This window comes from Scyliorhinus canicula, unplaced genomic scaffold, assembly GCF_902713615.1.
Source record: "Scyliorhinus canicula unplaced genomic scaffold, sScyCan1.1, whole genome shotgun sequence".
Lineage (NCBI taxonomy): Eukaryota > Metazoa > Chordata > Chondrichthyes > Carcharhiniformes > Scyliorhinidae > Scyliorhinus > Scyliorhinus canicula.
This window is the reverse complement of record NW_024056020.1, coordinates 74,526-138,061: the sequence shown is the minus strand read 5'-3', so window position 1 is coordinate 138,061 and position 63,536 is coordinate 74,526. Positions and strand designations below refer to the sequence as shown.

At 52.8% G+C, this 63,536-nt stretch overlaps 1 long non-coding RNA gene across 3 annotated transcripts; it reads right to left on the bottom strand.

The window, feature by feature from the left end:
- Window positions 1-3,482: 3,482 nt before the first annotated feature.
- Window positions 3,483-43,387, bottom strand: LOC119961637. 3 transcript variants are annotated; one of them, XR_005459696.1, is made up of 5 exons: window positions 43,321-43,387; window positions 33,786-34,028; window positions 21,203-21,299; window positions 17,663-17,749; window positions 3,483-3,737 (listed from the first exon to the last, which is right to left on the bottom strand). It is a non-coding gene; the product is annotated as an uncharacterized LOC119961637 (long non-coding RNA). The 3 variants fall into 3 exon arrangements; XR_005459695.1 differs by lacking the exon at window positions 43,321-43,387 and having other exon boundaries at window positions 33,786-34,366; XR_005459694.1 differs by lacking the exons at window positions 33,786-34,028; window positions 43,321-43,387 and adding an exon at window positions 25,595-25,672.
- Between the last annotated feature and the right edge of the window lie 20,149 nt (window positions 43,388-63,536).

Here is a 63,536-nt window from a genome sequence, read left to right as displayed (position 1 = left end):
TCGTCGGGGGCAAGCCTCACCCCCAAAGACCCCCCCCCCCCCCTTGCCTCGTTAAAGGTCCTAACCAACAGGGGGCCCAACCGGCCCAGGCGCCTTCCCCGACTGCATGTTCCCTATCCCTTTAACCAGCTCCTCCAGCTCAACTGGCGCCCCCAGCCCCACCACTTGTCGCTCCTCCACTCTCGGGAATCTCAGCCGATCCAAAAAGCGCCCCACCCCACCCTCCTCCACCGGGGGTTTGGATCGATACAGTTTCTCATAGAAGTCCCTGAAGACCCCCCCCGACCCCGACCCCCCCCCCCCCCCCCCCCCCCCCCCCGACCTGACCCCCCGGCCCGACCACGCCCCCCCCCCGACCCGCCCCGACCCCCCCGCACCCCGCCTCGACCCCCCCCCCGCACCCGCCCCGACCCCCCCAACCCAAACCCAACCCCCCGACCTGATCCGACCCCCTCGACCCCGACCCCCACCCCCTCGACCCCCTCGACCCCGACCCCCTCGACCCCGACCCCCACCCCCTCGACCCCCTCGACCCCAACCCCCTCGACCCCGACCCCCTCGACCCCGACCCCCTCGACCTCGACCCGACCCCGACCCGACCCCCCACCCGACCCCATTCCGCCCCCACCCCGCCCCGCCCCCCCCGAACCCCCCCCCGACCCGACCCACCCCGACCCCTAGGGCCAGCGCTGCCCGTTCCCCACAGTGGCAAATCCCCATCCCGACCCCCTCTACCTGCTCCATCTCCTTTGCCACTTCAGCAGCAACCCGGTACCCCCCCTTTCCCCCCCCCCAAACTTCCCACCACCCCCCCCCCCCCAAGCTAGGGCCCCCCTACCTGCGTAACTCCTTCTATTGTACTTCCGTAAGCCAGCCGACTTCCTGCTGACCCCGGCTGCTCCCGCCACCCCAAAGACCCTCCCCATTGCAACACAACCACCTCCCCCAGTGACGGTCCCGCCCACTATTCCTCGAGCGCGGCGAACAAAGCCCGCGCTTCCCTCCCAACCCACCCCCCCCACCCCCCGACCCAAAACGCGGGAAAAGGCATGTGACCCAACAGGACCGCGATCCCCACCCAACCTCCCAACCGGTGAAGGAAATAAAAATCCAAAGAAAACAAACGCCCAACTAAACGGATAACAGTCCCTAAAGGCAAAAAAAAAGCAGAAGGCAAAAAAACCAACATCATCCAACAGAACCGATAAAACAAAAGGATACCAAGGAGGACAAAACCTCCGGGCTGTGTACACCGTTCCCCAGCCCCCAGTCTTCAGTTCAAGTCCAGCTTCTCTGCCTGGACAAAAGACCAGACCTCCTCCGGGGAGTCAAGGTAGAGCAGGCAGTCTTTATAAGTGACCCACAGGCGTGCCGGCTGCAACAGGCCAAACTTGACCCCTTTCTTGTGGAGCACTGCCTTCGCCCAGTTAAAACCAGCCCTTCTCTTCGCCACCTCCGCACTCCAGTCCTGGTAGATCCAGATCACCGTATTCTTCCACTTGCTACTCCTCTCCTTCGCCCAACGCAGCACATACTCGGGGTCGACGAAGTGGTGAAAACGGACCAGCACCGCCCGAGGCGGCTCATTTGGCCTGGGTTTCCTCAGCAGCACCCGATGGGCATCCTCCAGCTCGAAGGGTCCCTGGAACGACCTCGCACCCATTAGCGTGTTTAGCATTATGGCCACATAGGCCCCCAGATCCGAACCTTCCAGCCCCTCTGGGAGGCCCAGAATCCGCAGGTTCTTCCGACGGGCCCGGTTCTCCATCTCCTCCAGCCTCGCTGACCACTTCTTATGGAGCGCCTCGTGCTACCCCACCTTCACTGCCAGGCCCAGAAGTTCATCCTCGCTCTCCGAGGCCTTTTGTCGAAGCTCTCGCATCTCCGCACCCTGAGCTGTCTGGGTCGCCATGACCTTGTCCAGGGAGGCCTTAAACGGCTCCAGAATCTCTGCCCTCAGCTCCTTAAAAGGGCGCTTAAGCAGCTCCTGCTGCTCCCGCACTCACTGCTGCCACGCTGCTGCTTCCCTGCCCGCCGCCATCTTGCTTCTTCTGCCTCGCACCTTTCTCTGCTCCAAAGCCGATTTTCTGACTGCTCCACTCCTAGTCCAGGCCATCCACCGGTGGAGAATCTGAGGAGTGTTCCCACACGGGGAAAAGTCCAAACAGCACCACTACGGCCCCTTAAAAGAGCCCCGGAAGTCCGTCCCAGCTTCTTCAATGGCCTTGGTGAGATCTTTTCACAGTTCTTCCCTCTGCTGCTAGAATTCGGTTTTCATAAAGGCCGTCAAGTCAGCTTGAGGGCTTTAAGCTGGCCCGTCCCCCGCCTGCATGCTTGCAGAGGCTTTTGTCTGCTGCTGCTTCAGCCAAATCTTTCACTGTTTCTGAGGGTCTGATAACCAAGAAACATACCATTCCTGGGGGAAAGTACTCCTCCAACATTCACCTACGCCTTTTCATCGAAATTCCAACTCGTGTTGCTTAAAAAAGAGCTCTTTTCTGTAACCTTGGGCAGGAGCTGCCTCTGTGTGACACTCACTCCATGGTGCACACCGGAAGGCTGGCTTGATAGATTCTTGATAAGGGAAGGGGGTGAACTATCGGGAGGTGAGGCGGGAATGTGAAGTGGAGGTCCAATCAGCTGAGCCATGATCTTACTGAATGGCGTAGCTGGCTCGAGGGGCCGAGTGGCTTTCTTAATTGGTATGAACTCTGGCATGGTGAAGACGGGCTGAATGGCCTCCACGTGGGCTGTCTGCGCGGCGCATTTCAATGTTTACCTTTGCTGACGTGACAGAGACGTGTCTGACGTCCGATCCAGGGGCCACCCTGAGGTGGTGGGCGGTATTCCACGGTCTCCGATCGCCCACCCCCAAATACATGAAGTTTCACGGGACGTGCCGGCTGCAGAGTGGGCAGGGGGAGAAAGGCGAGGAGAGGATTTCTGTCCCCAGTGAAATTTATTTTCATGGGCCAAGTAACAATCTGCAGACCCAACGCTGCTGAAACCAAACGGCGGCTGAATCCGGGTGTGCGATTCCGCAGAGCCCCTGCGCGAATGGGGCGGCCGAATTCGCCCTGCCGACTAGCGCCAATCAGCCACTGAACCGGTGGTCAATCGGGAGTCACTCCGATGAGAGGGGCCTCGGCTGATTGGAAGGACCGTTGTGTTGGATCACCATGGACCTGTCACGCCCAGGGCATAAATCCCTCCGCTGTTTAAATGCAGTTTTCGGCCATGTCCGGAATAAGAAGCGGGGCCAACCAAAAATGAGCTGGCAGCTGTCAGGTAGCCATTCGAGTGCCCCCCATAACCCCTCATCCGGGCCCCACCTGTGACACCCAATGCGGACGTGACCGAGGAAGACAGCAGTCGTCTTAAACTGCGACAGCGACTAAATATATTGAAAGAGCGCCCACAATGGAGGGGAGGGGGGACCCACCGAGCGTTGGACGATAAATCCCACCCCCCCCCCCCCCCACCCCCTCCTCCTCGGGACACAACAAAGGTTTAGACTTTGTTCTCCCGTCTTTGCAGGAGCCAGTTTAACCACAGAGGATGTCACTGCGCTCGCTCAGACAGCGGTGGGAACACGAGCGGCCGGTCCACGGCCGCCCTCCCCGTCTTTTTTTGTCAGTCAATCCTCGCCCCCTCCTCCTTTCTTCAGTTTGTATTTCTCCACAAACTCGGCGTGCTTCTGCCGAAGGATTTCCTGCTGTTTCTTCAAGCCATTTGCCCTGTGGAAAAAGAGAGATTGTGAAGGCAGTTTTGTGTGTCTGGGTATATGTGTGAATATATGTGTATGTGTGTGTGTAGGTGTACACGTGTGAATATATGTATGTGTGTGGGTGTAGATGTGTGTATGCGTGTGTATATGTGTGTGTGTATATATGTGTGTGTGTATATCTATCTGTGTATATGTGTGTGTATGTGTGAATGTGCGTGTATATTTATGTGTATGTCTGTGTGTTTGTGCATGTGTGTCAATGTGTTTGAATGTGTGTGTGTATGTGTGTATGTGTATCTGTGTGTATGTCTATGTGTTTGTGGGGTTAGATACAGAGTAAAGCTCCCTCTACACTGTCCCCATCAAACACTCCCAGGACAGGTACAGCATGGGGTTAGATACAGAGTAAAGCTCCCTCTACACTGTCCCCATCAAACACTCCCAGGACAGGTACAACATGGGGTTAGATACAGAGTAAAGCTCCCTCTACACCAGGGGTGGGCAAACTACGGCCCGCCAAAGGTCTTTATGCGGCCCACCAAGATCAACTCATTAAAAAAAATGGGGGGGGTGGGGCTGTTGGGTTACTGGTATAGGGTGGATACGTTGACTTGAGTAGGGTGATCATTGCTCGGCACAACATGTGTTTCATGTGAAGTATCTACTTTAAAATATGAATTCATAAAAATTAATTGCTTTTTTTTCTTTAAACGGAGTTACTTTGTTTTTCAAATAAATGTGTTTCGTATAAAGTTACTACTTTAAAATATTAATTAATAAAAATTAATTGCTTTTTCCCCCTGAAAAAACCTTTTATTCTGGCTATTTTAAATATTAATTATTTTACTTAATATACTATCTGGCCCTTTAAAATTGTGAATTTCTGAATGTGGCCCTTGCACGGAAAAGTTTGCCCACCCCTGCTCTACACTGTCCCTATCAAACATTCCCAGGACAGGTACAGCACGGGGTTAGATACAGAGTAAAGCTCCTTCTACACTGTCCTCATCAAACACTCCCAGGATAGATACAGCACGGGGTTAGATATAGAGTAAAGCTCCTTCTACACTGTCCTCATCAAACACTCCCAGGACAGGTACAGCACGGGGTTAGATACAGAGTAAAGCTCCTTCTGCAATGTCCTCATCAAACACTCCCAGGACAGGTACAGCACGGGGTTAGATATAGAGTAAAGCTCCTTCTACACTGTCCCCATCAAACACTCCCAGGACAGGTACAGCACGGGGTTAGATATAGAGTAAAGCTCCTTCTACACTGTCCCCATCAAACACTCCTAGGACAGGTACAGCGCGGGGTTAGATACAGAGTAAAGCTCCCTCTACACTGTCCCCATCAAGCACTCCCAGGACAGGTACTGAGTGGGGTTAGATACAGAGTGAAGCTCCTTCTACACTGACCCCATCAAACACTCCCAGGACAGATTCACACACACACACACACACAGAAATACACACACACACACATACAGAAATACACACACACACAGAAATATACACACAGAAATACGCGCACACACAGAAATACGCACACAGAAATACACATACACACAGAAATACACACACACAGAAATACACACACACACAGAAATACACACACACAGAAATACACACACACAGAAATACACACACGCAGAAATACACACACACACAGAAATACACACACACACACAGTGCTGGACACTGCGGCTATTCCAGTGCTGGACACTGCGCCTACCCCAGTGCGGGACACTGCGACACCCCCAGTGCGGGACACTGCGACTCCCCCAGCGCTGGACACTGCGGCTCCCCGAGTGCTGGACACTGTGACTCCCCCAGTGCTGGACACTGCGACTCCCCCAGTGCTGGACACTGTGACTCCCCCAGTGCCGGACACTGCGACCCCCCCGGTGCCGGACACTGCGACTCCCCCAGTGCCGGACACTGCGACTCCCCCAGTGCCGGACACTGTGACTTCCCCCAGTGCTGGACACTGCGACTCCCCCAGTGCTGGACACTGCGACTCCCCCAGTGCTGGACACTGCGACTCCCCCAGTGCTGGACACTGCGACTCCCCCAGTGCCGGACACTGCGACCCCCCCGGTGCCGGACACTGCGACTCCCCCGGTGCTGGACACTGCGACTCTCCCCGTGCTGGACACTGCGACTCCCCCAGTGCTGGACACTGCGACTCCCCCAGTGCTGGACACTGCGACTCCCCCAGTGCCGGACACTGCGACTCCCCCAGTGCTGGACACTGCGACTCCTCCAGTGCTGGATACTGCGACTCCTCCAGTGCTGGACACTGCGACTCCCCCAGTGCTGGACACTGCGACTCCCCCAGCGCTGGACACTGCGACTCCCCCAGTGTCCAGCACTGGGGAGTCGCAGTGTCCAGCATTGGGGGAGTCGCAGTGTCCGGCACTGGGGGAGTCGCAGTGTCCAGCACTTGGGGAGTCGCAGTGTCCAGCACTGGGGGAGTCGCAGTGTCCAGCACTGGGGGAGTCGCAGTGTCCAGCACTGGGGGAGTCGCAGTGTCCAGCACTGGGAGAGTCGCAGTGTCCAGCACTAGGGGAGTTGCAGTGTCCAGCACTAGGGGAGTTGCAGTGTCCAGCACTGGGTAAGTCGCAGTGTCCAGCACTGGGTAAGTCACAGTGTCCAGCACTGGGTAAGTCGCAGTGTCCAGCACTGGGTAAGTTGCAGTGTCCAGCACTGGGTAAGTTGCAGTGTCCAGCACTGGGTAAGTTGCAGTGTCCAGCACTGGGTAAGTTGCAGTGTCCAGCACTGGGTAAGTTGCAGTGTCCAGCACTGGGTAAGTTGCAGTGTCCAGCACTGGGTAAGTTGCAGTGTCCAGCACTGGGTAAGTTGCAGTGTCCAGCACTGGGTAATTTGCAGTGTCCAGCACTGGGTAAGTTGCAGTGTCCAGCACTGGGTAAGTTGCAGTGTCCAGCACTGGGTAAGTTGCAGTGTCCAGCACTGGGGGAGTCACAGTGTCCAGCACCGGGGGAGTCGCAGTGTCCGGCACTGGGGGAGTCGCAGTGTCCAGCACTGGGTAAGTCGCAGTGTCCAGCACTGGGGAGTCGCAGTGTCCAGCACTGGGGAGTCGCAGTGTCCAGCACTGGGGGAGTCGCAGTGTCCAGCACTGGGGGAGTCGCAGTGTCCAGCACTGGGGGAGTCGCAGTGTCCAGCACTGGGGGAGTCGCAGTGTCCAGCACTGGGGGAGTCGCAGTGTCCAGCACTGGGGGAGTCGCAGTGTCCAGCACTGGGGGAGTCGCAGTGTCCAGCGCTGGGGGAGTCGCAGTGTCCAGCATTGGGGGAATCACAGTATCCAGCACTGGGTGTGTCGCAGTGTCCAGCACTGGGGGAGTCACAGTCATTCAGCACTGGGGGAATCGCAGTGTCCAATGCTGGGGGAATCTCAGTTTTCAGCGCTGGGGGAATCTCAGTGTCCAGCGCTGGGGGAGTCGCAGTGTCCAGCGCTGGGGGAGTCGCAGTGTCCAGCACTGGGGGAGTCGCAGTGTCCAGCACTGGGGGAGTCGCAGTGTCCAGCACTGGGGGAGTCGCAGTGTCCAGCACTGGGGGAGTCGCAGTGTCCAGCGCTGGGGGAGTGGCAGTGTCCAGCGCTGGGTGAGTCGCAGTGTCCAGCACTGGGTGAGTGGCAGTGTCCAGCGCTGGGGGAGTCACAGTGTCCAGCACTGGGAGAGTCGCAGTGTCCAGCACTGGGAGAGTCGCAGTGTCCAGCACTGGGGGAATCGCAGTGTCCAGCGCTAGGGGAATCTCAGTTTTCAGTGCTGGGGGAATCTCAGTTTTCAGTGCTGGGGGAATCTCAGAGTCCAGCACTGGGGGAATCTCAGTTTCCAGAGCTGTGGGAGTCACAGTGTTCAGCACTGGGGTAGTCGCAGTGTCCAGCGCTGGGGGAGTCGCAGTGTCCAGCACTGGGGGAGTCGTAGTGTTCAGCACTGGGGGAGTCGCAGTCATTCAGCACTGGGGGAGTCACAGTCTTCAGCACTGGGGGAGTCGCAGTGTCCAGCACTGGGGGAGTCGCAGTGTCCAGCACTGGGGGAGTCACAGTGTCCAGCACTGGGAGAGTCGCAGTGTCCAGCACTGGGGGAGTCGCATTGTCCAGCACTGGGTGAGTGGCAGTGTCCAGCGCTGGAGGAGTCACAGTGTCCAGCACTGGGAGAGTCGCAGTGTCCAGCACTGGGGGAATCGCAGTGTCCAGCGCTGGGGGAATCTCAGTTTTCAGCGCTGGGGGAATCGCAGTGTCCAATGCTGGGGGAATCTCAGTTTTCAGCGCTGGGGGAGTCGCAATGTCCAGCACTGGGTGTGTCGCAGTTTCCAGAGCTGTGGGAGTCACAGTGTTCAGCACTGGGGTAGTCGCAGTGTCCGGCACTGGGGAGTCGTAGTGTTCGGCACTGGGGGAGTCGCAGTGTCTAGCACTGGGGGAGTCACAGTCTTCAGCACTGGGGGAGTCGCAGTCTTCAGCACTGGGGGAGTCGCAGTGTCCAGCACTGGGGGAGTCGCAGTGTCCAGCATTGGGGGAGTCGCAGTGTCCAGCACTGGGTAAGTCGCAGTGTCCAGCACTGGGGGAGTCGCAGTCTTCAGCACTGGGAGAGTCGCAGTGTCCAGCACTGGGGGAGTCGCAGTGTCCAGCACTGGGGGACTCGCAGTGTCCAGCACTGGGGGACTCGCAGTGTCCAGCACTGGGGGACTCGCAGTGTCCAGCACTGGGGGACTCGCAGTGTCCAGCACTGGGTGAGTCGCAGTGTGCAGTACTGGGGGAATCGCAGTGTCCAGCGCTCACTGGGGGACTCGCAGTGTCCAGCACTGGAGGAATCGCAGTGTCCAGCGGTGGGGGAATCGTAGTGTCCAGCGCTGGGGGAATCGCAGTGTCCAGCGCTGGGGGAATCGCAGTGTCCAATGCTGGGGGAATCTCAGTTTTCAGCGCTGGGGGAATCTCAGTGTCCAGCGCTGGGGGAGTCGCAGTGTCCAGCGCTGGGGGAGTCGTAGTGTCCAGCGCTGAGGGAGTCACAGTGTCCGGCACTGGGGGAGTCGCAGTGTCCAGCACTGGGGGAGTCGCAGTGTCCAGCGCTGGGGGAGTCGCAGTGTCCAGCGCTGGGTGAGTGGCAGTGTCCAGCGCTGGGTGAGTCGCATTGTCCAGAACTGGGGGAATCTCAGTTTTCAGCGCTGGGGGAGTCGCAGTGTCCAGCACTGGGGGAGTCGCAGTGTCCAGCGCTGGGGGAATCTCAGTTTTCAGCGCTGGGGGAGTCGCAGTGTCCAATGCTGGGGGAATCTCAGTTTTCAGCGCTGGGGGAGTCGCAGTGTCCAATGCTGGGGGAGTCGCAGTGTCCAGCACTGGGGGAATCTCAGTTTTCAGCGCTGGGGGAATCTCAGTTTTCAGCGCTGGGGGAATCTCAGTTTTTAGCGCTGGGGGAATCTCAGTATCCAGCGCTGGGGATGTCGCAGTTTCCAGCACTGGGTGTGTCGCAGTGTCCAGCACTGGGGGAGTCGCAGTTTCCAGAGCTGGGGGAGTCACAGTGTTCAGCACTGGGGTAGTCGCAGTGTCCGGCACTGGGGGAGTCGTAGTGTTCGGCACTGGGGGAGTCGCAGTGTCCAGCACTGGGGGAGTCGCAGTCTTCAGCACTGGGGGAGTCGCAGTCTTCAGCACTGGGAGAGTCGCAGTGTCCAGCACTGGGGGAGTCGCAGTGTCCAGCACTGGGTAAGTCGCAGTGTCCAGCACTGGGTAACTCGCAGTGTCCAGCACTGGGGAGTCGCAGTGTCCAGCACTGGGGGAGTCGCAGTGTCCAGCACTGGGGGAGTCGCAGTGTCCAGCACTGGGGGAGTCGCAGTGTCCAGCACTGGGGGAGTCGCAGTGTCCAGCACTGGGGGAGTCGCAGTGTCGAGCACTGGGGGAGTCGCAGTGTCCAGCACTGGGGGAGTCGCAGTGTCCAGCGCTGGGGGAGTCGCAGTGTCCAGCGCTGGGGGAGTCACAGTGTCCAATGCTGGGGATGTCGCAGTATCCAGCACTGGGTGTGTCGCAGTGTCCAGCACTGGGGGAGTCGCAGTCATTCAGCACTGGGGGAATCGCAGTGTCCAGCGCTGGGGGAATCGCAGTGTCCAGCGCTGGAGGAATTGCAGTGTCCAGCGCTGGGGGAATTACAGTGTCCAGCGCTGGGGGAATCGCAGTGTCCAATGCTCGGGGAATCTGAGTTTTCAGCGCTGGGGGAATCTCAGTGTCCAGCGCTGGGGGAGTCGCAGTGTCCAGTGCTGGGGGAGTCGCAGTGTCCAGCACTGGGGGAGTCGCAGTGACCAGCACTGGAGGAGTCGCAGTGCCCAGCACTGGGTGAGTGGCAGTGTCCAGCGCTGGGTGAGTCGCAGTGTCCAGCACTGTGTGAGTGGCAGTGTCCAGCGCTGGGGGAGTCACAGTGTCCAGCACTGGGAGAGTCGCAGTGTCCAGCACTAGGGGAATCGCAGTGTCCAGAGCTGGGGGAATCTCAGTTTTCAGTGCTGGGGGAATCTCAGTGTCCAGCGCTGGGGGAATCTCAGTTTCCAGAGCTGTGGGAGTCACAGTGTTCAGCACTGGGGTAGTCGCAGTGTCCAGCGCTGGGGGAGTCGCAGTGTCCAGCACTGGGTGTGTCGCAGTGTCCCGCACTGGGGGAGTCGTAGTGTTCAGCACTGGGGGAGTCGCAGTCATTCAGCACTGGGGGAGTCGCCGTCTTCAGCACTGGGGGAGTCGCAGTCTTCAGCACTGGGGGAGTCGCAGTCTTCGGCACTGGGAGAGTCGCAGTGTCCAGCGCTGGGGGAGTCGTAGTGTCCAGCGCTGAGGGAGTCACAGTGTCCGGCACTGGGGGAGTCGCAGTGTCCAGCACTGGGGGAGTCGCAGTGTCCAGCGCTGGGGGAGTCGCAGTGTCCAGCGCTGGGTGAGTGGCAGTGTCCAGCGCTGGGTGAGTCGCATTGTCCAGAACTGGGGGAATCTCAGTTTTCAGCGCTGGGGGAGTCACAGTGTCCAGCACTGGGGGAGTCGCAGTGTCCAGCGCTGGGGGAATCTCAGTTTTCAGCGCTGGGGGAGTCGCAGTGTCCAATGCTGGGGGAATCTCAGTTTTCAGCGCTGGGGGAGTCGCAGTGTCCAATGCTGGGGGAGTCGCAGTGTCCAGCACTGGGGGAATCTCAGTTTTCAGCGCTGGGGGAATCTCAGTTTTCAGCGCTGGGGGAATCTCAGTTTTTAGCGCTGGGGGAATCTCAGTATCCAGCGCTGGGGGAGTTGCAGTGTCCAATGCTGGGGATGTCGCAGTTTCCAGCACTGGGTGTGTCGCAGTGTCCAGCACTGGGGGAGTCGCAGTTTCCAGAGCTGTGGGAGTCACAGTGTTCAGCACTGGGGTAGTCGCAGTGTCCGGCACTGGGGGAGTCGTAGTGTTCGGCACTGGGGGAGTCGCAGTGTCCAGCACTGGGGGAGTCGCAGTCTTCAGCACTGGGGGAGTCGCAGTCTTCAGCACTGGGAGAGTCGCAGTGTCCAGCACTGGGGGAGTCGCAGTGTCCAGCACTGGGTAAGTCGCAGTGTCCAGCACTGGGTAACTCGCAGTGTCCAGCACTGGGGAGTCGCAGTGTCCAGCACTGGGGGAGTCGCAGTGTCCAGCACTGGGGGAGTCGCAGTGTCCAGCACTGGGGGAGTCGCAGTGTCCAGCACTGGGGGAGTCGCAGTGTCCAGCACTGGGGGAGTCGCAGTGTCGAGCACTGGGGGAGTCGCAGTGTCCAGCACTGGGGGAGTCGCAGTGTCCAGCGCTGGGGGAGTCGCAGTGTCCAGCGCTGGGGGAGTCACAGTGTCCAATGCTGGGGATGTCGCAGTATCCAGCACTGGGTGTGTCGCAGTGTCCAGCACTGGGGGAGTCGCAGTCATTCAGCACTGGGGGAATCGCAGTGTCCAATGCTCGGGGAATCTGAGTTTTCAGCGCTGGGGGAATCTCAGTGTCCAGCGCTGGGGGAGTCGCAGTGTCCAGTGCTGGGGGAGTCGCAGTGTCCAGCACTGGGGGAGTCGCAGTGACCAGCACTGGAGGAGTCGCAGTGCCCAGCACTGGGTGAGTGGCAGTGTCCAGCACTGTGTGAGTGGCAGTGTCCAGCGCTGGGTGAGTCGCAGTGTCCAGCACTGTGTGAGTGGCAGTGTCCAGCGCTGGGGGAGTCACAGTGTCCAGCACTGGGAGAGTCGCAGTGTCCAGCACTAGGGGAATCGCAGTGTCCAGAGCTGGGGGAATCTCAGTTTTCAGTGCTGGGGGAATCTCAGTGTCCAGCGCTGGGGGAATCTCAGTTTCCAGAGCTGTGGGAGTCACAGTGTTCAGCACTGGGGTAGTCGCAGTGTCCAGCGCTGGGGGAGTCGCAGTGTCCAGCACTGGGTGTGTCGCAGTGTCCCGCACTGGGGGAGTCGTAGTGTTCAGCACTGGGGGAGTCGCAGTCATTCAGCACTGGGGGAGTCGCCGTCTTCAGCACTGGGGGAGTCGCAGTCTTCAGCACTGGGGGAGTCGCAGTCTTCGGCACTGGGAGAGTCGCAGTGTCCGGCACTGGGGGAGTCGCAGTGTCCCGCACTGGGGGACTCGAAGTGTCCAGCACTGGGGGACTCGAAGTGTCCAGCACTGGGGGACTCGAAGTGTCCAGCACTGGGGGAATCGCAGTGTCCAGCGCTGGAGGAATTGCAGTGTCCAGCGCTGGAGGAATCGCAGTGTCCAGCGCTGGGGGAATCGCAGTGTCCAGCGCTGGGGGAATCGCAGTGTCCAGCGCTGGGGGAATCGCAGTGTCCAACGCTCGGGGAATCTCAGTTTTCAGCGCTGGGGGAATCTCAGTGTCCAGCACTGGGGGAGTCGCAGTGTCCAGCTCTGGGGGAGTCGTAGTGTCCAGCGCTGGGGGAGTCGTAGTGTCCAGCGCTGGGGGAGTCGCAGTGTCCAGCACTGGTGGAGTCGGAGTGTCCAGCACTGGGGGAGTCGCAGTGTCCAGCGCTGGGGGAGTCGCAGTGTCCAGCACTGGGTGAGTGGCAGTGTCCAGCGCTGGGTGAGTCGCATTGTCCAGCACTGGGTGAGTGGCAGTGTCCAGCGCTGGGGGAGTCACAGTGTCCAGCACTGGGAGAGTCACAGTGTCCAGCGCTGGGAGAGTCGCAGCGTCCAGCGCTGGGGGAATCTCAGTTTTCAGCACTGGGGGAATCGCAGTGTCCAGCGCTGGGGGAATCTCAGTTTTCAGCGCTGGGGGAGTCGCAGTGTCCAGCGCTGGGGGAATCTCAGTTTTTAGCGCTGGGGGAGTCGTAGTGTTCAGCACTGGGGGAGTCGCAGTGTCCGGCACTGGGGAGTCGTAGTGTTCAGCACTGGGGGAGTCACAGTCTTCAGCACTGGGAGAGTCGCAGTGTCCAGCGCTGGGGTAATCGCAGTGTCCAATGCTGGGGGAATCTCAGTTTTTAGCGCTGGGGGAGCCGTAGTGTTCAGCACTGGGGGAGTCGCAGTGTCCGGCACTGGGGAGTCGTAGTGTTCAGCACTGGGGGAGTCGCAGTGTCCGGCACTGGGGAGGCGTAGTGTTCAGCACTGGGGGAGTCACAGTCTTCAGCACTGGGAGAGTCGCAGTGTCCAGCGCTGGGGTAATCGCAGTGTCCAATGCTGGGGGAATCTCAGTTTTCAGCGCTGGGGGAATCTCAGTGTCCAGCGCTGGGGGAGTCGCAGTATCCAGTGCTGAGGGAGACGCAGTGTCCAGCACTGGGAGAGTCACAGTTTCCAGAGCTGGGGGAGTCGCAGTTTCCAGAGCTGGGGTAGTCACAGTGTTCAGCACTGGGGGAATCGCAGTGTCCCGCACTGGGGGAGTCGCAGTGTCCAGCACTGGGGGAGTCGCAGTGTCCGGCACTGGGGTAGTCGCAGTGTCCAGCACTGGGGGAGTCGCAGTGTCCCGCACTGGGGGAGTCGCAGTGTCCAGCACTGGGGGAGTCGCAGCGTCCCGCACTGGGGGAGTCGCAGTGTTCCGCACTGGGGGAGTCGCAGTGTCCAGCGCTGGGTGAGTGGCAGTGTCCAGCGCTGGGGGAATCGCAGTGTCCAGCGCTGGGGGAATCGCAGTGTCCAATGCTGGGGGAATCTCAGTTTTCAGCGCTGGGGGAATCTCAGTGTCCAGCGCTGGGGGAGTCGCAGTGTCCAGCGCTGGGGGAGTCGTAGTGTCCAGCGCTGAGGGAGTCACAGTGTCCGGCACTGGGGGAGTCGCAGTGTCCAGCACTGGGGGAGTCGCAGTGTCCAGCGCTGGGGGAGTCGCAGTGTCCAGCGCTGGGTGAGTGGCAGTGTCCAGCGCTGGGTGAGTCGCATTGTCCAGAACTGGGGGAATCTCAGTTTTCAGCGCTGGGGGAGTCGCAGTGTCCAGCACTGGGGGAGTCGCAGTGTCCAGCGCTGGGGGAATCTCAGTTTTCAGCGCTGGGGGAATCTCAGTTTTCAGCGCTGGGGGAGTCGCAGTGTCCAATGCTGGGGGAATCTCAGTTTTCAGCGCTGGGGGAGTCGCAGTGTCCAATGCTGGGGGAGTCGCAGTGTCCAGCACTGGGGGAATCTCAGTTTTCAGCGCTGGGGGAATCTCAGTTTTCAGCGCTGGGGGAATCTCAGTTTTTAGCGCTGGGGGAATCTCAGTATCCAGCGCTGGGGGAGTTGCAGTGTCCAATGCTGGGGATGTCGCAGTTTCCAGCACTGGGTGTGTCGCAGTGTCCAGCACTGGGGGAGTCGCAGTTTCCAGAGCTGTGGGAGTCACAGTGTTCAGCACTGGGGTAGTCGCAGTGTCCGGCACTGGGGGAGTCGCAGTGTCCAGCACTGGGGGAGTCGCAGTCTTCAGCACTGGGGGAGTCGCAGTCTTCAGCACTGGGAGAGTCGCAGTGTCCAGCACTGGGGGAGTCGCAGTGTCCAGCACTGGGTAAGTCGCAGTGTCCAGCACTGGGTAACTCGCAGTGTCCAGCACTGGGGAGTCGCAGTGTCCAGCACTGGGGGAGTAGTCGCAGTGTCCAGCACTGGGGGAGTCGCAGTGTCCAGCACTGGGGGAGTCGCAGTGTCCAGCACTGGGGGAGTCGCAGTGTCCAGCACTGGGGGAGTCGCAGTGTCCAGCACTGGGGGAGTCGCAGTGTCCAGCACTGGGGGAGTCGCAGTGTCCAGCGCTGGGGGAGTCGCAGTGTCCAGCGCTGGGGGAGTCACAGTGTCCAATGCTGGGGATGTCGCAGTATCCAGCACTGGGTGTGTCGCAGTGTCCAGCACTGGGGGAGTCGCAGTCATTCAGCACTGGGGGAATCGCAGTGTCCAATGCTCGGGGAATCTGAGTTTTCAGCGCTGGGGGAATCTCAGTGTCCAGCGCTGGGGGAGTCGCAGTGTCCAGTGCTGGGGGAGTCGCAGTGTCCAGCACTGGGGGAGTCGCAGTGACCAGCACTGGAGGAGTCGCAGTGCCCAGCACTGGGTGAGTGGCAGTGTCCAGCGCTGGGTGAGTCGCAGTGTCCAGCACTGTGTGAGTGGCAGTGTCCAGCGCTGGGGGAGTCACAGTGTCCAGCACTGGGAGAGTCGCAGTGTCCAGCACTAGGGGAATCGCAGTGTCCAGAGCTGGGGGAATCTCAGTTTTCAGTGCTGGGGGAATCTCAGTGTCCAGCGCTGGGGGAATCTCAGTTTCCAGAGCTGTGGGAGTCACAGTGTTCAGCACTGGGGTAGTCGCAGTGTCCAGCGCTGGGGGAGTCGCAGTGTCCAGCACTGGGTGTGTCGCAGTGTCCCGCACTGGGGGAGTCATAGTGTTCAGCACTGGGGGAGTCGCAGTCATTCAGCACTGGGGGAGTCGCCGTCTTCAGCACTGGGGGAGTCGCAGTCTTCAGCACTGGGGGAGTCGCAGTCTTCGGCACTGGGAGAGTCGCAGTGTCCGGCACTGGGGGAGTCGCAGTGTCCAGCACTGGGGGACTCGAAGTGTCCAGCACTGGGGGACTCGAAGTGTCCAGCACTGGGGGACTCGAAGTGTCCAGCACTGGGGGACTCGAAGTGTCCAGCACTGGGGGAATCGCAGTGTCCAGCGCTGGAGGAATTGCAGTGTCCAGCGCTGGAGGAATCGCAGTGTCCAGCGCTGGGGGAATCGCAGTGTCCAGCGCTGGGGGAATCGCAGTGTCCAGCGCTGGGGGAATCGCAGTGTCCAACGCTCGGGGAATCTCAGTTTTCAGCGCTGGGGGAATCTCAGTGTCCAGCACTGGGGGAGTCGCAGTGTCCAGCTCTGGGGGAGTCGTAGTGTCCAGCGCTGGGGGAGTCGTAGTGTCCAGCGCTGGGGGAGTCGCAGTGTCCAGCACTGGTGGAGTCGGAGTGTCCAGCACTGGGGGAGTCGCAGTGTCCAGCGCTGGGGGAGTCGCAGTGTCCAGCACTGGGTGAGTGGCAGTGTCCAGCGCTGGGGGAGTCACAGTGTCCAGCACTGGGAGAGTCGCAGGGTCCAGCGCTGGGGGAGTCACAGTGTCCAGCGCTGGGAGAGTCGCAGCGTCCAGCGCTGGGGGAATCTCAGTTTTCAGCACTGGGGGAATCGCAGTGTCCAGCGCTGGGGGAATCTCAGTTTTCAGCGCTGGGGGAGTCGCAGTGTTCAGCGCTGGGGGAGTCGCAGTGTCCCGCACTGGGGCAATCTCAGTTTTCAGCGCTGGGGGAATCTCAGTTTTTAGCGCTGGGGGAGTCGTAGTGTTCAGCACTGGGGGAGTCGCAGTGTCCGGCACTGGGGAGTCGTAGTGTTCAGCACTGGGGGAGTCGCAGTGTCCGGCACTGGGGAGGCGTAGTGTTCAGCACTGGGGGAGTCACAGTCTTCAGCACTGGGAGAGTCGCAGTGTCCAGCGCTGGGGGAATCGCAGTGTCCAATGCTGGGGGAATCTCAGTTTTCAGCGCTGGGGGAATCTCAGTGTCCAGCGCTGGGGGAGTCGCAGTATCCAGCGCTGAGGGAGACGCAGTGTCCAGCACTGGGGGAGTCGCAGTTTCCAGAGCTGGGGGAGTCGCAGTGTCCAGCACTGGGGTAGTCACAGTGTCCAGCACTGGGGGAGTCGCAGTGTCCCGCACTGGGGGAGTCGCAGTGTCCAGCACTGGGGGAGTCGCAGTGTCCCGCACTGGGGGAGTCGCAGTGTCCAGCACTGGGGTAGTCACAGTGTCCAGCACTGGGGGAGTCGCAGTGTCCCGCACTGGGGGAGTCGCAGTGTCCAGCACTGGGGGAGTCGCAGTGTGCAGCACTGGGGGAATCGCAGTGTCCAGCAGTGGAGGAATCGCAGTGTCCAGCGCTGGGGGAATCGCAGTGTCCAATGCTGGGGGAATCTCAGTTTTCAGCGCTGGGGGAGTCGCAGTGTCCGGCACTGGGGGAGTCGCAGTGTCCAGCGCTGGGGGAGTCGCAGTGTCCGGCACTGGGGGAGTCGCAGTGTCCAACGCTGGGGGAGTCGCAGTGTCCAACGCTGGGGGAGTCGCAGTGTCCAGCGCTGGGGAAGTCGCAGTTTCCAGCGCTGGGGGAGTCGCAGTGTCCAGCGCTGGGGGAGTCGCAGTGTCCAGCGCTGGGGGAGTCGCAGTGTCCAGCACTGAGGGAGTCACAGTGTCCAGCGCTGGGGGAGTCGCAGTGTCCAGCGCTGGGAGAGTCGCAGCGTCCAGGACTGCAGGAAAACCCGGTCTCCGTGCGCCGGGGGGGGGGGGGGAGTTCCTGTCTGTGTGGGAGTCTGCACATTCTCCCCGTGTCTGCGTGGGTTTCATCCGGGTGCTCCGGTTTCCTTCCACAGTCCAACTTTGTGCAGCTTAGGTGGATTGGCCGCCCTAAAATTGCCCCTTAGCGTCCACAATGTGCGGGTTAGGCAGGAGTGGGCCGAGTTAGGGAGCTCTTTCAAAGGGTCGGTGCAAACGCGATGGGCCGAATGGCCTCCTTCTGCACTGTAGGGATCCTATGGGTGTTCAAAATAACGCGGGGTCAATAGGGAGTCAGTTACCTTGCTCGCTCCTTGGTCTCATTGTAGATCTTTGTTATGACCTGGTCCTTGTTGTCCATGAAGCTCTTGTGAAATTCTTCAAGTTTCCTGAAAGGCAATCAGCTCCAATTTACAAATGTGGAAGATTCCGGTTCACAATCGCAACCTCCGCGTCCCTCATCCAGCCCTTTGCTCTCTGGGGTGTGTCCGGGGGGCAGGGGGGGTGTAACCTCTGTGAGATAAAGCATGACTGAGATTCGAGGCGGACAGGTCGCCTGGCGTCGACATGGGCACCGGATCAGACACCCGTCCAATTCTGGGGCCTTGGCCGTCCCCGATTCCCATCGCTTCACCTTGTCTGGGGGCGGACGGGCGGCCTGGGGCCCCATGCTCTGGATTTCCCTCTGTAAACCTCTATCTCCCCTCCTCTCAGATCTTCATTAAAACCAACCTCTTTGTTGGAGGCCATTCGGCCTATCGAGTCTGTACCGACCCTCTGAAAGAGCGTCTTACGTAGGTCCACTCCCCAGCACTATCCCTGTAACCCCACCCAACCTGCACATCTTTGGACAGTAAGGGACAATTCAGCACGGCCAATCCACCTAACCTGCACATCTTTGGACTGTGGGCAGGGCAGCACGTCGGCACAGTGGTTAGCATTGTTGCCTACGGCGCTGAGGACCTGGGTTCGAACCCCGGCCCTGGGTCACTGTCCGTGTGAAGTTTATACATTCTTCCCGTGTCTGCGTGGGTCTCACCCCCACAACCCAAAGATGTGCAGGATAGGTGAATTGGTCACACTAAATTGCCCCTTAATTGGAAAAATATAATTGAATAATTAAAAAAAAAGAAAAATGAAATGAAAATCGTTTATTGTCACAAGTCAGCTTCAAATGAAGTTACTGTGAAAAGCCCCTAGTTGCCACATTCTGGCGCCTGTTCGGGGAGGCTGGTACGGGAATTGAACCGTGATGCTGGCCTGCCTTGGTCTGCTTTAAAAGCCAGCTCTTTAGCCCTGTGCTAAACCAGCCCCTAATAACCTTTAGACTGTGGGAGGAAACCGGAGCACCTGGAGGAACCCACGCAGACGCGGGGGGAGGGGGGGAGAACGTGCAAACTCCACACAGTCACCCTAGGCCGGAATCGAACCGGGATCACTGGCGCCGTGAGGCAGCAGTGCTAACCTGAAGATCACCACACCTCAGGCGAAGGGCAAGATTCAGACTGGGGCCTTCATGAATTTTTTTTTAAAATTTAGAGTACCCAATTCATTTTTTTTTACCAATTAAGGGGCACTTGAGCATGGCCAATCCACCTACTCTGCACATAGAACATAGTACAGTACAGCACAGAACAGGCCCTTCGGCCCTCGATGTTGTGCCGAGCCATGATCACCCTACTCAAACCCACGTATCCACCCTATACCCGTAACCCAATAACCCCCCCCCCCTTAATCTTACTTTATTAAGACACTACGGGCAATTTAGCATGGCCAATCCACCTAACCCGCACATCTTTGGGTTGTGGGGGCGAAACCCACGCAGACACGGGGAGAATGTGCAAACTCCACACGGACAGTGACCCAGGGCCGGGATCGAACCTGGGACCTCGGCGCCGTGAGGCTGCAGAGGCTAACCCACTGCGCCACCGTGCCGCCCTTGGGGCCTTCATGAATAACGTCAGCCTGCCACCATCCTGATCGAGGCTGTGGTCTCTGTCTCGATATCTCCTCATGTGGCTCTGTGTGTTCGATAAAACTCCTGTCAAGCACCTCGGGGACGTCTTACTTAACCGAAGGATGAGTAACGAAGAGGCCCAGGGTGATGTTCCGAGGGCCCTCGGTTCGAACCTCGCCACAAATAAAAAAACGTGGAATCGAAAGCTCACATCCCCTGCATTAAAAATAAAAAATCTTCATCCTTGGAAAGTGGAGTGTTGATTGGACGCGAGTGCTGGCTGTGTGTCTGACTCTACTCCCAGCTGCTTGGCAGTGGGAACCATCAGGGTTTAGTTCGGTATACGCGGGAGAACATACGGAGGACAGAACTAAACTCTGGAAATTACTGCGTCTATATATGTATATAACATACCGTCCTAATGTAAGCAAATATTCATTAAATTTCAGACTTTCTGGGAGTTCAAATACTTGCTGATAAACGGCATATGTTAACGCAGAGCCAGTCTAGTTTGTGCAGGCTGAGAAATATAATACCAGTGTTCTTCAGGGCCAGTCCACAAAGCTTCATATCCAAATATACTAGACCTCCATACTGTTTCAAACGGGCAGTTAGTTTTCGAGGCAAATATATGAATAGGGTGGGAACGGAAGGCTACGGATTCAGTTAGTGCAGACATAGAACTGTACAGCACAGTGCAGGCCCTTCGGCCCACAATGTTGTGCCGAACTGGGCTGAAACTAAGATCGAATCAACCTATTCTTGACGGCTTTAGTTCAGGCAGCTACCATGGACAGTACAGGCTTGGAGGGCCGAAGGGCCTGTTCCTGTATAGTATTGTTCTTTATTTTGAGGAAAGGGAGAATGGTCAGGGCTTTGGGGAGAAGGCCAGGGAGAGTGACACGGAGGCTCAGTCGGAACACGTACGCACACACGACAGGACAAACGGCCTCCTTCTGTCCTCTCACCCGTTCTATGACTCGGTTACAGATCGCTCACAATTCAATGTTTCGTACGGAGGTCCGGGCTGGGCCGGCCGCACACATCCTCAGGACGGACCCAAGACGCTTTACAGCCAGTGAGGGAGTACATCCTCGTTGAGGCGCCGGAATGTTGATCGACCCTGTTGATCGAAACCCTGTCTGCATCAGCCTGGAAAATATTCAACGACCCCGCAGCCTCCACCGCCCTCAGGGGTGAGAATTCCAGAGATGCCGGACAAAATTCCTCCTCATCTCTGTCTGAAATGGGAGACCCCTTATTCGAGAATGGAGGCTCAGCTTTATAATTCCAGCTGCCGGGGTTGGATTTGAACCCGTGTTCCCCCCCCCGCCCGGAACATTTACCCAGGGGCCTCCCCGGATTGCTAGCTCAGTGACATTCCCACTACACAACTGCCTCAACCTCAATCGACATCATTAAAAAAAAACAAGGTGCCACAATGCTGTCTGTGGGAGCTGGCTGTGAACAAAATGGCTGCTGCATTTCCTACATGGGGGCAGCATGGTAGCACAGTGGTTAGCGCAGTTGCTTCACAGCTCCAGGGTCCCAGGTTTGGGTTACTGTCTGTGTGGACTCTGCATGTTCTTCACCGTGTGTGCGTGGGTTTCCTCCGGGCGCTCCGGTTTCCTCCCACAGTCCAAAGATGTGCAGGTTGGGTGGATTGGCCATGATAAATTGCCCCTTAGTGCCCAAAAATGGTTAGGAGGGGTTACTGGGTTACGGGGATAGGGTGGAAGTGAGGGCTTAAGTGGGGTGCTCTTTCCAAGGGTCGGTGCCGACTCGATGGGCCGAATGGCCTCCTCCTGCACTGTAAATTCTATGATTACTAATCGCGCGACATTACCACGACGCCATCGTTTCCGCACGTCTGCGTTTTGCCTACCTTCCTGGGCTTGTCGAGGAAAGCCTGCTTGATCAGCTTAAGCGTCGCGTCCGATTTGATTCCCAGGATGGCGTAGTAATCGGCGGCGGCTCCAGACCTAGTCGTGACGGGAGACAGGAGAAGGCAGGGTTTATTGCTCTGGGCTGCTGCTGTGTGACCCCCTACCAGGGGTGAGGGGGCTGTGCCAGTCCAAACGCGCTGTGCAGCGGAGGGGAGGAGTGGTGCGGGTGGCCTTGGACCCCGAGGGCACAGTCCTCTGTCCAAGCCCCCTGATATACACTGCTTATGGGCAGGGAGAACAGCCAGGAACTTCCTTTCCCTCACCTCTTGGACATCGTTAATTGGTGCTCAATAGCCAATGGGCCGGCAATGAGAGTGTAAGCAAGTACAACAACAACTTGCATCTAGATGGTGCCTTTACGTAATGAAACATCCCGAGGTGCTTTGCCGGCGTGTTGTGGGGGGGAGGGGGGGCAGGCAGCTGAAGGCCTGCCCGCCGATGGTGGGAAAATCACCAATGGCACGAGAGGTGAGAATTGGAGGAGCGCAGAGACCTCAGGGGGCTGTGGATTCAGAGGGGGGGGGGGGGGGAGATTACAAATACGGGGGAGGGGGCGAGGCCATCAACGGATTTGAAAACCAGGAGGAGAGTTTTCAAATCGAGACGTCGCTTCAGCGGGAGCCAGTGTGCGCCAGCGAGCGCTGAGGGCGGGAGGGGGGGAGAGGCGATCAAGGAACCCAACGTGGGGTCGGCTTTGGAACTCGAGTGGACGGAGCATAGAACGTGGGATGAGGCAGACTAATCGCACGGTAGCTACAGCGGTTAGCACAGTTGCTGCACAGCGCCAGGGTCCCAGGTTCGATTCCCGGCTTGGGTCACTGTCTGTGCGGAGTCTGCACCCTCTCCCCTGGTGTCTGCGTGGGTTCCCTCTGGGCGCCCCGGTTTCCTCCCACAAGTCCCGAAAGACGTGCTTGTTAAGGTGAATTGGACATTCTGAATTCTCCCTCTGTGTACCCGAACAGGTGCCGGAATGTGGCGACTAGGGGCTTTTCACAGTAACTTCATTGCGGTGTTAATGTGAGCCTACTTGTGACACTAATAAAGATTATTAGATCATTATTAGATAATGAAGGCAGAGATGAAGGCTTCAGCAGCAGATCAGCTGAGATAGGGACCAGGCCGGCGGCCGTTATGAGAGATGGGCTGAGCGAACGTTATGGCAGGAGCTGGGGGAATTATTCTTTTCTGCAAAGATTCAGTTTGAAGCTCTGAGCTATCGTTGTGCGGCCGTTCAATTTGACCTGTATCGGTGAGCACGCACGCGCTCGACCCTTGCGACTGCCCAGAGGACAGGGGGGGGGGGGGGGGGGGGGGGGGTGAAATTTACCAAGAAGGTGCCCGGACTGGAAGAGTTTCAGCCGTGGGGAAAGGGTGGAGAGGCTGCGGGGAATGTTTTCTTTGGAAGAGAAGAGGCCCGAGGGGTGATTTAATTGAAGTTTATAAAATGATGAGGGGTAGAGATAGGGTGGATAGGCAGCTTCTATTCCTGTTGGTCAAGGGGGTCCATTATGGCGCTCCCCCCCTCCACACACCGTTACTTAAAACCCAGGACCAACAAAGAACCGATTGTCAGGGTAGCCTTGAAGAGGAGTTCGTTGAATGTATCCGGCATAGTTTTCTGGAACAATATGTCATGGAACCGACGAGAGAGCAAGCTATCCTAGATCTAGTCCTGTGTAATGAGGCAGGAATAATTAATGACCTCATCGTTAGGGATCCTCTTGGGAGGAGTGATCACAGCATGGTTGAATTTAGTATACAGATGGAGAGTGCGATGATAGAATCCAATACCAGAGTCCTATGCTTGAACAAAGGGGACTACGATAGAATGAGGAAGGACCTCGCTAAAGTAGACTGGAAACAAAAATTTTATGGTAGGACAGTTGAGGAGCAGTGGAGTACTTTCAAATAAATCTTTCATAGTGCTCAACAAAAGTATATTCCACTGAGAAGGAAGAATTGTAAGAAAAGAGGTAATCGACCATAGGTGTCTAAGGAGATAGATGAGGCTGTCAAATTGAAAGAGAAGGCTCACAAAGTAGCCAAGATCAGCGGGAAACTAGAAGATTGGGAAAACTTTAAAGGTCAGCAGAAATCCACGAAAAAAGCCATAAAGAAAAGTAAGATAGAACACGAAAAAAAACTGGCACAGAATATAAGGATAGATAGCAAAAGTTTTTATAATTAAATAAAACTAAAACGAGTGGCTAAAGTAAACGTTGGTCCATTAGAGGATGAGAGTGGTCATTTAGTTATGGGATATGATGAAATGGCGGAGGTATTGAACAAATATTTTGTAGCGGTCTTCACAGTGGAGGACACTAATAACATGCCAGCAATTGACCGAGAGAAGAAGGTAGGTGAGGACCTGGAAACCATTACTATCACAAAAGAGCAAGTGTTGGGCAAGCTAATGGAGCTCAGGATAGATAAGTCTCCTGGCCCTGATTGGATGCATCCCAGGGTACTGAAAGAGATGGCTGAAGTTATAGCAGATGCACTGGCAGTAATTTTCCAAAATTCGCTGAACACTGGGGCAGTCCCAGAGGAGTGGAAAACAGCAAATGTGACACCACTGTTTAAAAAGGGAAGTAGACAAAAGATGGGGAATTATAGACCGGTTAGCTGAACCTCTGTCGTGGGGCAGATGCTTGAGTCTATTATCAAGAAAGAGATAGGAGGGCACCTCGATAGAAATTGTCCCATTGGACGGATGCAGCATGGATTCATGAAGGGCAGATCATGCTTGACGAATCTCTTGGAATTCTATGAAGACATTTCGAGCAAGGTAGACAAAGGGGACCCAGTGGATGTGGTGAAGCTAGATTTCCAAAAGGCCTTTGACAAGGTACCGCACAAGAGGCTGCTGCATAAGTTAAGGATGCATGGTGTTAAGGGTAGAGTACTAGCATGGATAGAGGATTGGCTGTCTAACAGGAAACAAAGAGTGGGAATAAATGAGTGCTATTCTGGCTGGCAATCAGTGACGAGTGGTGTGCCTCAGGGATCGGTGTTGGGACCACAATTATTTACAATTTATATAGACGATTTGGAGTTGGGAACTACGTGCAAGGTATCCACATTTGCAGATGACACGAAGGTGTGTGGCAGAGCAAAGTGTACTGAGGACTGTAAAACCTTACAGAGGAACATTGACAAATTGAGTGAGTGGGCAAAGGTCTGGCAGATGGAGTATAATATCAATAAGTGTGAAGTCATGCATTTTGGTAGGAGTAACAATAGAACGGATTATTACTTAAATGGTAAAAAGTTGCAGCTGCTATGCAGAGGGACCTGGGTGTACTTGTGCATGAGTCAGAGAAGGTTGGTCTGCAGGTGCAACAAGTATTAGGAAGGCAAATGGAATTTTGTCCTTCATTGCGAAGGGGATTGAGTTTAAAAGCAGAGAGGTAATGTTGCAGTTGTACAAGGTGCTGGTGAGGCCACACCTGGAGTACTGTGTGCAGTTTTGGTCTCCACACTTGAGAAAGGATGTGCTAGCACTAGAGGGGGTGCAGAGGAGGTTCACTAGGCTGATTCCGGAGTTGACGGGGTTATCGTATGAGGAGAAGTTGAGTAGGTTGGGATTATATTCACTGGAATTCAGAAGGTTGAGGGGGGATCTAATAGAAACATATAAAACTTTGAAGGGAATGGATAAGATAGAAGTAGAAAGGATGTTTCCACTGGTAGGTGAAAGTAGGACAAGACGGCATAACCTCAAGATTAGGGGGAGCAGATTTAGGACTGAATCAAGGAGGAACTTCTTCACTCAGAGGGTGGTTAAAGTATGGAATTCCCTACCGAAAGGAATAGTAGCCGCTACTTCATTGAATATATTAAAGATAGGGTAGATGTTTTTTTGAAAAATAAAGGAATTACGGGATATGGCGAGAATGCGGGTAAGTGGTTCTGAGACCAGGAAAAGATCAGCCGTGATCTTATAGAATGGCGGAGCTCGAAGGGCCGGACGGTCTACTTCTGCTCCTAGTTCTTATGTAGGGAGCTCTTTCCAAGAGCCGGTGCAGACTCGATGGGCCGAATGGCCTCCTGCACTGTAAATTCTATAATCAGACCTGCCTGTTGTATATTTATATATATCCTCACTGTGTAGGTGTGTTTGGGGGGGGGGGGGGAGAGAATAAATGCTGTGGCCAAAAGGAAAACAAAATGGCCGACAGTTGGCGAACCTCCCCTTTAAGGCGGCGGGGCCAGAGGAACCTCCCCTTTAAATGGGAGAGATGGTCCCGTGACGGGGAATCAAAGAGCTTTGCGAGTCAGTGACAAGAGGAGGGAATTCACGAGTGGGCGGGGCCCCACAACCTTTCTACCTTTTTGATCTCTGAACGGCGGCGACGGAGCGCCTCCCCCTCGCCGACCGGCGCCGCCTTACTGGGGCCGCTACCATGTCCGCGCATGCGTCCGAGGGGGCGCGGCTGAGGGCGGGGCCTCCACCTATTATGACATCGCCCGGACCCGACCCCTTGCCACGCCACCGGGCCCAGCTGTTGACTTTTAAAAAGGACGCGAGCGTCCCCCACCAACCGCCCACACGAACACGCGCACCGAGCATGCGCCGAACCCGGTGGTGCCGGCCAGCGCGCACCACCGAGCATACGCCGGTCCCGGCCAGCGCGCACAGAGCATGCGCCTATCCCACCGGACCCGGGCGGGTGCCGGTACTCGCGCATGCTCCCTTCATGCCGGCGATGCCCCGCTCAGTCGAACAGCCCATCCGCACAAACAGACACTTTTGATGGAAATTCGACACTCGAGGAAACAGAGAGGAAAAGGGGTGGGGATGATTCTGGATACACGGCCAAAGGGAGGGGGGGGGGGGGAATGGGGAGCGATTTTAACCCAGTCAGGCGGGTTTCCCGCTGGGGACGGGTTTCCCGCCCCGCCTGATTTACTGTGCTGCTATAATATTCACGTTAGGCCTCAAAGTGGGTCAACCTGCTGCTGCTGGGTGAGCAGGAGCGTCACGGCGGCGACGGGAGGCCAGTCAGCCCCTCGCGCCCGTGCCGGCCCTTTGACGAATCGATTTGGATTTGTCGGCGGTACCGAGGTGCGGTGAAAAGTATCGTTCCACGTGCAGTCCGGGCAGATCGTTCCGGACGTGGGAATCAATGGAGGAATACAGATTCCCGTCTCTGCCCCCTGCCCCTCTGACTTCGCCTAACTTACAAGCAAGGAGCGTCTCACGCATGCGCAGATCGGTGACCTCCCCGAAGGCAACTGCGTCCTCCCCGGAGAAGATCAAGCGGCGACACGGGTTTTCGATGACACGACGAGGGGAGGGGGTGAGGTTGGTGGTGGTGTCGCTGGATGGCGGACGGGAGCCCCCCCCCCCCCCCGGTTTGAAGTCCCACACCCCACTCCAGGCACGTTCTTCGAGTTCAATCTAGAATGAAAAGACCACGGAGCCGTCGCCGACTGTCGTTGAATAAAGGGTGGCACGGTAGCACAGTGGGCTAGCATTGTTGCTTCATAGCTCCAGGGTCCCAGGTTGGGTTTCCCGCTGGGTTACTGTCTGTGCGGAGTCTGCACGTTCTCCCAGTGTCAGCGTGGTTATCCTCCGGGTGCTCCAGTTTCCTCCCACAGTCCAAAGATGTGCAGGTTAGGTGGATTGGCCGTGCTAAATGGCCCTCAGTGTCCAAAAGATTAGATGGGGTTATTGGGTTACGGGGATAGGGTGGGAGTGAGGTCTTTAAGTGGGTTGGTACAGACTCAATGGGCCGAATGGCCTCCTTCTACACTGTATGTTCTATGTTCTAGAAGGTTTTCTAAACCCACCTGGTTCACCGACATCCCTTTTGGGGGGAAGCAGATATCTTGCCGTCCTTACTCGTGTCTGGGCCACATGTCCATAAGACCATAAGACATAGGAGCGGAAGTAAGGCCATTCGGCCCATCGAGTCCACTCCATCATTCAATCATGGTTGATTTCAACTCCATTTACCCGCTCTCTCCCCATCGCCCTTAATTCCTCGAGAAATCAAGAATTTATCAATTTCTGTCTTAAAGACACTCAATGTCCCGGCCTCCACCGCCCTCTGTGGCAATGAATTCCACAGACCTACTACTCTCTGGCTGAAGAAATTTCTCCTCATCTCTGTTCTAAAGTGACTCCCTTTTATTCTAAGGCTGTGCCCCCGCGTCCTAGTCTCCCCTGCTAATGGAAACAACTTCCCTACGTCCATCCTATCCAAGCCATTCATTATCTTGTAAGTTTCTATTAGATCTCCCCTCAACCTCCTAAACTCCAATGAATATAATCCCACGATCCTCAGACGTTCATCGTATGTTAGGCCTACCATTCCTGGGATCATCCGTGTGAATCTCCGCTGGACCCGCTCCAGTGCCAGTATGTCCTTCCTGAGGTATGGGGCCCAAAATTGCTCACAGTATTCTAAATGGGGCCTAACTAGTGCTTTATAAAGCCTCGGAAGTACATCCCTGCTTTTATATTCCAAGCCTCTTGAGATAAATGACAACATTACATTTGCTTTCTTAATTACGGACTCAACCTGCAAGTTTACCTTTAGAGAATCCTGGACTAGGACTCCCAAGTCCCTTTGCACTTTAGCATTATGAATTTTGTCACCGTTTAGAAAATAGTCCATGCCTCTATTCTTTTTTCCAAAGTGCAAGACCTCGCACTTGCCCACGTTGAATTTCATCAGCCACTTCTTGGACCATTCTCCTAAACTGTCTAAATCTTTCTGCAGCCTCCCCACCTCCTCAATACTACCTGCCCCTCCACCTATCTTTGTATCATCGGCAAACTTGGCCAGAATGCCCCCAGTCCCGTCATCTAGATCGTTAATATATAAAGAGAACAGCTGTGGCCCCAACACTGAACCCTGCGGGACACCACTTGTCACCGGTTGCCATTCCGAAAAAGAACCTTTTATCCCAACTCTCTGCCTTCTGTCCCTCCAGATTCGCTCTCAAATGGCCCAGCAAGCCACTCAAGTCGGTGATTACGGGTGCACAGTGAACACAGACCTTGCCAGCGACGAATAAAACCAAAATCGTAGAACGGTACAGCACAGGTAGGCCACTCGGCCCATCAAATCTGTGCCAGTTCTTTCGGTGGGTGATCCGCGTGGCCCCACGCTGCCCACTCTTTCCTCGGAACGCCCGATTTTTTTTTTCCTCTTCTTCTTTAAGCATTTACCCAACTTCCTTTGGTTTGTTTCTCGATTTTTTAAGGGGTAGTTCTGCTCCCTAAATGAGGGAAGGGGCCGGCGAGGGACCCGGCTGCTTTTGAAGTAATGGCCAGGATACGCCGTTGACAGGGTCTCTCATCTCTCCCCACCCCCAATTTGGGCGGGGAACACGGCCCCCGCGACTCCTGAGCCCTCCCTCCCCGCAGCCAGTTCACCCTCGAATCAACTTTATGTGGCTGCTGATGGTATCTCCACCCAACCCTGGCTAGTCCATCTTGTGTCTCCCCTCCCCCTCAACCCCCTTCCCCATGTATCGTCCGAGATCTAAGTCTGTTACTATCCAGGCTTCCTCCAGACAAGGCCTACCCTTCCGATGACTTCAAAATGGAGGCTGGGCGAGAAACTGGCCAATGTTTACTGGGGCAAGGGCCCCGGGGCCTTTGAACAGGGGTGCAGGTGGCAGGGTCTCACTGGAACCTCTGCAGGGAGTGGGGGTGGGGGGGGGGGGGGGGAGGGGGGGGGGGGGGGGTGGATCAGGCGATTTTGTGGCCACAGAAAGGGCAGCTGGATGAGTGGCACAGGGAACAGCACTGCTGCCTCACGGCACCAGGGACCCGGGTCCCATTACCGTTGCAGGTCACTGTCTGTGGCGGAGTCTGCACGTTCTCCCCCTGTATCTGCGTTGGTTTCCCCCGGGTGCTCCAGTTTCCACCCACCGTCCAACGATGTGCAGATTAATAATAATAATCGCTTATCGTCACAAGCCGGCTTCAAATGAAGTTACTGTGAAAAGCCCCTAGTCGCCACATTCCGGAGCCTGTTTGGGGAGGCCGGTAAGGGAATTGAACCCGCGCCGCTGGCCTTGTTCTGTATTGCAAGCCAGCTGTTTTGCCCACTGTGCTAAACCAGCCCCTGATGTTAGGTGGATCGGCCGTGATAAATTGCTCCTTTAAGTGTCCAAAAGATTAGGTTGGGTTACGGGAATAGGGCGGGGGGAGTGGGCCAAGACAGGGGCGCTCTTTCAGAGGGTGGGTGCAGACTGATGGGCCCAACGGCTGCGCTGCGGGATTCCGTGATTCGATGCACCCACCGGGGAAGAAGGATATGCTGATTGGGCGGGGGGGGAGGGGGGGGGGGGGGGGCGGTGTGAGTGGGCGGGGTGGGGGAGGGCGGTGTGAGAGGAGGCCCGTGTGGGGTAGAAGACGCCGGCACAGCGGATGGGCTGTGTCTGGGCTGTCACGATCGCCGTAACCCCAGCTGAAATCCTCCGCAACAATCCCCTCCCGCCTCACCGCCCACACCCAGTTCCAGCAGGCACTCAATTCCGGTGCACAGAGGCGACATTGTCCCTGACGTTGGTGGGGATCTTGTCTCCATGGAAAAGCATTCCTCTGGCGTCACGCAAATCGCAGGGATCTGTGCTGGGGCCTCTATTGTTGTGTCATTTTCTAAACGGCATAGGTGACTGTGCGGGGGGGGGGGGGGGGGGTAAGATCAGTAAGTTTGCAGATGGCACAAAGATTGGCCGGGTGGTTAACAGTGAGGTTGAGGGTCTTGGGTGGCAGGAGGATGGAGACGGGATGGTCAACTGGGCAGATAATGGAATTTAACCCTGAAAAGTGCGAGGCGATGCACTTTGGAAGGAGTAATGTGACCGGGAAGTGTTCAACGAATGGCCTGATACTGGGAATGTCCGAGGAGGAAAGTGACCTCGGGCGTGTTTGTCCAAAGATATCTGAAGGCAGGAGGGCAGGTTAATAGGCTGGTGAAAAAGGCACATGGGACACTCGCCTTTATCAATCGAGACATCGATTACAAAAGCAGGGAGGCCATGTTGGAGTTGTATCGAACTTTGGTGAGGCCACAGCTGGAATACTGTGTGCAGTTTTGGTCTCCACACTTGAGAAAGGATGTGCTAGCACTAGAGGGGGTGCAGAGGAGGTTCACTAGGCTGATTCCGGAGTTATCGTATGAGGAGAGGTTGAGTAGGTTGGGATTATATTCACTGGAATTCAGAAGGTTGAGGGGGGATCTAATAGAAACATATAAAACTTTGAAGGGAATGGATAAGATAGAAGTAGAAAGGATGTTTCCACTGGTAGGTGAAAGTAGGACAAGCCGGCATAGCCTCAAGATTAGGGGCAGCAGATTTAGGACTGAATCAAGGAGGAACTTCTTCACTCAGAGGGTGGTTAAAGTATGGAATTCCCTACCGAAAGGAGTAGTAGCCGCTACTTCATTGAATATATTTAAAGATACGGTAGATTTGTTTTTGAAAAATAAAGGAATTACGGGATATGGCGAGAATGCGGGTAAGTGGTTCTGAGACCAGGAAAAGATCAGCCGTGATCTTATAGAATGGTGGAGCTCGAAGGGCCGGATGGTCTACTTCTGCTCCTAGTTCTTATGTAGGGAGCTCTTTCCAAGAGCCGGTGCAGACTCGATGGGCCGAATGGCCTCCTGCGCTGTAAATTCTATAATCAGACCTGCCTGTTGTATATTTATATATATCCTCACTGTGTAGGTGTGTTTGGGGGGGGGGGGGGGGGGAGAATAAATGCTGTGGCCAAAAGGAAAACAAAATGGCCGACAGTTGGCGAACCTCCCCTTTAAGGCGGCGGGGGCCAGAGGAACCTCCCCTTTAAATGGGAGAGATGGTCCCGTGACGGGCAATCAAAGAGCTTTGCGAGTCAGTGACAAGAGGAGGGAATTCACGAGTGGGCGGGGCCCCACAACCTTTCTACCTTTTTGATCTCTGAACGGCGGCGACGGAGCGCCTCCCCCTCGCCGGCCGGCGCCGCCTTCCTCGGGCCACTGCCATGACCGCGCATGCGTCCGAGGGCGCGGGACTGAGGGAGGGGACTCCGCCGATTGTGACATCGCCCGGACCCGCCCCCTTCTTGCGACGCCACCGGGCCCAGCCGTTGACTTTTAAAAGGGACGCGAGCGTCCCCCACCAACCCTCCACACGAACGCGCGCACCGAGCATGCGCCGGTCCCGGTGGTGCCGGCAAGCGCGCGCCGAGCATGCGCCTCTCCCACCGGACCCGGGCGGGTGCCGGTACTTGCGCATGCGCCCTCCATGCCGGCGATGCCCCGCTCAGTCGAACAGCCCATCCGCACAAACAGACACTTTTGATGGAAATTCGACACTCGAGGAAACAGAGAGGGAAAGGGAAAAGGGGTGGGGATGATTCTGGATACACGGCCAAAGGGGGGGGGGGGGGGGGGGGGGGGGAATGGGGCGTGATTTTAACCCAGTCAGGCGGGTTTCCCGCTGGGGACGGGTTTCCCGCCCCGCCTGATTTACTGTGCTGCTTTAATATTGACGTTAGGCCTCAAAGTGGGTCAACCTGCTGCTGGGTGAGCCGGAGCGTCACGGCGGCGACGGGAGGCCAGTCGGCCCCTTGCGCCCGTGCCGGCCCTTTGACGGATCGATTTGAATTTATTGTCGCCGGTACCGAGGTGCGGTGAAAAGTATTGTTCCACGTGCAGTCCGGGCAGATCGTTCCGAGCGTGAGAATCAGACGAGGAATACAGATTCCCGTCTCCACCCCCTGCCCCAAAGTTGAAATGCTGGCAGCTCATTCTGTAGGATCACAAGCGGATCACTGTGCGGAGTCTGCATGTTCGCCTCGTGTCAGCGTGGGTTTCCTCCTGGTGCTCCTGTTTCCTCCCACAGTCCGAAGGTGTGCAGGTTAGGTGGATTGGCCATGATAAATTCCCCTTAGTGACCAAAAAGGTTAGGAGAGGTTATTGGGTTCCGGGAATAGGATGTAATTGAGGGCTTAAGCGGGTTGGTGCAGACTCGATGGGCCGAATAGCCTCCTTCTGCACTGTATGTTCTATGTTCAATGTTCATTTGAAAATGTACTATTTCTTTATTGCAATTTACTATCCCCCTATTTTAGCACCATCTGCAAATTTGGCTCTTGTACCTTCTATCCCGAAATCCAAGTTATTGATGTAGATTGAAAATAGTTGGGGCCCGAGAACTCAATCCTGTGGCACCCTGCTAGTTACATCCAGGGCCGGCTCAAGGCACCGGCAACTCGGGCAGTCGCCCGGGACGCCATGTGCTAGGGGGCGCCAGACTCGGGTCCCGCGCATGCGCAGTTGGGCCGGTGCCAACCAGCGCATGCGCGGTGGCCGCCCTCCCCCGCTGTGGCCGCCCTCCCCCAGGGCGGTCCCCCCCCCCCGGTCCGCTCCCCCCTCGGTCTCGGTCCGCTCCCCCCCCCCCCCCCGCGGGTCCGCCCCCCCCCTCGGGTCCGCCCCCCCCCCTCGGGTCTGCCCTCCCCGCGGGTCCGCCCCCCCCGCGGGTCCACCCCCGCCCCCCCCAGGCCCCGACCCCCCCCAGGGCCCCACAGGCCCTGCCCCACCAGGCCCCCCCCCCCCCCCACCAAGGGCGCTGAAGTTCAGCTTGCCCGGGGCGCCAGCAACCCTAGGGCCGGCGCTGGTTACATCTTGCCAACCAGAAAATGACCTATTTATCCCAACTGCCTGCCTTCTGCTGGTTAGCCAGTACACTATCCAGGCTAATAAATTACCCTTAATCCCGAGTGATCCTACCGTGTATATTTTATGCTGCACCTTATCAAATGCTCTCTGGAAGTCCAGATATACAACATCCACAAGATCATTATTACCCACATGGCTTGCAACATCTTCAAAGAACTCTAGCAAATTAGTCAAACACGATTTACCCTTCATTAAACCATGCTGACTCACTTGGTCCATCTCTGACACTTCCACTTCTCTTGCTTGACTTCTCTGAATTTGTTTCCACTGATACTCTGACCACCAATATTCATTACAGGCCCACTGACTCCCACAGCTATCTCGGCTACAGCTCCTCATACCATTCTTCCTGTAAGGACTCTTTCCCATTCTCCCAGAATTTCCAACCCTGCTGCATCTGTTCTGATGATGCCTCTTTTGAAAATGGTGCTGCTGACATGTCTGCATTGTCCTTAGCTAAGATGTTCCCCCAAACCCATCTACTATGGTTGACAGGATACTCAACTTTGTCTGACCCATCTACCAGATCTGTGCCCTCATCCCTTCCCTCCCCTCCCATAAACATGACAGTGTCCCTCTTGTCCTCAATTTCCACCCCACCAGCCTCCACCTTCAAAGGATCATCCTCCACCACTTTCACCATTGCAGCACCATGCTAACACTAAACACATCTTCTCCTCACCCCTGTCAGCATTCCACAGGCACCGCTCCATCTGTGACATCAGGTCCACTCCTCCCATTAGGCCAACTCCCCATCTCCTTCCCATGTCACCTTCCTTTACAATCGCACAGGGAGTAACTTCTGCCCCTTTACATCCTCCTTCCTCACCTTTCAAGACCCCAAACACTTGCACTTCCTTCACTTGGGTTTATTGTATTTGCTGCTCCAGATGCATTTCGTTTCAAGCTTGACCGAAGTTGCTGTCGTCAGTCGTACCAGGAAAGGTCCACTCCAGCGTTGTCCTAGATTCTTTCTGTCCCAATTTTTCACCAATACGTAATCTCCGGGTTTGATTACTGGATATCGAAGGACGGCTGTCCCTGTTGTCCCTGGGAGATGCGCCTGTTTCACCTGTGAGTGGAGAAACCTCAGAGAAAGTGTTAATTGCTTTAAATAGTTCTGCATTTGTTCACCCATCACATGGAGGTCGACGCCCTCCAAGGGTTTTTCGTTGGCATCCCAGGGAGTCCTCATTGGCCGACCATAGACTATCTCTGCAGCCGACGGTCCGGTCCGCGAATGTGGAATCACCCCCATGTGAAACAGCGCCAAGGGTAATACCTTTAGCTAATTTAACCCAATTTCTTCAGTCAATTTAGATAATTTTTCTTTTAAAGTCCCGTTGGCTCTTTCCATCATTCCTGCTGCCTGCGGGTGATCCATGCAGTGCAATTGCTGTTTGATTGCGAGTGCTTCGCACAGTTCAGTATTGATTCGAGCCACAAAATGTGGTCCGTTGTCTGAGCTCACCATTTGGGTACCCCAAAGCGAGGAATAACTTCTGTTAACAACAACTTCACCACTGTATGTGCAGTACAATTTGTGGTGGGAAAGGCTTCAATTCATTTACTAAACACATTGATTAATACTAAACAATATTTGTAGCACTGTACTGTAATTTAATAAAATCAAGCTGTATACAAGCAAAAGGGCCATCTGGCAAGGGAGTGGTTCCTGGCGAGCATTTAATACCTTTACCCTTAGGGGCAGCAGGGTAGCATGGTGGTTAGCATAAATGCTTCACAGCTCCAGGGTCCCAGGTTTGATTCCCGGCTGGGTCACTGTCTGTGTGGAGTCTGCACGTCCTCCCCCTGTGTGCGTGGGTTTCCTCCGGGTGCTCCGGTTTCCTCCCACAGTCCAAAGATGTGCGGGTTAGGTGGATTGGCCATGCTAAATTGCCCGTAGTGTCCTAATTAGTAAGGTTAAGGGGGGGGGGGGGTTGTTGGGTTATGGGTATAGGGCGGATATGTGGGTTTGAGTGGGGTGATCATGGCTCGGCACAACATTGAGGGCCGAAGGGCCTGTTCTGTGCTGTACTGTTCTATGTTCTATGTTTCATGAAAATGAGGCATCGATCCAGCCACGTTTGCGCTGCTGTATTCAAATCTGGGTGCCACCATGTTTTCAGGAGCAGCTGTACCATTCCCTCCTTGCCGTTGGGGAAGGTTTGCTTTGCTGTAAGGATCAGCATGTCGGCGTATTGCGGCTGCCAGAAATCCCAAGGATTTGGCACTGTAGCCTTCATTGACAGTAAGGGTCACGTGGGGTGATACGAGTCCGGACTGATGCCACAGGCCATGGGGTACCTCAACAAGAAAGGCAGAACTTTCCTTTCCCTCAGCCATGCCGACAAAGGAAACGGATTGTAGAGACCCCGGGGCTTCTTGGTAAATGCTCTCCAATTTAGTTGAGCATCCCGTATGATCGTAGCATAGAGTCGTAGCATGTGGATGAGGAATATTTAAGGGAGGTGAAAAGTGGGAGGGATCAAAATCAATCGACCACCACTGTGGGGCAGTGAAAAGTGGTAAGTTCCAAAGTTGGGCTTGTGGGATAGGTGAGATGGCTGTGCCATTATCGAGGCAAACTATCTCCACCTGTAAGGGACACAGCAAGTCACGCCCTGCGAGGTTAACGCCAAGGACCCGGGTAACCGTGAAAGGAATGCAACATTCCCGGCCCTCGGCTTCGTAAGTGGGTAAATAGCACTTTCCCCCATAAAACCAGCAAATTCCACATGGTTATCAGAAAGGGGAAATCTATGCTTCAGAACTAATGTCCAATCCAATGTAGAATAAATAGCACCCGTGTCAATCAAAAAGGAGATGGGCACGCCTTCTATGTAAATCGTAGCTGTGGACTCGTCAGAGTGGTCCGCTGAAAGGACCGGAAAGTTCGGTCGGGCTAGTCAATAGGGGTTAGAGGCAGTGAAGGGTGTCTGCCGACAGGGTGAAATCTACCTTGTCGTCGGGGTGATGGGCAATCCCTAGCGTAGTGGCCTGGCCGTGGGCAGTTGAAGCAAGTGACATTGTATTTTGCTGAAGGACGGCGCGGAGGAGCACTGTCGAAATCCTCCGTGTGTGCAGTAGGAGCCTGCGGACGGTAACCAAATTCAGGAGGATCAGCGCAGTCTGGACGATAGTAACGCAAATCTGTCTGAGAGTTTTGACCTTTAGGATGTCTTCTTTGAGAGGGACGTTGGACAAATTCGGATTTAATTCTCGGCATATTGTCTTAATAACGGGTCTCCTGGTTGCGGCCGTTGCTCCAGTAATAAGAAACAGCTCGTTTCATTTGAGATTTTGAATTATTAGACCAGTCCATATTATTAATTTTAATACTGGATGCTACCCGGTCAGGCAATACCTGCATTAGTAGAGCGTTAAATTGGGGAGACTGATTTCCTGCATTGAAAGCAAGGTCACCAGAGTAAAAAGAGTGTACACGCTGCAGAAGCAGTCAAAAAAGTCTGGACCATCTTCCTTAGTCGTAGGGGTACACTCCAGAAGTTTGGCGATATCAACGGGTTTACGGAGAGCCCGTTTTGGAGCCGGGAACATTAAGGTACGATGATCGTCCTCAGTTTGGTCTGCGGCGCTGAAGGCAGTCCACGTGTCGCCATGAAGTCCTAATTCATTTTTCCACTTCTCCCCTATTTCAGGGGGGAAGTGATGAATGAATCAGTGAATGTTGATCACGTGCGGTAGCACCGTACATGGTAGCACCGTCGTCTCAAAAATTCAATGAACCCTTCTGGGTCAGTTTTGCAGGAGGGACACTGGGACATGATTAAACAAAGCTCCTGAGGTTTAAAAGCCTGCCAAACCTCTATGAATGGCTCGTCATTGTCACCCACATGTGGGTTGATGACGCTCCTAATGGGATAATTTGTGGGAGGAGGTGGTGGCAGGAAAGGCTCCTCCTCCGTAGGTTGAAGTGACAAATCACGAAGAGCCTGATTAACAGAGGTGAAAGGCTGTTCCATATTTAGGAGTTGAGTTTGCGAACGAGTGGGTGATGCGACGGGAGATGTTGCAGCGGAAATTTAATTGGCGGAGGGTCCGTAAGGGGGAGGCTGGACATAGGGGAGGTCTATGGGTCAACTCCTCCTCTTCCCCAGTGTCGCCTGAAAAGGGAAACATTGGGATGCCAGAGCAACTGGAAGGATCCTCCGTTCGTTTAACCCGTGGGCTAGCCCAACTTGCCTCGTGGTAGGAGGTCTCTTATTGCCGAATTGCTGTTAGTGTTTTCATGTTTTCTATCCCAAAGCTCACATTCCAATTTTAAAGTTTCCCAATTTTTTACTTTACCGTGCACACACTCATCAATCCCTTTTCTGCGGGCGTTATCCCTCCAACTCATCAAGAGTGATTGCTCGTGGCGTTTAGTGGACTGTTTCTTTCATTCTGAAATTAAAGCTTTCCATTTGAAGGCTGTGTTTTTTTCCCAAATCGCTTTTTCTGCAGCAATGCAGTTGTCAAAGTTCTAAGTGCCACCTAGTGGCCAGATATCATTACCTAATTTATTGTTCAGAGCTGATAATCTACGGAAATTACGTTCTTGAGAAGGGGTTTCTGAACACATAAAGAACAGAGGAGAATTGCCCCAAGTGTTGTCTAAAGTTTGTCCCATAACGTCAGTGTATTATGCCCCTGGCAAAAAATGTTTCAAATAATTCCTTTTTGCAAAATCACAAGGTCCCTGTAAATGGGCTGGAATTGTTATCAGGATAAAGAGACCCAAATGAACATGGTTCAATCCTGAATGCGAGGAACAGTAAAATCCAATCACTGTGGTTACTTGTGGCCTCGTTCGTGTTTCCGCAGGGAGGATGACTGAGTGAATCCCTTCCCACACTCGGAGCAGGTGAATGGTCTCTCTGTCGTGTGAACTCGCTGGTGTGTCTGCAGGTTGGATGACTGAGTGAATCTCTTCCCACACTTGTCGCAGGTGAATGGCCTCTCCCCATTGTGAATTTGCTGATGTACAGTGAGATTCGATGAGTGTCTGAACCCAGTCCCACAGTGAGAGCACATGAACGGTCTCTCGTCAGTGTGAACACGTTGATGGCGAATCAGATCCCCAGAACGTTTATAGGACTTCCAACAGTCAGGACATTGGAACGGTCTCTCATCAGTGTGAACTCGCTGGTGACTCAGCAGTTGGGATGACTGAGTGAATCCCTTCCCACACACGGAGCAGGTGAATGGTCTCTCCCCAGTGTGAACTCACTGGTGTGTGGACAGAGCAGATGGCCAAGTGAATCCCTTCCCACACTCTGAGCAGGTGAACGGTCTCTCCCCAGTGTGATTTCGCTGATGTGTCAGCAAGTTGGTTGACTGAATGAATCCCTTCCCACACTCGGAGCAGGTAAATGGTCTCTCTCTAGTGTGAATTCGCTGATGTACAGTGAGTTCAGATGATCTTCTGAACCCAGTCCCGCAGTGAGAGCACCTAAACGGTCTCTCGTCAGTGTGAACACGTTGATGGCACATCAGTTCCCCAGAACTTTTATAGCACTTCCCGCAGTCTGGACATTGAAACGGTCTCTCATCAGTGTGAACTCGCTGGTGACTCAGCAGGTGGGATGAATGAATAAATCCCTTCCCACACTTGGAGCAGATGAACGGTCTCTCCCCAGTGTGACTGCGTCGATGTGTTTCCAGCTTGGATGGGACAGTGAATCCTTTCCCACAGTCCGCACACTTCCAAGGTTTCTCCTCAGTGTGACTGCATTTGTGGCTTGTGAGGCCTGATGATCGAGTGAATCCTCGTCCACACTCACAACACGTGTACGGTTTCTCCCCACTGTGAACGATGCTTTTTGCTTCCATGCTCAATGATATTCCGATGATATTCAGGATATGATAAATTGAGGGCTCTGTCAGATCCTGATGTGATGCTTGGTCTGGGTTTCCGGACTTTGGGGCCTCCGCTTCGAACACCCTGTGAAACTGATTGAAAACAGAAAATAGGGAGTGAGAGAGAACCCACAAAAACACAAAGGCAGGTTGTGAAATTGAGCTGAATGAATCTGGTCATTTGTGGGACCGGCACTGGGAAAAAGTGACCATTTAAACTTCTGGATTGTCAGAAAAACCCAACTGGCCTCTTTGGGAGGCGAGAGAAAGTGGTGAAGAGGGATTTTGTTTATCTACAAGACTTAGAGAGTAGTTGGCAAAGCAAATTTGATCTTGAGCTTCATAAACAGTAATATTGATACCAAAACTATGCTCCTGGTGGCACAGTGATTAGCACTGCTGCCTCACAGCGCTAGGGACCCGGGTTCAATTCCAGCCTTGGTGACTGTGGAGTTTTCACTTTCTCCCTGTGTCTGTGTGGGTGTCCACCCGGTGCTCAGGTTTCCTCCAACAGTCCAAAGAAGGGAAAGTTAGGTGGATTGGCCTTGATAAATTACCCCTTAGTGTCCAGGGATGAGCAGGTTAGGTGGGGCTATGGGGTTACAGGGACAGGGTAGGGGTGTGGGCCTAGACAGGGTGCCCTTTCAGAGTTGGTGCAGACTCGATGGGCTGAATGGCCTCCTTCTGCACTGTCGGAATGTTATGGTTCTAATTCTATTCTATGAATCTTTATAAAGCTCTGGTCACCACTCTTCAGGAGGATGTGAAGGTTCTTGGAGAAGGTGCAGAGATTTACCAGAATGGTTCCAGCAAAGGAGGTTGAGGGGAGATTTGATTCAGGGACACAAGATTATGTCAGATTTCCATCGGGTGAACAAAGAAACTCTGTTTCCATTCACTGATTGTACAAGCAGCCGAGACACAGATTTAAAGTTTTGTGTAAAACCTGGATTGAACTATATAAGATCCTCAGGGGTCTTGACAGGGTGGATGTGGAGAGGATGTTCCCTCGTGTGGAAGAATCTGGAACAAGGAGGTCACTGTTGCAAAGTGAGGGGTCACCCATTTCAGATGGGAATAAGGATTTTTTTTTCCTCTTGAGGGTTGAAAGACAGGGGGTGGCATAGTGCTTAGCACTGCTGCCTCACAGCACCAGGGACCCAGGTTCACGTCCGACCCTGGGTGACTGTGTGGAGTTTGCACATTCTCCTCGTGTCTGTGTGGGTTTCCTCCGGGTGCTCCGGTTTCCTCCTACAGTTCAAAGATTTGCAAGTTAGGTGCTAAATTGCCCCTTCATCTCCAAGGATGTGCAAATTGGGTGGGATATGTGGATGGGGGAGGGTGGGATGGGGAGGGGTGTTTTTTGGAAGGTTGGTGCTAACTTGGGCTCCTTCTGCACCGTCGGGATTCTATGACTTAGAACTTGCATCCTTAAAATGCAGTGGAAGTCAAGCCTTTGAAACTTTTTAAGGCAGAGATGGATAGATTCTCGATAAGCAAGGGGGTGAAAGGTTATCGGGGTCGGCAGGAATGTGGAGTTGAGGTTAAAATTATTGTATGATGGAGCAGGCTCGAGGGGCCGACTCCTAGTTTGTGTGTAAGGGGCAGGCTCGAGTGGCCGACTCCTAGTTTGTGTGTAAGGAGCAGGCTCGAGGGGCCGACTCCTAGTTTGTGTGTAAGGCGCAGGCTCGAGGGACCGACTCCTAGTTTGTATGTAAGGAGCAGGCTCGAGGGGCCGACTCCTAGTTTGTATGTAAGGAGCAGGCTCGAGGGACCGACTCCTAGTTTGTATGTAAGGAGCAGGCTCGAGAGGCCGACTCCTAGTTTGTATGTAAGGAGCAGGCTCGAGAGGCCGACTCCTAGTTTGTATGTAAGGAGCAGGCTCGAGGGACTGACTCCTAGTTTGTGTGTAAGGAGCAGGCTCGAGGGGCCGACTCATAGTTTGTGTGTAAGGAGCAGGCTCGAGGGGCCGGCTCCAAGTTTGTGTGTAAGGAGCAGGCTCGAGGGACCGACTCCTAGTTTGTGTGTAAGGAGCAGGCTCGAGGGGACGACTCCTAGTTTGTGTGTAAGGAGCAGACTCGAGGGGCCGACTCCTAGTCTGTATGTAAGGAGCAGGCTCGAGGGGCCGACTCCTAGTTTGTGTGTAAGGAGCAGGCTCGAGGGGCCGACTCCTAGTTTGTGTGTTAGGAGGAGGCTCGAGGGGCCGGCTCCTAGTTTGTGTGTAAGGAGCAGGCTTGAGGGGCCGACTCCTAGTTAGTATGTAAGGAGCAGGCTCAAGGGGCCGAGTGGCCTGCTCCTAGTTTGTATGTGAGCATGCAGGTACAGCAGGCGGTAAAGAAGGCAAATGGTTTGCTGGCCTTCATAGCAAGAGGATTTGAGTCGAGGAGCAGGGATGTCTTGCAATTATACAGGGCCTTGTGGAGGCCACAGCTGGAATATTGTGTGCCGTATTAGTCTCCTTATCTGAGGAAAGATGATCCAGCTAAAGAGGAATTGCAGCAAAGGTTTACCAGACTGATTCCTGGGATAGGAGGGTCTGATGTATGAGAGATTGAATCGGTCAGGATTGTATTTACTGGAGTTCAGAAGAATGAGGGGGGATCTCGTAGAAACCTATAAAATGTGGGCTGCACGATGGTGCAGTGGTTAGCACGGTTGCCTCATGTCGCCAATGACCTAGGTTCGATCCCGGCCCTGGGTCACTGTCCGTGCGGAGTTTGCACTTTCTCCCTGTGTCTGTTTGGGTCTCACCCCCACAACCCAAAGATGTGCAGGGCAGGTAGATTTGCCATGTGAAAATTACCCCTTAATTGGGGAAAAACAGAATTGGGCGCTTTAAATTTATATTTAAAAAAATAAACCTATAAAATTCTAACAGTGCTAGACAGAGTAGATTCAGCAAGGATGTTCCCAATGGTGGGTGTGTCCAGAACCCAGGGTCACAGTCTGAAGATACGGGATAGCACGAGCAGCACAAGTGGTTAGCTGTGGCTTCACAGCGCCAGGGTCGCAGGTTCGATTCCCCGCTGAGTCACTGTCTGTGCGGAGTCTGCACGTTCTCCCTGTGTCTGCATGGGTTTCCTCCGGATGCTCCGACTTCCTCCCACAGTCCAAAGATGTGCATGTTAGGTGGATTGGCCATGCTAAATTGCCCTTAGTGTAAAAAGGTTAGATGGGGTTATTGGGTTACTGGGATAGGGTGGAAGTGAGGACTTAAGTGGGTCGGTGCAGACTCGATGGGCCGAATTGCTTCCTTCTGCACTGTATGTTCTGTGTTCTATGACAGACCATTTAGGACAGAGGTAAGGAGAAATTTCTTCACCCAGGGAGTGGTGAACCTGTGGAACTCGTCGCCACAGGAAGAACTGAGACCAAAACATTTCATGTTTTCAAGAAGTAGTTAGATACAGCACTTAGGGTGAAGGGGATCAAAGAATATGGGGAAAGCGGGATTAGGGTATTGAGCCTAATCAGCTCCGATCGTAATGAATGGTGGAGCAGGCTCCAAGGGCCAAATGGCCTCCAGCTTCTATTTTCTACGTTGCTCGGTATTGATACATGTAAATGGTCCAGGAGGTATGAGGAAGAATATTTTTACACAGCCAGTGGCAATGACCTGAACCTTGCTGCCTCTGACGGAGTTTAGAAATAGACACCAGCAAATAATTTTTTTTAATTGGATAGAAATCTGAGAGAAATAAAGCTGTTAGGATGCAGAGATAGAGGAGAATTAGACTGACTGGATTGCTCCAGATAATAATAGTAATCTTTATTAGTCTCAGAAGTAGGCTTACGTTAACTCTGCAATGAAATTCCTGTGAAAAGCCACTAGTCGCCACATTCCGGCGCCTGTTTGTGTACACTGAGGGAGAATTCAGCATGTCCAATTCACCTAGCAAGCACATCTTCTGGGACTTAGATATATTTACAAGGAACATACAGTGCAGAAGGAGGCCATTCGGCCCATCGAGTCTGCACCGATCCACTTAAGCCCTTACTTCCCCCCCATCCCCATAACCCAGTAACCCCTCCAAACTTTTTTTCATCACTAAGGGCAATTTATCATGGCCAATCCACCTAACCCGCACATCTTTGGACTGTGGGAGGAAACCAGAGCACCCGGAGGAAACCCGGGTGACCCAAGCAGGGAATCGAACACGGGTCCATGACGCTGTGAAGCAGCAGTGCTAACCACTATGCTACCATGCCGATTAGAGAGCTAGCATGGACTCAATGGACCAAATGCTTTTCTCTGTCCCATAATGACAGATTTTTTCGTGCAATCTAGTTTCGTAATTTAACCCCGGGGGGTTCAGATATCACTCAGGTAAATCTGTGCTACACTCCCTCGGAGGCCATTCTATCCTTCCTCAGGTTTGTTGCCCAGAACTGAACACAGTTCTCCAGGTTTGGTCTAACCAGGGTTTGTGAATCTCGGGGCTTTTCCAGTCACACTGAGACCCGAAATCTTCCCTCACAGACAGAACAGACAAACCTTTTACCTTCCACACCCAGATGCTGCAGATATTCAGGTTCTGATTAATTGAGTGACTCTGTCAGATCGCGATGTGACGTTTGGTTTGCGTTTCCCGTCTGTTAAACCTTCACTTCCAGTATCCTGTAAATTTACAGAAACCTCACTGTCAGTTTAAGATAGAAATTCACAACATTTTTCTCCTCATCAACTTTGATTAAATGTATTCCTGGAGGTTTGATCACATTACCTGCCCCCATCCTCCAGCCATTAATCGGTCAACACGTCCATCCTTGTGACACACTGCCTTCCTCGGCCAATTGGGAAGCAAAAGGACTCATTACCTTACAGGAGAGTGTCTGACTGTCAGCCAAACAACCTTTATCCCATTTTCAATATTTTTATATCCGCTGAAGAGAAATGTTCAAAAAAACATTTTTTACCGTCCTAATCATTTTCCAAAGATGCAAAAATATTTTCCACTGTCCTAATGATTTCCTAGTTATCTATCTCACCAAGGCAGAAGGTAAAATTTGAATTCATTGCAAGTCTACTGATGAGCATGAAACCATTGTCAATTATTGCAAAGACCCATCTGGTTCACTCCTGAACCTTCAGTGAAGGAAATCTTCTATCCTTACCTGGTCTGGCCTACATGTGACTCCAGATCCAGTCAGCTGGTTGACTCTTAAAATGCTCTCTGAGATGCACTCAGTTCAGGGGCAATTAGGGCTGGGCAGTGAATGCTGGCCCAGCCAGCGACACCCACATCCCGTGAATGAAGAGAAAAGAAAATCTGCCATCCTTACCTGGTCTGGCCGACACGATTCCAAACCACAGCAATGTGGTTGACTCTTTAAATGCCCTCCGAGATGGCCAAGCAAGCCACTCGGTTCAAGGAAAATTAGGGATGGGCAATAAATGTTGGACCAGCCAGTGACTCCCACAAATGATTAAAATAAAATCCGGGGGCAGCACAGTGGGCTATCCTTGATGCCTCACGGCGCTGAGGACCCAGGTTCAATCCTGTCCGTGTGGCGTTTGCACATTCTACCCGTGTTTGCGTGGGTTCCCCCCCCCCCCCCCCACATCCCAAAGATGTGGAGGTTAGGTGGATTGGCCACACTAAATTGCCCCTTAATTGGATAAAATTAATTAGATACTCTAAATTTATGAAAAAATATAAAATCCTGGAGACTCCAGTCAGTCAATCCAGGAGAGTTGGCATCTGCGCCCTGCGGTACCTTGTCCTCTGTAAAGATGGCGGCCGGTAACTCGGGCCTGTTACTGATCAGCTCTCAGTCTATAGAGAAACTACCAAAGCCATAGCATTCACCAGTTCTAAGGATGTGGAGATGCCGGCATTGGACTGGGATGTAAGAAGTCTGACACCAGGTTAATGTCCAATAGGTTTGTTTCAAACACGAGCCTTCGGAGCACTGCTCCTTCCTCAGGTGAATGGAGAGGTGTGTAGGTATGTACCTTTCCATTCACCTGAGGAAGAAGCAGTGCTCCGAAAGCTCGTGTTTGAAACAAACCTGTTGGACTTTAACCAGCTCTATGAAAAAATGAAAATGAAAATCGCTTATTGTCACGAGTAGGCTTCAATGAAGTTACTGTGAAAAGCCCCTAGTCGCCACATTCCGGCGCCTGTCCGGGGAGGCTGGTACGGGAGGCTGGTCTAAGGACACACCTTAGCTCCCTTTCCAATCTGAAAGCAGCCGGAGCTGGATTTACATTCCCCTTAATTCATAATTGCTGGGTGATAATCCTGTACTTCCTTACCTCACACCACTGTGACAGCACCTTCACTACACAGACTGCAGCAACTGACCAAACATCACTTCCCAGTTATTCCTGAAGGCACCGCCTTCCCAACCTGGCCCCTTGCCTGAGGTGTGGTGATCCTCAGGTCACATCACCGCCAGTCAGCTCTCTGTCCCGGGAGCAGGCCCTGCGTCACAGCCGCCAGCTTGGGGAAGCAGAGCGCATGCGCTGGCGTCTTCGTGATGCAACAGCTAGTGGGCGGGGCCTGAAGTTTTCTGTTCCCAGCCGGGTCCTAGTGCCCATCTGTCAAATCATTGCGACAGGTTTTTTAAATGTCTCACCCACTCCCAGGCTGCAGCTGATGTTTGTGGCCTGGAGGTGAATATGGATCACGCACACATTCAGTATGAGAGGCTGCAGCCTCTGTATAGCTACCTGATGGGGGTTATACAGCGTTTGATTACATTTCGTGGTCCTTTCCAGTCCATTATCAGGATGTTTGTGTGATATTTTCTTACCCTCAGCTTGATATTTCTTTATTTAAATTACATTTCAGCAGCAGGCTTACTGGTGATTTTTAAAGGAAAGAACGTTATTTATTATCACACTATTTTATGGATGTTTGAACATCTCAGTCTCTCTTCTCTTTCACACTCACTGACACATGCACAGAAATTAGGTACAGATCAAGTTGACGCTGTTATGATGAAAATGGAATGTAGACTGCAATCTTTATCTCGCTGCGGGCCAGTTGTCCTCTTGTTGAGCTGATCCTTTAGTTGGAGAGAAGCGTTTTTAGAAACAAATAATTCTCACGAGGCTCTGAAGCTTCTTGTAGGTGAATAGCCAGGAGGTTGGTTCTCAGGTGGGCTTCGAAGCTGGAATAAGGTCAGTCCTGTGGCTGCACTGGGAGACATTCAGCTCTGCTGGTTCAGCTGGTTCCTGGTGCTTCAGATGCTTCTCACACACACATTTGTTTGTTCAGGGTATATTACACTGCATCCGTGACAATTAACTGCAGGGTTAAAACTCTGAGACCCAGAACACCCCGATGCAATAGCAGTTTACGATGCTCACTCACGCTTATCTCTGTCCCAATTCAAGTTCATTCTCTTGTGTTCAATATGGCACTTGGAGACCAACAGTCCAGAGATTTCATATTCCTCAAAAGCTGGTTCATCCTGACACAACGAGACATTTAAACTTCACAGGTGGCTGCAAAGTTTCCTTATTACGGTCCGTGTTTAATTAAATATGGGTCACAGAATCGAATATTGCCCACAGTTTAATGTCCATAATAAACTGATAAATTGCAGCCATCTTGACAGAGTTTTTGGATCTTACAGTCTATAATATCTAGTATCCTTGAGCCGAGCGTGACATCCTGAATCTACTCTTGGGTCTGGTTAAAACAGTGTATTGCAGCTGGTTGGGATCGGCGGCAGGTTAGCACAGTGGATAGCACTGTTGCTTCACAGTTGAAGGGTCCCAGATTTGATGCCCAGCTTGGGTCTGTGCGGAGTCTGCACATTTTCTCTGTGGGTTTCCTCCAGGTGCTCCGGTTTCCTCCCACAGGTCCCGAAAGACTTAGGTGTATTGGACATTCTGAATTCTCTCTCTGTGTACATAAACAGGCGCCGGAATGTGGCGACTAGGGGCTTTTCACAGTAACTTCATCGCAGTGTTAATATAAGTCTACTTGTGACATTAAAGATTATTATTATTATGGAGGGGGTGGGTGGTTACTCTGGAAGCCAACTTCTGTTCCGTGTCTTGTCTATTCCCAGTGGCCCTGCAGAGGGAGCATGTGGTATCCACAACCAGTAGATACCTCAGCGGACAGAGGGCGAAATTCTCCCAAAACGGGAGAAATCGTCAAACTGCCGTAAAACCCGGGCGGGTTTTACGGCATCGCGCCCCTTCCCGACGGGGGACCGATTCTGGTCCCCCGTCGGGGCTAGCAGCCCGACGTCGGAGGCTCCGACAAGTCGGGCTTATTGAAAATCGTTAAGCCCGCTTGTCGGACTTAGCGCCGGCTGACGCGTCATATGACGTCAGCCGCGCATGCGCAGGTGGGAAGACTCCACCCGCGCATGCGCGGGTGACGTCATCGCGTTTTTGCGCGAAACCCGCGCATGCGCGGTCCGGGTTGCCCCTCAGCCGCCCCGCGTATTGATACTGCGGGGCGGCGGAAGGACAAATAGTGCGCGGGCATCGGGCCCGCTGCCCGCGATCGGTGGGCACCGATCGCGGGCCCATGGCACCCTTGGCACGGCCGTGGTACTGCCGTGCCAATCGGTGCCATGGTTATTTTTTTTCCAGGTGGTCACGACGTTTTTACGAACGGCAGGACCAGGTGTGTTTGCCGTTCGTAAAAAGGTCATAAAGGGCTGGGACTTCGGCCCTTCTAACAGCTGTGAATCGCTGCCGGCCGTAAAAAAACGGCGGCAGCGATTCGTGTCGGGATTTCGGCGGGGGGGGGGAGAATAGCGGTGAGGGCGTCAAAAAAGTCGGGAAGGCCCTCCCGCTATTCTCCCACCCGTCGTGGGGGGGGAGAATTTCGCCCAGAGTGTTTCAGAGACACTGGGAACAATATTCTGGTTCAGTTAGGAAGGTTCCCTCCACTTTTCTTGGGACTTCTGGCTGATTTTGGTCTTTTATTTTGACTGGACCACATGCTTGGGGAAAGCAAGAGAGGAAAGAAGGTTTGATAGAAACTAGAATGATCTGTTGTGAATTTCTATCCCATTCTTACAGTGATCATTTTTGTAAACTTCTATTTCAGGCATTAGAACGGGAGGATTGGCAGCTGGGCAACTCGAACCAAATATAACATCAAGATCTGACAGTCACTCAATTCATTAGGATCAAAATATCACAAACTGTCAATGTGTTTGGCTGTTCGGACTGTGGGAAGAGATTTCAAACATCAGTGTGACTGGAAAAGCCCAGAGACCCACACACACCAGAGTGAGAGTGTTCCAGTGAACTGACTGTGGAAAGAGTTTTAACCAGTTACACAGCCTGAAAAATCACCTTGTTTCCTCTTGTGGGAGAGTCGAGGACCAGAGGGCATAATCCCAGAGTAAGAGGTCTCAAATTTAGGACAGAGATGAGGAGACATTTCGTCCATCAGAGGGTAGAGAATCTGTGGAATTCTGTAGCTGGGTGTGGTGAATTATAAACCTAGTAATTCACACTTTGTTGTATCATATGTATTGTGTCCTTGTGGGCTCTGTATACGAGCCATTGCGCGGCTCTGCCCACAGGGGGAGATGAGGAGTTTGTACTGGGCTCCACCCTTGGCTCCGTCCATGGCTCATCCCACTAACCGCAAGTATAATGCTCTGCAGTCGTGAGCCTGCTGCCAGTTCATCTCGTCGCGGGCAGGCTCAGTTGTAAGACTATTAAAACCACTGTTCACTTCTAATCACGTGTATTGTGAATTGATGGTCTCATCACTGCGCAATCCTTCTTTATCTGGGAATCAAACTGTTGTTTAATTGTCCCGGCAGTTACCAGGCTCCCGTGAAGTTCCTCCAGCTGTTATTTTAATGCAGATTTCAACAATCTATTTTCAGTAGGTTTCTATTAATTCATTGTGACTGTCACATGACCACATTTTCAGTCTGGAAACTTAAATAAGCTGATTTACATTCAATCAGGAATATCACAGTTGTCCACCAACCTCTGATTTGACAGCACATTTCCAGCATTCACCATTGTTCTTCCTGACTCTAAACACAGTCATAAAGGAGCCTCTGTTCCGTGTTGAGGAGCTCAGAACCATGGAAGAGAACAGCTGGGATATATTCCACTCACACCTCAGGATGAGAAAGACCCAAGTGTCAATTGTCCCTCTCAGTGTGACCCTGAAGGACTGTGGCCAGGCTGAAGTTCTGTTCCTGCCGTATGATCCTTCCCCAGATTGTCCTTTCTGAGCTCCAGACAGGTGATGTTAAACACTCAGGTGGGAAAAACAAAATTCTGCAATGTTTCAAACCAAGCTTATGTATTTCACATTTATTCAGAATATTAAACCTCATCAACAGATTAGGACTGTCACAGTGAAACTGATTCACTCCTGAACATGATTAACAGCATCAATAAAGGAAGAATCCAAAATTTGTAGTTGTTTGTGAACTCGCTGGTGTGTTAGCAAGTGGGATGACTGAGTAAATCCCTTCCCACAGACATTACAGGTGAATGTCCTCTCCCCAGTGTGAACTTGATGGTGTTTCAGAAGATAAGATGAATGAGAGAATTCCTTCCCACATCTGGAGCAGGTGAACGGCCTCTCCCCACTGTGAACTCGCTGGTGATTCAATAGGTTGGATGAACGAGTGAATCCCTTCCCACACACTGTGCATCTGGTGTGTCAGCAGGTTGTATGACTGACTGAATCCCATCCCACACACAGAACAGCTGAACGGCCTCTCCTCACTGTGAACCTGCCGATGATGTGTCAGAAGGTTGTATGAACATGTGAATCCCTTCCCACAGTCAGAACAGGTGAACGGTCTATCCCCTGTACGAAGTTGCTGGTGTATCAGAAGGCTGGATGAATTGATGAATCCTTTCCCACAGTCCGAGCAGGTAAATGGCCTCTCCCCAGTGTGAATTCTCTGGTGGTTCAGTAGGGCAGATGGACGGCTGTAACCTTTCCCACACACAGGGCAGGTGAGTGGCCTCTCCCCAGTGTGAGCATATTGGCGTGTTAGTAAATCCTTTTTGTTTTTAAAGCTCTTCTCACAGTCAGGACAGTTAAAAAATTTGCTATCAGAATGAACAAGTTGATGTGTCTGCAGGTGGCATGACTGAATAAATCCTTTCCCACACACGGAGCAGGTGAATGGTCTCTCCCCAGTGTGAATATGTTGATGTGTCAGCAGATCTTTTTTACATTTAAAACTCTTCTCACAGACAGAACATATAAATGGTCTCTTATCAGTGTGAACAAGCTGATGAGTCACAATGTGGGATGATTGAGTGAATCCCTTCCCACACACAGGGCAGGTGAATGGTCTCTCCTCAGTGTGAACTCGCTGGTGTGTCAGAAGGTTATATGAATGGGTGAATCCCTTCCCACAAATGGAGCAAATGAACAGTCTCTCCCCAGTGTGATGTGGAGATGCCGGCGTTGGACTGGGGTGAGCACAGTAAGAAGACTTACAACACCAGGTTAAAGTCCAACAGGTTTGTTTCAAACACGAGCTTTCGGAGCGCAGCTTCTTCTTCAGGTGACTGGAGAGGTATGATCCAGAAACATTTATATAGACAAAGTCATCGATGCCGGACAATCATTTTCCGGCATTTATTGGCCGGCATCGCTGACTTTGTCTATATAAATGTTTTTGGATCATACCTCTCCAGTCACCTGAAGAAGGAGCTGCGCTCCGAAAGCTCGTGTTTGAAACAAACCTGTTGGACTTTAACCTGGTGTTGTAAGACTTCTTACTGTGCTCTCCCCAGTGTGACTGCAACGATGAACTTCCAGTTGTGATGGGTAACTGAACCCCTTCCCACAGTCCGCACATTTCCGTGGTTTCTCCATGGTGAGGGTGTTCTTATGTCACTCCCGCTTAAAGCCTTGTCGACACACGCAACAGGAGTAGAGTTTCTCCCTGCTGTGAATGGTGTGATTTTCTTTCAGGCTGTGTAACTAGTTCAAGCTCTTTCCACAGTCAGTGCAATGAAACACTCTCATTCGGGTGTGTGTGTGTCTCGGTGCTTTTACAGTCACACTGATCTTTCAAATGTTTTTCCTCAAATGGAAGAGACAAACATTTCTCCTTCCAGTTTCAAAGACTGATGATATTCAGCTCCTGATGAATCGAGTGGCTGTCAGATCTCAATGTGATGTTTGGTTTTGAGTTTTCTGTCGGCCAATCCTCCACTTCCAATATCCTGTAAAAGGAGTTTACAAAAGCCATCACTGTCAGTCCAGGATAGAAATTCTGAAGAGACAATTCTAGTTTCTCTGAAACATTTTTCCCTCTCTTGTTCCCCCAAAGCTGTAAATCCTGGTCCCACACACTCTCCCTCCTCCCTGGGCTGAAATCCAAACCCATCTCACCATTTCTTTCCTCCACTCCCAGTTTTCTCCCACCCTCTCCTCTGCCTGGGTTCAGTTCTCCAGCTCCTGTCTGCAGACTGACAATAAAACCAATGGGTCTTATTGGGGGGTTTGGGTTCTCACCATTGTCCCCGCTCGCGGTGGCTCTCATTCAACCTCTGGGAGCCGCACTCACTCTCACTGCGGCTGCGCACAGCCCGGAGCAGCACCGCGCATGCTCCGCACAAAAAGACGCCTTCCGGGGGTGTAGCATACTAGCGCATGCGCATTCTGGCTCCTGTGATGGAGATAGGGCGTATTCCTCCGCGCCCGGCATTCTGGGAAGCCTTATCCGCCATTATTCAGTTCTTCAGGGTGATAAATTGTTTCCGGCACTTTTGATACAGTTCGGTGTTTGTACCGAATGGAGCGGGCGCATCGGTGATTTTCTCTCTGATCGACCCCTGTTAACGGCTGTCATCTGTTTAGGGGGCGATATGCCGCAGGGCGCCTGCGCGGCCGCCATCTTTCTCAGCGGAAATGTGCAGCCATCCAGGAACCGGAAGCCAGATGAGAGAATCTTGTAAATTTCTCTCCAGGACTGAGAATGAAATTTCTTTGGAAATTCCTTTAGAAAGAAGAGGATTTGCCAACGGGAACTTCAAATCCAACATCACATCATCCTCTGACTGAGTTACTCGATTCATCAGTACCTGAATATCATTGGGAGGTAAAATGGTTTGTCTGTTCTGTCTGAGGACAAAGATTTCAGATATCAGAGTGACTGGGAAACTTTTAATGACCATTCCGGGTTAAATTTGAGACTAATTACACCGATCACATTGGGGAAGTTAAATAATTTGCTGTTGTACTCTTATGAATGGGGGTAAATTTAAAAATTACTGTATTAGTATACTTGGCAGCTAACCTGGGCAAACTGCTGAACTTGTTAGTAATGAGAGCTACTATCCCGGATTTTATCAAAGTTTATTGTTCCTGTTGCATTTCATTCAGCTCATTGTGGCTGCAAAGTAGGTATTCAGCCCCATCTCAATTTCCAGATTGTGAGGGCAGCACGGTGGTGCAGTGGGTTAGCCCTGCTGCCTCACGGCGCCGAGGACCGAGGTTCGATCCCAGCTCTGGGTCACTGTCCGTGTGGAGTTTGCACATTCTCCCCATGTTTGTGTGGGTTTTGCCCCCCCCCCCCATCACCCAAAGATAGGTGGATTGGCTATGCTAAATTGCCCCTTAATTGGAAAAAATTAATTGGGTACTCTAAATTTATATTTAAAAATATTCCAGATTGTGCTCTGTAGTTTTTTTAATTGCATCAATTCAGATGGCTATCTAAATACTTTTTAAATGTTATGAGGGTTTGTGCCATCATTTCAGGCAGCATGTCACTGATCCTCACCGCCCTCTAAACCTCCTGGTCCTTCCCTAAATATCTGCCCCCTTTTTATATGTATCCCTCAACCAAAGGGAATGGTCCTTCCTATCCAATCTATTTAGATCCCTCAGAATTATAAAAATATAACAATTTATATTTTTGTCCAATCAAGGGGCAATTTAATTTGGCCAATCCTGCACATATTTGGGTTGTGGGGGTGAAATCCACACAGACAATGGGAGAATGTGCAAACTCCTTACAGACTGACTCGGGGCGAGGATCGAACCCGGGTCCCCAGCACGTAGGCACACAACCACTGTGCCACCATGATCCCCCAGAATTTTATACATTTAGAATAATCTTCATTATTGTTACAAGTAGGCTTACCTTACCTTAACACTGCAATGCCGTTACTATGAAAATCCCCGACTGGTAACACTCTGGCACCTATTCAGGTGCACAGAGGAAGAATTCAGAATGTCCAATTCACCTAACAAGCACGTCTTTCGGGACTTGTGGGAGGAAACGTACACTGGAGAACGTGCAGACTCCGCACAGACAGTGTCCCAAGTGGGAATTGAATCCCGGGACCCTGGCGCTGTGACGCAGCAGTGCTAACCACTGTGCTACCTTGCCGCCCATAAAACAGTTTAGTTCAATGTTCTCTGATTAAAGAAGCTGAAGCGACCAATGTGGGTCTTGAACCCACGGGCCTGGGATTAAGACCCCCATGCTCAACCGACTGAGCTAGCCAGGCTGCTTTTCATAATTTCATTTTGATCTCCCTTCAGTCTTTTCTGTTCCAAAGAAAACAGACCCAGTTTATCCAAACTTTCCTCAGAGCAAACATTGTCAATTTCTGGCTGATGTTCTTAAATCCCTTCTGTACTCTCTTCAGTGCAGTCTTCCTGTGCACAGGAATCTAGCTCTGGCCTAACTAGTCCTGTCCTGCCATTTATCATGTAATCCTTTGCCTTGTTTTCCCTCCAGCTTTCTTCCTCACTATCAAGTGTTTAAACATACCATGTCTGCGTGGGTTTCACCCCCACAGCCCAAAAGATGTGCAGGATAGGTGGATTGGCCACTCTAAATTGCCCCTTAATTGGAAAAAATAATTGGGTACTCTAAATTTATTTTTTAAAAATGTTTAAACATTTTTGTGTCACAGGTAAACTTCTTCCTCATGTTCCTACATTTACTTTCAAATCAGTGAAGGGACCAGTACCGATTCCTTTGAAACTGGCACTGGAAACAGCCCTTTGATTTTCTCTGTTCTTTATGGGATGTGAGTATGGTTGCCCATTCCTAATTGCCCTTAAACTGAGTGGCTTGCTCGGCAATTTCAGAGTGTAATTCAGAATTAACCCCATTGCAGTGGCTTGGCCAGATCAAGTAATGCCGGTGCCGAGTTGATGGGCTGAATGGTCTCCTTCTGCACTGCAGATTCTGTGATTAATTACAACCTTGGGTCACTGTGTGGAGTTTGTACATTCTTCCTGTGTCTGCGTAGATTTCCTCCGGGTGCTTTGGTTTCCTGCCTGCAGTCCACAGATGTGCCGGTTAGATGGATTGGCTGTGTTAAATTGTCATTGGGAGGGGTTGTGGAAATAGGGTGGGGAATTCGCCTTGGTAGGGTGCTCTCAGAGAGTTGTTGCAGACTCGATGGGCCAAATGGCCTCCTTCAGCACTGAGGGGATTCTATGTTTCTACATTGGATGCAATGATATGTTCACTCGCACACACTGCAGCCTGACTCTTGTTGGAGCAGACACTGTTGTTTGTTACTCTCAAAGTGAGTGAATCCTTTGCTGTTTCCCCTCTGGGCCCCATCTCCACTATTATTGTCTGATTGTCCCACTGAGACTCTCACTGTTATTATTGGACAATCAGCGAATCAACCTGAGTCTGTGGCCGCTCTCACCATCTGGAACCGTCACAATGCCCGGGTGATTGACGGCAGCTCTGGACCAATAGGAAGTGGAGGGGCGGGACTGGAGGACTGACCTGGAGCGGCAGGTCCTCCAACCAATCGGAGTGAATGAGGGGCGGGGTCCCCGAACAGGCACTGGAATGTGGCAACTAGGGGCTTTTCACAGTAACTTCATTGAAGCCTACTTGTAACAATAAGGGATTATTGTTATTATTATGCACTGTGAGCCTGGACCGGATACTAACTCTCCCGGATTGACTGACTGGAGTCTCCAGGATTTTATTTTAATCATTTGTGGGAGTCACTGGCTGGGCCAACATTTATTGCCCATCCCTAATTTCCCTTAAACCGAGTGGCTGGCTCGGCCATCTCGGAGGGCATTTAAAGAGTCAACCACATTGCTGTGGTTTGGAATCGTGTCGGCCAGACCAGGTAAGGATGGCAGATTTTCTTTTCTATTCATTCTCGGGATGTGGGTGTCGCTGGCTGGGCCAGCATTCACTGCCCAGCCCTAATTGCCCTTGAACTGAGTGCGTCTCAGAGAGCATTTTAAGGGTCAACCAGCTGACTGTGGATCTGGAGTCACATGTAGGCCAGACCAGGTAAGGATAGAAGATTTCCTTCACTGAAGGACAGGAGTGAACCAGATGGATATTTACAACAATCAGCAATGGTTTCATGGTCATCAGTAAACTTTCAATGAATTCAAATTTTACCTTCTGCCTTAGTGAGATTCATACCTGGGTGTCTGGAAAATCATTGGGACAGTAAAAAGTATTTGTGTGACTCTGGAACATGATTAGGACAGTAAAATATTAATTCTGGGTGTCTGGAAAATCATTGGGACAGTAAAAAGGATGCTGTTTTGTAAGCTGGATGTTTTGAGATGGCTTGAGGTTATGAGAGTGTTGAAATCCTTCATTTAAAATGGGTAAAACTGGGGCTTAATATTTATCCTAAATAGCTATCTTTTACCTATTAGGTGTGTTAGGAAATAGTTGACTTCTACACCAGAGCTTTATAAAGATTCACAGGATAGAATTAGAACCATAGAATTCCTATAGTGCAGAAGGAGGCCATTCGGCCCATCAAGTCTGCACCGATTCTCTGAAAGGGCATCCTCCACACCCCTACCCTGTCCCTGTAACCCCATAGACCCACCTAACCTGCACATCCCTGGACACTAAGGGGCAATTTATCAAGGCCAATCCACCTAACTTTCCCTTCTTTGGACTGTTGGAGGAAACCTGAGCACCGGGTGGAAACCCACACAGACACAGGGAGAAAGTGCAAACTCCACACAGACAGTCACTAAAGCCGGAATTGAACCCGGGTCCCTGGCGCCGTGAGGCGGCAGTGCTAATCACCGTGCCACCAGAAGCATAGTTTTGGTATCAATATTACTGTTTATGAATAAAAGCAAATTACTGCGGATGCTGGAATCTGAAGCCGAAGAGAAAATGCTGGAACTTCTCAGAAGGTCTGGCAGCATCTGTAGGGAGAGAAAAGAACTAACAAGGACCATCTGGACTCAACATGAGATCTTTTCTCTCCCTACAGATGCTGCCAGACGTGCTGAGATGTTCCAGCATTATCTCTTTGATTAATGTTTATGAAACTCGAGATCGAATTAGCTTTGCCATCTATTCTCTTTAATATGACTTGTAGATATACAAAATCTATCTTCACCTCTTTCTCACTCCTCCCAAAGAGGCCAGTTGGGTTTTTGTGACAATCCAGCAGTTTTCATGGTCACTTTTTCCCAGTGCCAGCCCCACAAATGACCAGATTGATTCAGCTCAATTTCACAACCTGCCTTTGTGTTTTTGTGGGTTCTCTCTCACTCCCTATTTTCTCTTTTCAATCAGTTTCACAGGGTGTTCGAAGGGGAGGCTTCAAAGTCCGGAAACTCAAACCAAGCATCACATTAGGATCTGACAGAGCCCTCAATTTATCATATCCTGAATATCAGCGGATTTTGAACATGGAAGGAAAAAGCATCGTTCACAGTGGGGAGAAACCGTACACGTCATCGGGCCCCATGAGACAGAAATGCAGCCGCACTGAGGAGAAAGTGTGGAAATGTGCGGACTGTGGGAAAGGATTCATTTCCCCATCCATCCTGGAAACTCATCAACGCAGTCACACTGGGGAGAGACCATTCACCTGCTCCACGTGTGGAAAGGGATTCACTCAGTCATCCAACCTGCTGAGTCACCAGCGAGTTCACACTGGGGAGAGACCGTTCACTTGCTCCACCTGTGGGAAGGGATTCACTGAGTCATCCACACTGCGGAAACACCAGCGTGTTCACACTGGGGAGAGACCATTCACCTGCTCCACGTGTGGGAAGGGATTCACTCAGTCATCCAACCTGCTGAGTCACCAGCGAGTTCACACTGGGGAGAGACCGTTCACCTGCTCCACGTGTGGGAAGGGATTCACTGAGTCATCTACACTGCGGAAACACCAGCGTGTTCACACTGGGGAGAGACCGTTCACCTGCACCGAGTGTGGGAAGGGATTCACTCGGTCATCCCACCTGCTGATTCACCAGCGAGTTCACACTGGGGAGAGACCGTTCCAATGTCCAGACTGCGGGAAGTGCTATAAAAATTCTGGGGATCTGATGTGCCATCAACGTGTTCACACTGACGAGAGACCGTTCAGATGCTCTCACTGCGGGGCTGGGTTCAGAGTATCATCTAACTTCACTGCACATCAGCGAACCCACACTGGGGAGAGGCCATTCACCTGCTCCAGTTGTGGGAAGGGATTCACCACTTCATCCTCTCTGCTGAGACACCAACGAGGCCACAAGTAACCACAGTGATTGGATTTTGCTGTGAACTCACATTCAGGACTGAACCATGTTCATTTGGGTCTCTTTCTGCTGATGACAAACTTCAGCCCATTTACAGGGGCTAATATTCTGGCTGAAAGTTAAATAAATGGGAATTATGTTAAATACGCAGTGTTGAAACTTTCTAATATCTCTGACACAAGTTAGTTCCTTTTGAAGTTCTCTCGCTCTCCCCTGTCTCTTCCATCCTCACCTCCACTGAGGATATGAACCTCCGAGGGTGATCCGAGTGCGAATGCATCGCTTCCTGGATAAGGAGCGGATTTTGCGGTGGGCAAAGCAGACACTGAGCTGCAAGTGGGAGAACTGTGAGCTGCGCATCTACCAGGACCTGGGCGTGAAACTGGCCAAAAGACGAGCTGGATTCAATAGGGTAAAATCGGCCCTCTACATGCAGGGTGTGAAGTTTGGGATGTTATACCCAATGCGTCTGTGGGTCACGTTTGAGGGCCAAGAACTTTACCTTGAATCGCCGGACGAAGCGATGGACTTTATCAAAGACAAAAGGCTGGCAGAATTTTGAGGGCATTGAACCTTGGGGGAGGGTATTGCGGTATCGATTCTATTAAAGTTTTCTTAGTTTTGATCTGTATATGCAATGCCCTCTGTGTAACAGTTTTTTAGGCCGTTGCTTAGATTTGTAAGTTAACTTTATTTCAGTAGGGAGATGGTGGAGGGATTTTTTCTGCTGTGTGTTGATTGGGGACTGTGATGTTTTGAATATGTATGTTCGAGCGGGGGGGGGGGGGATAGGATGTCTGGCGCCATGGGTGGGTTACCAGACTAGGTGGGCTAAATCACGGAAGTGCAGTGGGGGAGGGGGTGGTGAGCAGGTGGTAAGTTTGTTAAGGGGGGTTGGGATTCTTCTGCTGCTAAGAGTGGGGTGGAGGGGGGAAGATGGAGCTGCTCTGCTGACAGAGGAGAAACTGTTGCTGAGAGACAAAAGGGGAGGTCGAGGACAGTGGATGCCCGAAGGCGGGCCAATGGAGGTGAGGGACGCGAGCTGGAGGCTGGCCTAAGAAGGGTGATCAGTACATGGAACGTTAGAGGGCTGAATGGGCTGGTTAAGAGGCCTCGCATGTTCACACATTTGAAGGGATTGAAGGCGAAAGTGGCAATGTTACAAGAGACACACCTGAGAGCAATAGATCAGACCAGATTGAGGAAGGGATGGGTCAGCCAAGTATTTCATTCAGTGCTGGACTCTTAAGACTAGGGGGGGGGTCGCTATCCTGATCAACAAACGGGTGGCATTTGAGGCAGGGAGAATAGTGGTGGACGTGGGGGAAAGTTCATCATGGTGAGTGGAAAGGTTGAGGGGATGCTGGTGGTACTTGTGAATATATATGCACCAAACTGGGACTGTGTGGAATTCATGAGGGTGTTGGGTAAGATCCCGGACCTAGAGTTGCATAAGCTGATCATGGGGGGAGGCTTCAGTACAGTCATTGGACTGGTCGAGGTCAAGGACAGGGAGGGTGCCAGCAGTAGCGAAGGAACTTGAAGGGGTTCATGGAGTAGATGGGGTGGGGGGGTGGTAGACCCATGGAGGTTCGGACGGCCAAGAGTGAAGTTTTCTTTTTCCTCCCATGTGCACAAAGCGTACTCCCGGACCGACTGTTTTATTCTGAGCAGAGCTTTGCTGGCGGGGGTGGTTGATACTGAATATTCGGCAATTGCTGTGTCGGACCATGCCCCACATTGGGTGGATTTACGGGTGAGTAAGGAGAGAGGGCAGCGCCCGCAATGGAGGTTGGATGTGGGACTGTTAGCGGATGAGGGGGTGTGTGGGCGGGTGAGGGAGTCCATCCAGAACTATTTGGAAATAAATGATGCTGAGGAAGTTTCAGCAGCAACGGTTTGGGAAGTGCTGATGGCAGTGGTTAGGGGGGAGTTCATCTCGATACGGGCCCATAGGGAAAAGATGGAACGAGCAGGGAGGGATAGGGTGGTTGGGGAAATACTCCAGGTGGACAGGAGATATTCGGAGGCCCCGGAGGTGGGGTTATTGAAGGAGTGGCAGAGGCTACAAATGGAGTTTGAGCTGTTATCTGCAGGGAAGGCGGTGGAGCAACTGAGGAAGGTGAGGGGGGCGGTATATGAGTACGGTGAGAAGGCCAGTACGATACTAGCGCATGAGCTGAGGAAAAGGGAGGCGGCCAGGGAGATAGGAAGAGTGAAGGACAGAGGTGGGAACGCGGTCTTGTACCCAGCAGGGGTGAAAGGGATGTTTAAGGAGTTTTATAGCAAGTTATATGAGCCGGAACCCCCAGCTAGGGTTGAGGGGTGAGGCAGTTTCTGGGTGAGTTGACGTTCCCGAAGGTGGAGGAAGGACTGGTGGAGGGGTTGGGAGCCCCGCTTGGAATTGAAGAAATAGTAGAGGGGCTGGGGGCCAGACATTGGCTAAGGCCCCGGGATCGGACAGCTACCCAGTTGAATTTTATAAGAAGTTCTCGGAGATGCTGGGCCCGCTGCTGGTGAGGGTATTTAATGAGGCAAGGGAGCAGGGTGCCCTTCCCCCAACAATGTCACAGGCCTCGATCCTGAAGCGGGAGAAGGACCCTGAGCAATGCGGATCATATAAGCCAATCTCCCTATTGAATGTGGATGCTAAACTGTTGGCCAGAATATTGGCCTCAAGGCTAGAGGGCTGTGTCCCTGAGGTGATGAGGGGAAACCGGACGGGGTTTATGAAGGAGGGCAGGCAACTTACGGCCAATGTCAGAAGGCTCTTAGAACATAGAACAGTACAGCACAGAACAGGCCCTTCGGCCCTCGATGTTGTGCCGAGCAATGATCACCCCACTTAAACCCACGTAACCCGTATACCCGTGACCCAACAATCCCCCCATTAACCTTACACTACGGGCAATTTAGCATGGCCAATCCACCTAACCCGCACATCTTTGGACTGTGGGAGGAAACCGGAGCACCCGGAGGAAACCCACGCACACACGGGGAGGACGTGCAGACTCCACACAGACAGTGACCCAGCCGGGATTCGAACCTGGGACCCTGGAGCTGTGAAGCATTGATGCTAACCACCATGCTACCGTGAGGTCTTAGATGTTATTATGATCCCCTCGGTGGGGGGGGGGGAATGGAGGTGGTGGTTGCGATGGACGCGGATAAGGCCTGTGACCAGGTGGAGTGGAATTATTTGTGGGAGGTGTTAGGAAGGTTTGGGTCTGGGCAGGGCTTCATTGATTGGGTTCGGCTGCTGTACCAGGCACCAGTAGAAAGCGTACGAACGAATCGGCTGATGTCGCGTTATTTTAAGCTGCACCGAGGGAGGAGGCATTGGTGTCCCCTCTCCTCGCGGTTGTTTGCTCTGGTCATAGAGCCATTGGCGATGGCGTTAAAGAGTATCTAAGGGCTGGTCTTGTGGGGGGGGGGGGGGCAGAGAGAGACACAGGGTCTCGCTTTATGCTGATGACCTGCTCCTGTATATTTCCGACCCGTTAGGGGGGAGATTATGCGCATCCTTGGGGAATTCGGCCGATTACGGGGTATAAATTGAATATGGGGAAAAGTGAGATGTTCGCGATCCAGATGAGGGGGCAGGAGAGGAGACTGGGAGAGCTGCCGTTCAGAATGGTTGGGGGGGGGGGGGGTTGGTGGGGTGGGGAAGCTTCCGTTATTTGGGAATCCAGGTGGCACGGGAATGGGAGACATTACATAAATTAAATATGACCCGGCTAGTAGAGCAAACGAAGGAGGACTTTAGAAGGTGGGACATGCTCCCGCTGTCACTGGCGGGGAGGGTACACACTGTGAAAAGGACGGTCCTCCCGAGATTTCTGTTTGTTATCCAGTGCCTCCCACCTTTATCCCAAAGGCCTTTTATAAATTGGTGAATAAGGTGATTTGGCATTTTGTGTGGGCGGATAAAACCCCGCGAGTGAAGAAAAAGTGTTGCTGGAACATAGTCGAGGGGAGGGTCGTCTGGCACTGCCGGACGTTAGCAACTATTACTGGGCGGCAAATATAGCCATGATTAGAAAGTGGGTTAGGGGGGGTTGGTTGTGGGAGGGAGTAGAGGTGGCAACGTGCAAGGACACAAGTCTGGGAGCATTGATAATGGCACCTCTGCCGTTCTCGCCAGCCTGGGTACTCCACAAGCCCGGTGGTGGTGGCGGCCATGAGAGTCTGGGGGCAGTGAAGGAAGCACGAGAGTGGAGGGAGCATCGGTCTGGGCCACAATTTCTGACAACCATGTTTGTACCGGGAAGGCTGGATGGGGGGTTCCAGAGGTGGCAGAGAGCAGGGATAGAGAGGATGGGAGATTTATTCATAGATGGGAGATTCCCCTGTCTGAAAGATTTAGAGGAGAAATTTGAATTGCCGGCAGGAAACGGATTCAGGGATCTTCAGGTACGGGATTTTTTGCGAAGGCAGGTTTAGATCTTTCCGCTCCTACAGCCATGGGGATATAGGACAGGGTAGTTTCTAGAACGGGGGTGGGAGAGGGAAAGGTATCGGATATCTACAAAGAAATCATGGAGTCAGAGGTAACTCAGATAGAGGAGCGAAAGGGCAAATGGGAAGAGGAGCTATGGGGAGGGATAGAGGCAGGTCTGTGGCTGATGCGTTGAGTAGAATCAACGTGTCCTCATCATGTGCCAGGCCCAACCTGATACAATTTAAGGTTGTTCACCGGGGTCATTTAAAAAAAGATTTAGAGAACCCAATTTATTTTTTTCAATTAAGGAGCAATTTAGTGTGGCCAATCCACCTAGTCTGCACATCTTTGGGTTGTGGGGGCGAAACCCACGCAAACACGGGGAGAATGTGCAAACTCCACACGGACAGTGACCCAGAGCTGGGATTGAACCTGGGACCTTGGCGCCATGAGGCAGCAATGCTAACCACTGTGCAACCATGCTGCCCCGTTCACCGGGCACACATGACGGTGACCTGGATGAGCAGGTTTCTTGGGGTAGAGGACAGGTGTGCAGCGGGGCCAGCAAATCATGTCCATATGTTCTGGGCAGGCCCGAAGCTTGGGGGATTCTTGCAGGGTTTTACAGATGTCATGTCCACGGTACTAAAAACATGGGGGCCAAATCCAGAGGTGGCAAATTTTGGAGTGTCGGGAGTCGAGGGGGCGAGAGAGGCTGACGTCTTGGCCTTTGCCTCCCCGGTAGCCCGGAGACGGATATTGCTGGCGTGGAGGGACCCAAAGCCTCCAAAATCAGAGATCTGGGTGAGCGACATGGCTGGGTTTGACGTTTACTTCATGTAAGTGATCAGTCTGTAGAAGCGTAACTCTCCCTGGCTCCTTCTTGACAGTAATTTCCTTGGAACTTGGCCTCGAGTCTTCAGTACTTGGCCAGCAAGGAAGCACTTCAGAATGTCGACTTTTACCCCCAAAGTGACCCTTACCTCATGTCAGAGTTGGGCCTGTTGTAACGTAACCATTGGTCAATTGGGCACTAATTTAGTTGAATTGGATCTCCAATTACTGACACCACCTTCTCTCATTATCTTAGACAGGAATACAATCGAACAGTTTCATACTATCCCTTTACCTAATTCTGCACAATTCCTTATTCATACAGTTTCAAATGTTGAAAAATGAAATGAAAATCGCTTGTTGTCACGAGTAGGCTTCAATGAAGTTATTGTGAAAATCCCCTAGTCGCCACATTCCGGCGCCTGTCCGGGGAGGCTGGTACAGGAATTGAATCGTGCTGCTGGCCTGCTTTAAAAGCCAGCGATTTAGCCTTGTGAGCTAAACCAGTTGAGGCTAATCAGAGTTGGAAGGTCTCTCTTGCTGCTATATTTATCCTCATTGTACATTCTTTATATACACAGTAATGAAGCTTTTACATTTTTACAACAAATAAAACTCAGACTTTCACTATAACTACGGATTCATTATTATTTAATTAATTGTAAATCAATTAAGGATTACAGCTTATTTAATCATCTGTTACAGACTGGTAGCTAATTAACAGTAATTTTTAATTGATACATTTGATTAATACAAGATACACTGGTTCTCTACGGAGTAGTACTACACTCCGCATGCTTCACCTGGGGCCTGTGTCTATGTATTTACATTGTGTATTTATCGTATGTCCGAGTTTTTTCATGTGTGGAACGATCTTTCTGGACTGTACGCAGAACAAAACTTTTCGCTGTACCTCGGTACACGTGACAATAAATCAAATCTTCTTAAAAATTATTCATTCATGGGAGGTGGGCATCATTGGCTGGACCAGCATTTACTGCTC